The 72089-nt window shown below is 36.1% G+C and overlaps 1 protein-coding gene across 1 annotated transcript; it reads left to right on the top strand.

Moving 5' to 3' along the window:
• The first annotated feature begins 3699 nt into the window (after nt 1-3699).
• On the top strand, nt 3700-45670 carry jag2a (jagged canonical Notch ligand 2a). Its single transcript, XM_051125456.1, is given in 27 exon segments — nt 3700-3912; nt 4410-4730; nt 15475-15535; nt 26064-26227; nt 26229-26319; nt 27209-27269; nt 28286-28416; nt 28889-29008; nt 30340-30453; nt 30572-30685; nt 32739-32852; nt 33508-33554; nt 34205-34378; nt 34466-34616; nt 34866-35030; nt 35404-35517; nt 36585-36698; nt 36777-36890; nt 36966-37082; nt 37288-37315; nt 37564-37649; nt 38146-38259; nt 38939-39054; nt 39960-40217; nt 40340-40471; nt 42199-42352; nt 43469-45670. Coding segments are annotated over 27 exon segments (3705 nt in total). The 5' UTR covers nt 3700-3849; the 3' UTR covers nt 43936-45670.
• The last annotated feature ends 26419 nt before the right edge of the window (nt 45671-72089 follow it).

A 72089-nucleotide genomic window follows, 5' to 3' on the forward strand; every position in this document is an offset into this window, starting at 1 on the left:
AATTAATTTCGTTTCTTTGTTTTATGGCCAAGCCAATTCACGCATTTCGTTCGGTTCATTGGCACTGGCTGCGTCCGAAAGCTCTAAAATGCTGCCTTCGGAGGCAGCATTCCAAGGCAGGAAGGCATCAAGGCACGTCCGAATTCTAATTCTGCTTCACTTCCTGTCTCCGGAGGTTCCTTCTTCTGATGGAATTTTGAAGGCAGCATAGATGTATCCTTCGCTGCCTTCGATTTCCCACAATCCTGTGCGTGTGCGTCACATAGGCTATATAAATAAAGATATTCTGGTGAAATTAGACTTGTTACTTTATATAATAGATGAGATTTTGACCATGATATTCTTTATGAATCGTAATAGTGTAAAAAGCATAATACATAATATTGTTTGTAATAATAGTATTTAATAAAATGTTAAAAGGGTTCGAATGAGTAGTGAATAAGAATAATATTTACAATATACCACCAATAATAACGAAACAGCCACTAATAACAATGACCTGTTCTGCAATATTACTTGCATCAGTGCTTTTATTTATTTAAGCAAAAAGTAGCTGCCATTCTCAGTCGTCTTCTCCGACGCACAGACCTTCGGTGGGTAATGACATTGAGATCTTTATGTATTATTAAAGCATTTATATATAACTGTATAAGATAGTTTTTCTACAAAATCTACAACTTAACCGTTAGGTAACCTAGCAACGGCGTCACGTTCTGCTGCCTCTGAAGTCTGTCCGAAACTGTTTCTAGAGTTGCCTTCGCAGCCTTCGAAGTCACTGCCTTATAAGGCAGCAAGTCAGCTGACTAGGTTTTCGGACGCAGCCTAGGTTTTCGGACGCAGCCATTGTTTACACTCAATGCCGCCGCAATGGCAGACTTCCGGATTGATGACGTAACGTGAAAACGCTCTATTATACTTAAGCTCCTTTTAAAAGGATATTTTCATTTTCTTTCTTCAGTTGAATGCAAAATGAATCCAAAAAAGATAATACGTATTTTATTTTATTTTATTCGCGTTTCAAAACGTGAACACAAATTCTCGTCGCCTGATACTTGCTCCGCCTCCGCCGTCTTCTGATTGGTCCGCTGTTTCGTAACTGACATTTGATAAATCACACTGTGCGCCAATTAAAATTGTGCTTATTTAAACTTGACTAATATGTTTCATTGCAGTCAGCTTTTTAGGAACTACAATCAGTTGTCAGAGATCTGTCAAAACAGGGCAAGCTGAGGTGAGCTGTAAGCTGCCTCTTCTGAAGATGACATATTCAGGTCAACCCATTGACATGTGGCACCCCTCCAGTGACCCTGAAAGAGGTGTAGAGTGCACACACTGAGGGAATCTGCATTAGCTGTAACAGAAGTCTGACTTGAGGTCAGAGGTTAAGCACTCTCACACTCCATCACTGACATTTATAAACCTGAGACAGAATTTCACACCTCCCAATGACACACCTGCTCACTAACTCTTCTGCACTTTTCTCTAGGTCTTCAAGTGGAAGGAGAGAGAATGAGATGAAGACAGAGTGAGAGATTTGGGCACTTAAGACATGCTTAACCCTGTAAAGCCTGACATATAAAAAAAAAATCTGAAAAATCTCATATTATTATTAAAATAGAACAGTTTATTAAACCTTAAGATTAAATAAATAAATAAATAAAAATTGTAAATTATGATATATTGAGTTTATGTACCCATCCAAGTTGGAAAAGTTATGTTTATTTTGTGTATTTTTTTAAGCTGTTGTTGTTATTTATATAACTTGTTATTATTTATATATTTAATAAATGATATATCAATTCTGATAGCTTGTATGTAATCAAAAATATATAAATAATAAAAAAATGCTATATATATAAATTTGGATCAACTTCTATTTAGCAAGAATGCTTTAAATTTATCAAAAGTGATGAAACAATCCTACTTTGTTGTTTTCAACATAATAATAATAAATGTTTTTTGACCAGCAGATCAGAATATTAGACTGATTTCTGAAGGATCATGTGACTGGAGCAAAGATGCTAAAAATTTATCTTAGAAATGACAGGCATAAAGTACATTTTAAAATATATTCAAAAGCCTTGGTGAGCAGAAGAGACAACTTTAAAAAACATTGAAAAAAAAATTTACTTTTCAAAAAATTTGACTGGTGGTGTACGAATGTTATTTTGTGTGTGAGCTAATCTCTCATGTTAACAGACAGAGCTGTAATCTTTTATCTTATCCTGCATCAAACAAATCAATCAGCATCACTGTATCAAAACTACAATTGTATTTTCGACTGCAAGCCAAACCTCAGCTGCTATAATAGAGCTACAAAGGCAACAATGACGACAACAACAACGCTTCAATTAGTCATACACTCAGACCCAAGTAATGTGTGCTTCGGTGGTGTTGATATTATTCCATGTGCATTCTCTGGAAAACAGAAGTAGTTTCCCGTCCTGAATCTGTACATGTTCTATGAACTCAACAGAATGCAGGTGCCTTTCTTTCTATCACAGCCACAGTGTGTCACATCCTCAGAGTGCAGCAAGCATTGTTAACATCTAATTCCTCTACATGCAGCTCTCAGGCTGACTTCCTCTCTTTATTCTGGCTATGGACCGGCACTAGAGGAACGCAGGATGGAGTCTGACGGCAAGATTAGGACTGTAGCGTCACCCATTTCCTAATGAATGAGAGAGCAAGAGTAGAGACAGACATAGACGTTAACAAAAAGCAGGACGTGACACAGCTTTACAGAATATGGGTGATATCATCTGGTTTAGTCTATTATTAACAAACTCTTTTATTTACTAAAGAGCAAAAGTTCAGGTTATCATGGCTAAGGGGTGGGAAGCCTTTGACCAAAAAAAAAAAAAAAATCCCACACAGTTTTATCAGACTTCAATAAGGGGGGGGGGGGAATAATAATACTATTATTACAAGGATGCTTTAAATTGATCAAAAGTCATCTATAATGATAAAGACATCTATAATGGTATAAAATATTTATATTTTTTAGATTAATGCTGTTCTTTGGAACTTTCTATTCATCAAAGAAACCTAAAAAAAAAAATCTACTGTTTTCAACAATAAATGTTTTTTGAGCAGCAAATCAGAATATTAGAATGATTTCTGAAGAAATGTGTGACTGGAGCAATGATGCTAAAAATTTAACTTTTCAGCATGAAACCTGTGTAACACAGTACATTTACACGCCAGTAATCAATCACTAGAGGGCGCTCTGTATCTGTTACCCACAATCATTGACCCATGCCTTGACATGAGTGGATTTGGATTGTGAAATAGTACAAACAGGGCAAAATGCTACCCCAAAAAAGAAAAAGAAAAAAAAAAACTTAGTGTGTAATAATCGTTTGCAGAATGTCAACATACTTCTACCAGTAATTATAAAACCATTCAATTGCCAAATATTTTAGAATTGAAATGTATCCCCGTTGTGAAAGATTAACATTTTTAAATAATAACAGTACTTGTTTGACGCTTTAAAATCTTTTTCCTTTCCTTTACAACCTAAGTCAATAAGCCTGACAGATCTATAATTTATAGGAAGGCCCCGCCCTCTGACAATGCGATTGGCTGACGCAGACGTTCTACTACAGCTGATGTCTTGCCAATGGTTTATTGAGCTGTCAATCAAACCCCTTCAGACGGCTAGTAGTTGACTGATATAGTGAGCGCAGCGCGCTGGAGGAGCGAGTGGATGTATGTGTGTGACTTTCATCTCATCTTCTGGAGGTCTTGCGGAGAACGGAATCACTTTGAATGGCTGGATTTTTGTGGATAACGATGCATATATGAGTTTTCTTTTTTTAATCATGTCGTATTAACTTCATAGGAGTCATGCATAACTATTCTGGAGCTTGTTTCTCAGTAGTTTTCCTAATTTTGACGTTTTGGACTGAGGTGAGTTAAACTTCCTTATGCCTTTTTAAGTCCACTTTTGACTAGTTGTAAAGTCATAGATTAAACAACTGTTGTACACTGAAGTGAAACTCATTCATTTTTGTCAAATTAGATTTTGGGATTCTTGACCTAATAGAATTATCCTGTTGTCAGTGGAATCATGTGAGCCTTAAACTTTAAAAGACGTTTTAAAATCAGTCCGCTTGCAGTGCAGTCGAAACTTTAAGCATTGCCTAAATCAAACATGCAGTGAAGTGCATATTTTATTATTGCACAAACCTGTTTGTTCATATTTGCTGCGAGTGCACTATGTTTGCAATACCTGTATTACCATAAAATCACGCAATTGTAAGTCAGTGCACTGTATCCGCTATATTGTTTTGTGCTGCATGTTCTGTCTTGTATTTTAATGGGAGCAAGACAAATTATTCTGTGCAGTCTTACAAAGCCACGATGTTTGCATTTCATATTTTAACTGCTGTTTATGTTATTTTTAGGTGTGCCAGTCGTCGGGTTATTTGGAGCTCCAGTTGATCAGCGTGGAGAATGACAGGGGTGAGCTTGCGAATGGAAACTGCTGTGACGGCGCACGGAGCGCACAAGACGGTCTGTGCGACCGGGACGAATGTGACACGTACTTGAGAGTGTGTCTAAAGGAATACCAGGTGGAGGTCACCACATCTGGCTTTTGTACGTACGGCACTGGAAGCTCAAGCGTGATCGGAGGGAATACGTTTCAGTTGAAAGGATTCAATGGAAACCCAAACAAGGCCAATGACCTCGGGACCGTTATCATCCCCTTTCAGTTCGCCTGGCCGGTAGGTGCTCACCGATACCCTCTTTCATCAGCTCCTCAACAAACAACCTTATTGTAAACATTTTCTATATAGTTATCTGTATATGCCATGTAAAAAAAAATGCTTGATTTTCAACGTGTTCAGAGTTTGAATTAGAATTTTCTTCAGAAATTCATAATGCAGCCGGTTGTAACTTTGATTTTACTTAAAATAATAAGAAAGCAATCAGCTAAACTTAAGGTTGAACATTTTTTTTTACAGTATAAAGATGTTTGTATTGCAACCAAAATATGATTGTAACCAGGTTTTCTGAAACTGAAAACACATTATAGGCCTATACACTCAAATGCTGGGTTAAAAACAACCCAGCGCTGGGTGAAATATGGACAAACCCAGCAGCTGGGTTAAATGTTTAACCCAGCCTTCTAGGTAGCTTTATTTAACTCAACTATTTCTTGCTTAAAGTAGTTTGAAAATGAACATTTATAAATAATTTAAATAAATAATAATTAAGTTATTGATAAATGTTCACCTTTTGCTGATGCGTCTAGTAATTTTGTGTCTGATTTTTAATTTACAACCTATTTTGAGTTCATTTTAAGCCAGCCATATAGTAATTATTAAACAGTAGTTGAGTTAAATAAAACTACCCAAAAGGCTGCGTTAAACATTTAACTCAACTGCTGGATTAGAACCACCCAGTCACTGGGTTTGTCCAAATTTCACCCTGCACTGGGTTGCTTTTAATCCAGCATTTTTTTTTAGAGTGCATGACTTTTGGGAAATATCAAGTCACAAATAATATAAAGCTAAGCTTATTTTAAGCATTTATTGCTGCGTCACATATTATCCATCTTAAGATGGTGTGATTGGGAAGTGATTTGGAATTGACATTTCCACTTCAAGCCAGCTTGACCATTTTAAGATTATGTAACGACCAAGAAGCTGGATTGTTGTTAGTCCAAGATGGACTGCTAGTTTGTACTAGCTAATGACCAGTTTAGACCAGCTAGAAACCACCTTGTTCCACAGCAGATGGTCAAGACACACACAAGTGAACATGCATGGCTACTTGGTCTTAACAACACCAACTGGTAGCCTACGCTTTAAACACTCATTGCAAAGCAAATGTTTGACTCGGTGGAAAAGGAGAGCTCGGTGTCACAGTGGTCACTGGCGTTAATCGTAGAGATGATGAGTAGAGCATCTCCAGTTACGGCGCGCGTTTGGCTGCGCGAGCGGCGGCTGGTGCGTGTCTCTCGCGCGCGCGGAGTGTACAGTTACACGCTTAACTGATGGTGTCGTATTTATAGGACATAGTGTGTTTTACTTCATGGCATGCAGACTGGGCTCTCATGAACAACATGTTTGTGGAGTTTAGAAGGAAGGCGATCAATAGACATTCATCTATCTATCTATCTATCTATCTATCTATCTATTTATCTATCTATCTATCTATCTATCTATCTATCTATCTATCTATCTATCTATCTATCCATAATGGTCTGCCTGAAAAGTGGCAAAAAAGTGGTTTCTTCTGGGGGTTTTTTTAGCAGGGAGTCTACAACATTTACAAAATAGTTTGATGTTAGGTTGATGTTACTGTAGTAAGGAATCATTAATGAACATGTCACTTTCTCAGTAAAATAGCGTGAGCATCTTAGCAAATTTTTCTTAGTGAAAGAATCTTAATATATGGGCAACAGTCACATGAGCACACAGGAATGCTGTTTTGGGCAAAAATAATATTGCATTTTTTTTTTTTTTTAAGAAAGGCACGATTTACATAAGACAGAGTTCTTGACTAGAGCTGGCATGCTCATGGAGTGATATCACAACCAGAGAGATAGAGAAGAGAAAGAGAGAGGCAGTGGGAGTTGTCTACACGATCATGTTTCAGATAGCAGCATTGTCGCTAAATAGACCAGAACAGATAGTTTGTAAGATAACGCAAGGCACATTACTGTGGGTAAAACATTTAACCCAAACCACACAGCGCTTACCTCAGTGCGAGTTTGTTGTTGTTTTCTTAAGCCTGGTAAATATGTTTTGTAAGTAGTGAAAAATGCTGAATCACTGCATTTGAGTGTTGTTTGCTTCCAGATTTTGGCCGGGGTGATAACAGTAGCGCTGTGGTGAGAGCTGCCTGTGTTCTTCTGTTATGTAGGGTCTTTTAAAGTGGCTTTGTTTCAAACACACAATAATTGCTCATTTGAAGATGAAATCATGTACACAGTAAGGAGACGCTTTAGGACTGTGCGTGATTATTGCTATATCTTTGCGATGACTGCGAAGTGTTTTTCTTTGGAATGTTGATCTTGGAAGAACCCGACCAGGACTGAACGCGAGACAATTTACAGATTGTTCAGTTAAGGGTTTTTTTCCAAGGGAACAAAATCAAGATCATTCCCAGAATCAACTTTAAATATTATTTTATAGGGCTCTGCAACAACTTACAACTCCTCATACATCTTTGCATCCATGCACCCATCTATCATCTATCTATCTGGGATGTAACAATATCAAAATCTCATGATATGATAATATCTCGATATGAAGTCCTCGATACGATATTTATTGCGACATTTTAAAAAAAGACAAATGAAGACTTGAAAATAATGAAAATTTTGTTCATTTTAAAGTTAAATTATTCTATCTAATGCACTTTGAGAGTTCAAAATTAAGAGCTCCAACCCATGTTCTTAACTAAGAAAACTTAAGAAAAAAGTCAGTGAATTGACTTGTACCTGAACTTTAAAGGGAGCTCTCTTTTTGTTGTGTTTGGTGTTTTAAGAAGCCAAGCAAATTAAAATATAATAATAATAACAACAATTTATAATACTGTTATTCCTATGACAGTAATAGCCATATGTTGTAAAACAGTTGCACTGTAAAATAAATGAAAATGATTATTTCTTAGGTATATTATTTTTGCTTTACACTACAGTAGGGAAACACTTCTTTTCTAATATCTACACTTGAAAAAAATATTTTGAATTTGGACTGTAGTGACATTACCCATTTAAACCGCTAGCTGTCAGCAATTCATACTACACTTTTAAGCTTTTATTTTGATGGATACGGCAGTAGAACTTTTATTTTGATGGAAAACTACAGCTTAAGTGAAAACAGGCTTACAAAAACACGCCTCACTACAAATCTAGTAAAATACTGTAATCATCTACCGTGAAAATAAGGCATAATTGGTGGCCATTGCATTTCCAAACGTGCACTAAACTCAGCACATGCAATAAACGGAGCCGGGAAAAACACGGATCATGAGCTGATCACCTGAACGAAGTGCATGCTTCGCTTTGAAACATGTAGTGAAACCAGAATTGATCTATCTATCGTTCTATCTATCATTCTATCATTCTATCGTTCTGTCTATCCATCTCTAGACTTTGTATCAGAACTGTTATCTGGTCTACACCTGACTATGAGTAGATTCATAAGTGCTGTTTAAACAGTTTTGCAGGTGAGTCATTTGAGTAACTGGTTTCACATTCTGCTGGTGAACTTCTAAAGATTCTTCCCTGCTGTAACTCAGTTGAAGTCTGTAAAGTCTGAAGTGAGAGATATTTGCAGTCTTGTGTTAACACTGGTAAAGACAGCCCATAGTAGGAAGGAAATCCTCCTGCTGTGATGTTTAATAGTTATTTTCGGAACTGGCAAACCACAAAAACAAACACTTGCTAATGGGAATAATCCTCCTATAATGTTCTGTGCAGCACGTGTGTGTTTAATGTCTGGAAATGCATCATTGCACTCGGTGCATCATCGGTGTTATTCAGTTGAAATCTGCCAAGACGCCTACATCTGCCGTTTTCCATAGTTTCTTAGCTAATCGGGTGTGCCAGGGGAGGGACGCGGTTTACGGAAGGTGATGTTTATGAGCCTTATAAGTCCTGCTGTGCCTGACGTTCTACAGCTGTGAGATCTTTGATTCTCTTCCAGCATACCATCCTTTGTTTTTGGATAAAAATCCCATCCCACTGAGCACACACGCCACAATTTTTTTTTTTATGTAAGCTTTTCCAAGGAAAAGCTCAACAAGTCCATGTTCTGTTTAGACTTATTCTAAACCCTGAATGCATAGTTAAGAAAAGAGATGTTTTTATAAAGCAAACAGAAATACACAACAGCATTGTATCTTTACCAAAGATAACGTTAGCTCTTTCTCAAGCAGTCAGTGTATCTGGCTGTTGTGAGATATGGGTCAGAACACTTAAATTATTGTATCTTTGCCCTATCATTTCTGTCTGTTTTAAGTCGTGCATATATAGACCTGCCAAAATGCAAGGGAGATTGCTTCACGTTAAAATGTTTAACAAAAGAGAAAGTCATGCTAGTGACAGACACACCTGGCTCATTCATTTTTTACAACTAAAACAGTTATGAGGGCATTTATTTGATCCCCTCTACTCTTTCCATTATTCTTTACTTTCAGATCTTTCCTGTCCTCCTTCCACCCCATCCTGCTTTTTTCTTTAAATCTTGGATGAGTGTTGGGTCTCTCGTTTCATGACTGTTTCCCTCTCCTCTTTTCTGTGAGCGCTCTGCACAGTTGGCTGCGCATTAGATCACAGGTGTTTGATGCAAACCCGCTTTGTGTTATTCAGCTGGACTGTGATGTTGTCTGCTGGTTACATAAGTAATAACAGTTGTTATTTGACTATCAAACCTATTAATGCAAACATGTTCCCATCTGGGCTAATTTAGTCTTCAGAAGCTTAAAGGATTAGTTGCTTTTCTGAATAAAAAAAATTCTGATAATTTACCCACCCCATGTCATTCAGGATGTTCATGTCTTTCTTTTTTAAGCTGAAAAGAAATTAAAAAGTTTTTTGTTCAGTTGAAAAATCCAAGGTTTTTCTCCATATAGTGGACTTCAGTGGGAACCAGTGGGTTGAAAGTACAAACTGCAGTTTCAATGCAGCTTCAAAGGTCTCTACAACGTGATCCCAGCAAAAATTATATACTATATACTTTTTAACCACACGTTTGTCTTGCACTAGCACATCGGAAAGGTCACGCGAAGACAAGTTCTTCGTCTATGTACTTTGGTTCAAAAAGGTAGGGTAGGATGAAAAATCCATCTCATTTTCACATCCAACTTCAAAATTGTCCAGCTTCATTTTTTTTTGTAAAGGGCATTTGACTTCACATTCGCTTGTAAACACTGGGTAGGCACTTCCACCTACTTTATGCATGACCTTTCCAATGTGATTACGTAATATGTGAGGTCAAGACAAGCATTTGTGATTTAAAAAGTATATAAATTTAATTTTAATTTTTTTTTTTTTTTTTTTAATAAAAGGGCCGATCGTTTCTAGATAAGACCCTTATTCTTTGTCTGGGATCGTGTATAGCCTTTTGAAGCTGCATTGCTATTTGGACCTTCAACCCATTGATCCCCATTGAAGTCCACTATATGGAGAGAAAGGTCCCACTTTATATTAGGTGGCCTTAACCACCTTAAGTGCTTACATTTAAATTAATCATTTGATACAATGCACTTATTGTGTACGTATGTGTTTTTACATTGTACTTTATATTTTAAAGATACCTGTAATTACATCAAACCTGTCCTTAACCATACCCATATCCGACCTCAATAGCAGCAAAAGTGTTTTGCAATACATTACGAACACAGTAAGCACATTGTAGTTAAGGCCACCTAATATAAAGTGGAACCGAGAAAAATCCTGGAATGTGTTTCTCAAAAAAACGTAAATTCTTATCGACTGAAGAAAGAAAGACATGAACATCTTGGATGACGTGGAGGTGAGTAAATGATCAGGAAATTTTAATTCTGGAAGTGAACTCTTTTATGTTTGTCTTTTCATGAACACCCTTCATCTCTACCACCATTACTTCTGACATTCATATTAAATGTTTTCTTAAGAGTTTTGCGTACTTCACATATCTGTTGTTGTATCTCTGTGTATGCAGATCTCTAAATGTCAGTGAAATGTCAGTAAATGTTATTTTGGCACTTGACCTTAATCATGATAAAATCATACACAGCTTCTCAGCTTATTGCTTTAATAAAACACCACCTCTTTTACTGAAAAACTGCACATAATGGAATTGCATTGTTAATTCTGTGCCACAGAAACCCAAGCACATGGGGTATGAAGTGACTTACACAGGTGTGTTACCAGCCTGCACATATCACATTCAGCTTTTAGGTGGAACAGTTCCTGTGTATGTGTGTTACTGTGCATTGATTTGCATTTGACCTGAATCCTTAGGGACCGGTATATTAAAATCTGGTGTGCGTCTATATGATAAAATAAAAGGCAAATCTAGGTTGGGTTCTCGCAATATTTGTCGTCCTCACTGCCCTCTGAGGTGTAAAAACTGTGGCACTGCCTGCTCAGTGTCACTTAGGAGGTGTAATTTATTCATTGCTAGTGTGTGTGTGTGTTCCTGTGTATCTGCTGGCATGTGTACATGCATGTGGGTGTCTTATTTCCCTCCGACTAAGGAAAGATAAAATCTTCCCTGCTCCTGCTCCTCCCTGGACTGGTGGCTGGTGTCTGATGGCTGTCTTTGGAGATTAGTAACTGTCTTACGCCAATGCACTGACTAGGTGTTTACATCAATATGCTGCATACTAACAGCCTTTCAGTAACTTGCTGACACTGATTGCTCAACATCCTGACACATTTAATGGCTTTGGATGTTATTCTTGATATTATAAAACAGTAGGCAACCCCTAGGGGGTCTGTGGCAGAACTGCATGGGGTCTGCCAATTATTGTTTCTTGTCAAGCAAAATGTTTGTAAAAAGAAAATATACGTTGCACAAAAACACAATATTAAGTTGACAACAACCAAACATAAGTTAAACTAGTTGGCTTTGTAATATAAGCATTGTAACGAAGTACTTAAAAACATTAACGAGGATTTTTGTCACCCTCAAGCTGTTCTAAACCTGTAATTTTCATCGTTGGGTAGACTGTCAATTTATTATGGCAAAACACAGATCATTTTATTTCGTAAGCTGGTTATGACGCATTTTGATCAAATGAAATTTGAGACATTTATAATGGTACAAAAGATTTCTATTTCAAATTTGGTAAGACTTTACAATAAGGTGTCATTTGTTAACATTAATTAATGTATTAACTAACATGAACGAACAATGAACAGTGCATTTATTACACTATTTATTAATCTTTGTTAATGTTAATAAAAATAGAGTCATTCATTGTTCATGTCAGTTCACAGTGCATTAACTAATGTTAACAAACACAACTTGTGATTTTAATAATCACAGTTAATAAATGCTGTAGAAGCATTGTTCATTCTTAGTTCATGTTAACTAATGTAGTTAACTAATGTTAACTAATGAACCTTATTGTAAAGTGTTACCGAAAATTCAGCATTGCATGAATAAATTAATGTGAGTTTTAAAATAAATTAATTATAAAAAATCTCAAATTTTAGTATTATCACTTTATTTTAGATCAAATAAATTATCTTGGTGAGAATAAGTTGACATTTTTTATGACACATCTAAATCAGCGTTTCTCAACTCCAGTCCTGCCTGCACCATCTTCACACACAGACGAAACTTACTTGCTTACATGCTTAATAAGTGTGAAATGTGACATCATATACCTCTGTGGTGTGAGGACTGGAGTTGAGAAACTGGTATAAATGAAAGGGAATCATAAATGATCTTTAAAAAAATGAAGTTTGTTTGAAGTTTTCATGAGGATGTGATGATTGCAAAGAGCTCCAGGCTTAATCGGATCAACTTTGAAATATTTTAGTGAAATAAATATCACTTGTTTTTTCTGTTTATGACTCATAAGATCTGGCTCAAAAGTTTGCGTATGCCTTGCGTATACCAACCCAGTTTAAAAGCGTAGTCCATACACCTTTCACAATGTTGGGATTCATATTCTTATTTCCTTAAGAAATTAAAATGATGCCAGTTATTATTATGCTAACTACTAATGTGTTATTAACATAGCATACACTTGCACTGATGCAGAACAGCAGAATATAACAGAAAACTGGTTTCTTTGTGGCTTTTAACAAGAAGCTGGACAAACAGCGAAACACCTGTGCAAAGGCAAACAGCTTAAAAATGCATGGACAGAATGGCATAACCCAACACGATAACAAATGCAATGACATTTCTCATGCAATATTTCAGTCAGACCTTTAAGTTCAGTAATACTTTTTTGGATGGCGATGGTATTTTTTTAGCTGTCCATCAGTTGTTGGTTTCTTCATGAACAACCTTCAGATTCAGACTCCTAACACTCATGTTAAATGTTTTCAGAAGGGTTTTGCATACTTTACAGATTTGTTGTAGCCTGTCTATATACATATAAAAATGTACATCTATAAGTGTCAATGAAATGCCAAAACATTAAAATTTATATGAGATACATGAATTTTGTTTGAGGTTTAGTGAAAGGTTTGAAGCCATGCTTGTATCAGGAGTCTTTCCTTCCTAACATTTACTGCATGCACCTACAAGTTTGAGTGGTTTGGCTTGACTAATGTTAGCGTGCTGATTCATGCTTCCAGAGAAAAGATGCGTGAGTGTCAGCACACGAAATCCATGGGCATGTTTCTCATGCCCTGCTGCCACAGTAAACCTGATCTCTGCCCAAACCAAATAATACAACCTTTCAGCCAAACATACACCTGCTAAAAACACCTCTTCAGAAATGTCCTGTTTTCCAGTGTGTTTTTGTGAAGCAAATTTATATTATACATCATAAAAAGCTGTTTCATTGCATTTGTTGTGCCATTGGAAATGAATGGTGGTGTGATTATAAACCGTTTGCATGCTGAGGGAAAAAATTCGTAACTACACAGAAGCTTATTACACTCTGTTGCATGCTAATTCTGACCCAGAGATTTCTTCCTAATGTTTCAGACGTTTCCTGAAATGTTCATCCAGGACAATGTTTGTAATCCAAAAGCACTCAGGTTCTGTCAGATTAAAGGGAAGAAACGTTACTACCCCTCATTTGAGTGAAAAACATGACCTCTCCCATCTTAGTCATTTCACCTCAGTCACTGTGAAATACTGCTGGTTCAGGAACCTTTTGAAGTCCTTCTGCCCGTGCTGTTATTTGACTTGAGTTAGCAAACCATTTTCCCATGAAAAAAATGAACTAAAGGACACTGTTGAAGCACGTGGCTGTGTGAAAAGAAGTGCATGCATAAACATCACGCAATCATTTATGAATTGTTGACTGCAGCAGTGACCTGATACAAGCTCCTACAAACATCCTTGCACCATCTCATCATTCATCTGGTTTATAACCCAGCTAATCAGTCACCAGACCGTGGGAACCAGGTTATTCACATTGCTGTTATGACTTGCATCCTGTTAAGAAGGCACGCACACATATACACGGTGTCAATATGAGGACGTAAAATAGATTTCCATTGTTTGATAATGGCTACACACTAACCCAACCCTAGAATCACTAGATATTATTATAATTAATGAATAAGTGTTTTTTTTTTTTTTTTTGAGAATGTCCCCAGATGCCCTTTTATGAGTGGCTTTGTGCAGTTATTGTGAAAAACGCCTTCAGAAAGGAAGTTTGGATGTTAAATTTGAAAGGCATGACTTTAGCTGGCATAACAGGTGTTACTTTCTTGTATTCTCCTCCTTATATTGTCTCAGTAAACAACTGTTCAAAAAGTTTAGGGTCAGTAAGTTTTTTTTTTTTTTTTTTTTTTTTTAATAAATTGACACTTTTAGTCAGCAAGGACACATTAAATTGATCAAAAGTGACAGTACAGACATTTAAAAATTCAATTTTGCATGGTGTTTGCATATAAATGTGTCTTAACATTGTGTGGATAAAAATCCTAAAAAATATATTCACTCCCATAAAACCTAAGAAAGTCTCAATTGTTAAGGCGTTTTGATTTTCTAAGCAGTATGACATCATACTGCTCAGGCCCCGCCCACAACCGCTGACAAACTGCCCCGTATTAGCATATTTGCACTCTTAGTCAGTTGTACGCTGCTTTTTTTTGTTTAGTTTTGTTTTTGATGGTAACACCATCGAATACACAAAAAATGGAAGAGAGGGATGGAGTGAGCAGTAACTCATTATCATTTAAAGAGACATGCACCGAAATGGGTCGATGTAAACAGAGCTGTTTTTAACAAGGTAAAAAGGGTGTCGTTTTACACAACCATTGAGGAATTTTAACCAAAGTATGTTGCAGACATTTCATGAAGACGCTAAAGAATTATACCAACTTGTGGAAAATGGGCACGATGTCACCTTTAAGCAGTGTTTTCAACACTTATAATTTTAAGAAATGTGTCTTGAGCAGCAAATCAGCATATTAGAATGATTTCTGAAGGATCTTATACTGTAGTAGTGGCTGCTAAAAACAGTAAATTAGAAAGCCATTATTAAATTGTAATAATATTTCTGTTTTTACTGTATTTTGATCCAATAAATGTAGCCTTGGTGAGCATAAGAGACTTCGTCATAAACATTAATAAACAAACATTAATCTACAAAATAAAATCTTACTGACCTCAAACTTTTGAATGGTAGTGTACTAAGAGTCTTTCTTTTATTTAGACTCTGTAGGTAGACTAATATGACTTTTTTATGTCTGTGCTTCTTGTGCCATTGTTTGTGTGAGTGTGTGTTTTATTGATATTTTGTGTTTGTCTTCAGCATAGACTTTGACTGTGGAGACCTATATGCCTGTGTATATTAGCTAACCAGCTCTTTCTCTCTATCTCCTAGCGAGCGTACACTCTGATCGTGGAGGCTTGGGACTGGGACAACCAAACAATCCCAGACAGCAGTGAGTAATGATTTCTCAACACCTTGACACACACCAACATGCACTGCTATTTATGCTGTCTCATCAGTACCGACAATATCTCTCTTGAGCAAGTTCACATCTAGGGCTACAAGTGACACAAAACATTGTTTCTAAAGCGAGATACGAGATGTATCCATGCACACAAAGTTACTTAAAACAGCGTAGAGGGACTGATGCATTAGCCTGGGGTTTGAAGTATGCTGTGCTTTTATGTAAATTTTTAAGTTTGTTAAATTCTCTGCAAGTCTTTATTAGAGAGATTTCTGTTCATTTTGTATGTGAGGCTATGTCCTTTTTACGTATTCACACAGACAGCTGCTGTTTCTTTTAGTACAACAAACAAAGCAGGTGGCCGTTTAGAGTATTAAGTCAGAGCTGGATGCCTGTGGTTTGACGTGTCTTTGAACCACGAAGAGTTACCGACTGGCCAATTAAGAATTTGCATGCACAGAACTCAGCAGAAAATTATACAGATTTCTGCAGAATTCAAATGCCTGTCAGGCACTATGCTCCACATATCCTCCCTTACAAGCTTGTGGTTAAATATTTTAGCTAAATTGGTCTACATGATTTAAATTTGGCATATAGAGGCTATTACCCTCGAAAGAGGCTATTTACACTACACTCTTAAAAATAAAGGTTCTTTACTGGCACCAGTGGTTCTGCAAAGAACCTTGAACTTCAGTGGAACCTTTCAAGTGCAGAAAAGGTTCTTTATGGTCAGAAAAGGTTCTTTAGATTTTTAAAATGTTCTTCAAAGTGGTTCTTATAGGAACTGTTCACTGAAAGGTTCTTTGGGGAACCAATAATGGTTCTTGTATGGCATCACTGCCAAAACAACCTTTTGAAACCTTTATTTTTAATAACTGCAAATAGCAATTAGATGCTGTTTAAATAGAGGCAATTATCTGCACCTCAGTATTGTAGTACATTATAAAACAGTATGCAATAATAATGTAATAATGTATAAATGAGTGTAAATTATAGTTTTAATTCAAATTATTAAATGGATGCTGCCTTATTGGGACAATAAGCCCCTCCGTACACCTACCCTAACCAGTACTATATTTACAACTTCACGATTGTTTCCTTTATTCTTACTGAAAATAAATGCCTTTCCGATATAATATGAGATTTGAAAAGGGAGGAAAAAAGTTTGCCAAATAAGTACAGTACGTGCTTTACCAACTGTGCCAATAGAGTTTAAGTCTAACGATTGTCTTTTGTAGTGTTGCCTAGCCCAATCACAAGTTGGTGGGCGGAGTTAGTGTAAATAGCCTCTGCCAACAAGGCGGGCTATTTGCACTTAGTGTAAATAGACACTCCGTTAAAATTTATAGTATAGTTCTCTATTATAGATTCCAGTATAATACAGGTTTAAAGCAAATGCACTCTCTTCTCATTAAAAAGTACCATACATGAATTATACTTAAAAAAAAATAAATAAATAAATAAAAAAATGAGAAGAGATAAAAACTGCAATTCTGTAACACAAACAGTAACTGAACATGTTTTATATTTGCTTATTACACGGCTCTCTGGAATGCTTGATTCTGATTGGTCAGTTGAGACATTTGCAGGTTCGTTCTTTTCAAATAATAACCGCTCCAAAGTAATAACGCATAGCCGGTACTACTTGTATGTTTGAAATCCCTCCGCGCCAACAAAGATTACCGTTTGGCGCCATCTTGTGGCAAACACTGGACAACCACAATTAACAATGGAAAATTTCGACATTAATTTGAACATCAAAATTTTACATTTAAACATCAACTTCAACATCCCCGCTGGGACCACATTTACAATGTCACAGTTCACAATTAATGGAAACGTGCAATTTAATACTTGTAAATAAATAAAATTCATCCGTTATTATATATTCATATGTAGATGCTATAAATTGTCTTACTAACGTTTGAATGTTAGTCACGTGGTACTATATCGTTTCGCGGAAGGATAAAAATGTAAATTTAAAAAGCAAATATGCCAATAAAATGTTTCAAATTCATATTCATGTCCAGTTTTTTTCCTTATATGGCAAGTAGCCGTGTAATAAGCGGGATAATGTACAGGCAGTCTGTAGTTATCGCGAAATAAGCCCCTTCAGCGTGATACAAGACCCTCCGCTTCGCGTCGGGTCCTGATCACACTGTCGGGGCTTATTTCTGCGATAACTACCGGCTGCCTGTACATTATCTCTTACATATCAACCAGCGCAAAAATTGCCAATTTCTGAGTGCGTCTTTAAACCAGCTTTGGTTTATAGTTCAGAAAGCACTGTAGGTCCAATGGTATGGAAAGCCAGTGTGCAGGACATGTTAAAGAAGTTCACTTCCAGAACAAAAATTTACAAACAATTTACTCACCCCCTTGTCATCTAAGATGTGCATGTCTTTCTTTCATCAGTTTTAAAGAAATTATGTTTTTTGAGGAAAACATTTCAGGATTTCTCTCCATATAGTGGACTTCTATGGTGCCCCCGAGTTTGAACTTCCAAAATGCAGTTTAAAAGTAGCTTCAAAGGGCTCTAAATGATCCCAGCCGAGGAAGAAGGGTCTTATCTAGTGAAACAGTCAGTTATTTTCTTAAAAATGCACAATTTATATAAGTTTTAACCTTAAATGCTCATCTTGTCTAGCTCTGCGGTTCATGACAATTAGGGTAGGTCGAAAAACTCCCATCTCATTTTCTTCTCCAACTTCAAAATTGTCCTACATCACTGTTTGACCTTTTTTTTGTAAAGGGCGTTTGATCTTCTTTTTTGAATGTTCACTGGATCGGTACTTCTGCAGCAGTGTAGGGCGAATTTGAAGGTAAAGAAGAAAATGAGATGGGAGTTTTTCGACATAACTGTCATGAACCGGAATACACAGAGTTCGTGCAGAGCGAGACAAGACGAGCATTTGAGGTTAAAAAAAATTATATAAATTGTAATTTTTGTAGAAAATAAACAATCATTTTGCTAGAGAAGACCCTTGTTCCTTGGCTGGGATCATTTAGAGCCCTTTGAAGCTGCATTTAAACTGCATTTTGGAAGTTCAAACTCGGGGGCACCATAGAAGTCCACTATATGGAGAGAAATCCTAAAATTTTTGCCTCAAAAAACATAATTTCTTTACGAGTGAAGAAAGAAAGTCATAGACATCTTGGATTACAAGAGGGTGAGTAAATTAAACGTCAATTTTGGTTCTGGAAGTGAACTTCTCCTTTAACACACGGTGTGAATGTTGATGTGTGTGTGTGTGCGTGTGTGTTGTCTCATGCAGATGTGTCCTGTTTTCCTTTTCTCCTCCTGTGGTACTCCATTGCTCCATAATACATGATGACTGTGACAGGATGTACCATTAATGAAGGAATTCATGTTCTGGGAGTTGGCTGATCATTTACAATGTACACTATAAACCCTAACAAGCTGAATATACTCAAAGAATTTCAGGTATTTAATTGCTTAAGAAATTAAGATTTAATTTGCCATCACAGGAATAAATTACATTTAAAAAAAATAATAAAAATAGAATCAGTTATTTAAAATGTGAATAATATTTCACAATATTACTAGATTTTTGAGCAAATAAATTCAGCCTTGATGAGCATAAGACACTTATTTAACAAAAAAAATTCAAACTTACGAATGGTAGTTTAGAAAAGGCTGAGCATTATTAAGACTGGACTGGAGATTCAAATATTCGACTGGATGGAAGGAGTTTATGCTAGAAAGTAAACAGTTATTTGATGTGTTTTGGGAAAAACAAGTGATGTAAAGATCAGTTAGAGTTAATGTCACTGCTATGTGAGGATTTCTAAGCAGGTTGTTTTGTGGTTACTACTGTGGTGATGGCTAGAGTCTCTGGTTTGATCAGAAACAGGTTATATAAACTGCTCTATAACAAGCAAATCCTAATCCATACTATCTGATAATGTCTTATTGTATAAGCTAAGTATTCTTCTTAAAAGAACAACATTTATTTCTACAGCAAAGCAGAAGAAACAGAGGTAGAACATCTACGTACACATTCATTTTGTGTAAAACTTCATTTTACGCCTCTCTAGAAGCTTTACGGCAGATCTGAGTATTTGTATAGGTTAGTTTATGTTTATTTGTGTATGAATATGTTGTGTGCTTGTTTGTTGCTAGTGTGCTAGTGGCCTTAATGGGGCATGGAGGTTGTTTTAGCATGCAAATGGAAACTGTTTATACTCAGCGTGTCATGTTTAAAGTCCCTGGAGAGAGTTTGGGTCTAAACAAAGAGTATGAGGTCATTGCCTCGTTAAGACATTAATTACTGTAGCGGCTCGTTATTTTCCACACATGTCTGTGAGCTAATTATTGTCTGAGCAGCTGCAATGCTACTATTCTTCACATTACACGCACACATACAAACAAATACGCCGCCGCCAATTAGTCATAAAGCAAAGGGCTACTGACAGGATTGGCATGAATATACACTCTCACAAATACAACACTAACAAGGCACTGATATGTTCGCATACACAGCTCTGTCGGACAGCTGTCACGTGACTTTTTGAAGTTCAGTGCAGGACATTCAGTTACTTCAAATGGAGACTAGATCTCAGACAGACTACATGAGCAAGATCTAGTCTGCATTTTTTTTGAGATGATCAGCCAGATGACAAGATGTTGATGTTGAGACATCAACAGGTGAAGAGGCTATGAATGCTCCTGATACATTGTGGGTGGCAGGGTGCCAAGAATTGCTGTTTGCTATTAGATAACTTTTTTAAGATTTTAATTAATAATTGGTAGTATTTAATTAATGCTTAATAATAAACGTAATCTTTAATATTCTTGTTTAATTCATTGTTATTTAAGTATATATTTAGTTTTAAATTATTATACACTGTTCAAAAGTTTGGGATCAGTAAGACTTGTAATGTTTTTTGGATGCATCTTATGCTCATCAAGGCTGCATTTATTTGATCAAAAATACAAAAAAAAAAAAAAATTGTTATTGCAATATAAAATAACAGTTTCTATTTGAATATACTTTAACATATAATTTATTCCTGTGGTGCAAAGCTGCATTTTCATCAGCCTTTACTCCAGTCTTAATTGTCACATGATCTTTCAGAAATCATTCTAATATGCTGATTTATTATTAGAATTACCAGTGCTGGCAACAGTTGCGCTTCCAAATTTTTTTTGGAACCTGTGATACTTTTTTCAGGATTCTTTGATGAATAAAATGTTCAAAAGAACAGCATTTATTCAAAATAGAAATATTTTCTAACAATAAGTCTTTGCTATCACTTTTTTAAAAATCAATTTAACACATCCTTGATGAATAAAAGTATCAATTTCTTTCCAAAAAAAAAAGAAAAAATAGAATAGAATAAAAATGTACTGAGCCCAAACTTTTGAACGGTAGTGTATATTGTTAGAAAAAATTTCTATTTTAAATAAATGCTGTTTTGTTTAAATTTTTACTCAAAGAATCCTGAAAAAGTATCACAGGTTTAAGTATCAAAGTATCAAAATATTAAGCAGCTGTTTTAACATCGGTAAATAATTAGCATATTAGATGATTTCTGAAGGATCATGTGACACTGAAGACTGGAGTAATGGTGCTGAAAATTCAGGAATAAATTAAATTTTAATGCATATTAAAATAGAAAATCTATATTTTACGTCATAATAATATTTCACAATATTACATTTTTTTATATTTAAAAAAAAAAACTTGATTTTTATTTTTGATGTACATACTTTTATTAATATTCACTTTATTATTGTGTAATATTACACAACAAAAAAAATTGCAGAATATTTCTTATTATTAATCACACATCATTAGGTCTTGCGTAATTGCATGGTAATGTTGTTTTTATTCTGAATAGTTATAATAATTCTTCTTTGACAGAAATCATCATCACAGCGGGTGGTTTCTGTGTTTGTATTTGTGCATGTTTTTGTTTCCTAGACAACACAGAGAAATCTGCTGTCGGCAGTAGATCAGTTCATCATCAGGGTGTCATACCTGCCTCACGGTTTCATTTTTAATACAGGTGTTTTTTCCAACTCTGCCTTCTAGAATTAGCTCACTGATGTAGATCAGGCCTTGAAGTACTAAGAAAAAAAAAAATTTGGCTTTAGATGCAAGAAGCCGGTTTTGGCGTTTGCAGGGCATCAGGTAGCGGGGGCCTTTGGAGGAGAGGGTCCCGCGGGGCTGTTTACCTTTCAGGAAGTCCGTCTCTCCAGCTCAACGTTTGGACTCTAACCAGCTCTTTCTGGCCAGCAGGTCAACTGCATTGTTCACGTATTGTCAAGGGGCAGAAAAAGAGGCGTTATTGTGTTTCACTTGTACTGTAGTGCTGGCTGGTAGATCGTTAGATGGTAATAAAGTGGATAAGTGGAAAAAATGCAAAGGGGAAGTTAAGAAAGGTGGGGTGCATTAACATGAAGGAAAACTTAGAAAAGTGGGTGAGAGAGCGTTGTGTAGTTATAGGGGAAATTATTTGGCCTTGTGCTACTCTTTGGTCTATTGTTTGTGATCTGTTATCGCTGTGGCGATGGGGGCCGAATCGCACCCATTGTGAAGGAGGCAGTGAAACAGAGCAAACTGGAGACAGACTGATGGAGAGATGTGAATGAGACAGAAAGAAAATAATAGGAAGAAAAAGAAACTAAGAAAAGATGTTTTGTTTTTAAGACTAACAGCAGCCATCATCTGCATTTCCTGAGATTTTTCTTTATCTAAAGCTGTTGTTGTGAGTTAAAGAGAGCCTCTCAGATCAAGACTGAAGTTCTAGTGTTGATTGAGCTCGCGGATAAACGCGACTGATTGCGTTTCAGACTCGGCGAGAGCTGTTCATCTGCTTACCTGTTTGATAGTTGCAGCTCTTATGCATGTGTGTGACTGTGTTCTTGAGCTGGCTTATCTTCTAGGTCTCTTTCTCTCTCTCTCCCACACACACAAACACACACACGCTACTGTGACTCTACCCAGTAACAGTCTCTAAGTGTCTCCTTCAGCTTATAGAGAGGGAGTGATTGGTGTGTATTTTTGTAACTAATTGCTGTAGATGAATTAGGAGATGAGTACTAGATTTTTTTGGTATTTATAAGTGGGGGGGAGAGCGAGAGGGGGAAGAGAGGACAGCAAAAAGGGGGGATGGCACATTTGATATGAAAGAGCGTGTCGAATTCCTTTTTTTAGTCGGAAAGTAGGAAAGTATGTCAAAGCTTTTGTTCCACTTCTGGAATCGTGTGTCCATTTAAGGAAGAGAGCAAGTGGACTGAGATGGGGCGAGCGGGGTGATTTCGGCTGTGGGGAAGGATTTGTGAGAGAACGTGCACAAGGACGATTTATAGAGCACCTTGGCTGGCGGTCAAACATAACGACCTGTCAGAAATACCACTGCCGTATATTTAAGACATCCTCAAATTGGTTATCTGACAGTTTTTTTTTTTTCTAGGTTCTCTAAATATTTTCTTCATTCAAGTGGGAGTTTATGGGTATGTGTGTATATATTAGGGCTGTCAGTTGATTAAAATTTTTAATCTAATTAATTACATGATGTTTCGATTAATTAATCTAATTAATCAAAAAATAAATGTGACTGAAATACCCACAAAAGATTATTTAAAGCTGTTTTTGTGTTAAATGAGAAAGTATAGACGTTACAAATTGTAGCTTTAGAAAGAAATATTTTATTTAAACATAAAGTTTATTACACATAAACATTTAGGCTGCAATGTAAACTATGGAACATAAAAGAAGATAATTTGGGAAATATCTCAGTATTGTTTCTTCATATAATGAAAGTCATTGTTAACCAAAACAGCTTTGTTACCAACAGTAACAATACTTTTTTTATGTTCCACAAAAAAAAGGTTTGAAACAACATGAGGGTGAGTAAATGATGACAGAATTTAATTTTTATGTTTTTTTGGGTGAACTATCCCTTTAATGTTTTTTTTTTTATGAATTATACTCTAAATTAGAAACTAAATCTGCAAATGTCTTTATGAGTCATTCATTTATTCATCTGATTCATTCAAACGGCTGATTCATTCAGGAATGAAGTAAATGGCTCTCTTTATGAATGGGCCTTTGAATCATTGATTCTCACGATTCGTTCAAAACGCAGATTCATTCAGAAACCGCTGCGTTGCTCAAAGATGTACAACAATTCTACTATTGCTTCAAAGGTAATATGTTGAGTAAAAACACATAATATTGTGTTTAAATATAGAAGGATATCAACTTCTTATTTACTGAACTGTTGTATAAAATCACATTTAAGCTTGTGATAGCTCTTGCTGCCGTGTGATATCCTGTGATATGTGATATTTATAAATATGAGACAAAACACTTACAGGGGCATTTTTTTGCACCAATATCTTTAACTTTAGGGCATAACTGCATCTATGGAGGTGTTGCCCTGCATCATATTTGTCAACAGTTAGCTATATGAAATATAAGATGACGTACAGGTCTGGGGGCGGGCCAGAGCATTAAGTGCATTAAATCACATTATTTTTCCATAACTAATTAAATTAACATGTTAAACTGACAGCCCTACTATATATATATATATATATATATATATATTAATTATATAATTAAATATTCATTTTTCCAGTTTAACAGTGTTAACAATATGTAATGTAGGGGCCACCCCACTCACAACTGCTGCTCTTTTTTTCTTGACAAGAAGTGTGTTTATTTTGATGCAGAATGTCTTTACGACTACATAAAATGGGAGACTTTTTAGACGCATGCTCCAACTTCACTTTAGCGCCAGGCACTAGTCAAATAAACGCGGTAAAGGTACTGGAGATGAGGGAGCTTCAGTACAACAAAAGTGAACTGCGGTCAGCCATTATACTGTGCTCGTAGCACGCTTGCTTCAATTGCACACACAAATGTGGCAGCCTGAGCTGTAGCCTGTTTCATTTCACATTATTAAAACGCAAAATAAACTGCCAGCATGCGTGACAGATCCGTGTCACATTCAGCAGCAGCAGCTCTTAAAGTAATTGCAGCCAAATAACCTTATAACCCAGCTGATTGGACGTCTTAATCGAAGAACAAAATAAAAAACAGAAAATCAGTAACTTTTGCAGTTTTAAGGATTCACTATATTTAATTTAATATTTAGTGTTTCTTTACTTTATTCAATTTCTGTATATTTCCTACTTGCTGAAGGGCACAGGTAAATAATGGGTTTATGTGACAATTGTTCACTTAGTTGTTTTTCAAAATTTAAAAAATGTTAAAATTGATAGCTTCTAATTATACTGAAATGTTGAATGGCTATAGTCAATGGTTAAATATTAGGGATTTCCTAGAGACATCAGTAATATTGGTGTCAGTGACACTCACCTTCAGTCATAAAAAAAAATTTACTTTTTTTTTAATGTACTGTCTTAATGTTGTTTCTACATTAATTTGATTGAATGTGAAATTCTTGCAATATAAAAGTAACTTTAATGTTAGGTGTGATTATTTGTGATTAATCGTGAATAATTTCAGAAAAAAAAAGATTAATTAGTTGTTGTTTTTAAATCGATTGACAGCACTAACATTTATCCATTCACATAATTTATTGTATAGTTAAAGGAATAGTTCACCCAAAAATGAACATTCTGTCATTAATTACTCACCATATCGTTCCAAACCTGTAAGACTTTTGTTCGTCTTCAGAACACAAATTAAGATATGTTTGATTAAAATCCGAGAGCTTTCTGACCCTGCATAGACAGCAATGGTAAGGACGTCGTTAAAATAGCCCATGTGCACGAAGAAAACTGTTTGGCAACAACATGAGAGAGTAATTAATTACAGAATTTTAATTTTTGTGTGAACTATCTCTTTAAAATGTACAGTTTGATGCCTTAATTCACCTGTAGCATTTAAGTGATTGATTTTAGTGTCATTTATTTATTTAAATTAGTGTAGATGTTGCCACTCATTTTGGTAATATGCAAATGAGTCTCTGGCCTCAGGTATGTGATTGGGCCTCGGACGATCATGTCACCCCCTCATTCAGCCATATCCCCTGTCATATCCCTAGACGATAATATTGCTAATTTAATCAGGTGTGAATTTCTTGTTTGGAATGGAAAGTGCTGCAATGTGAGAATCTCAAGCCAACACCCACCTTCATGAACAGCATAGATTAGATTTGAATCATTGTTGATGTTGTGTTCTCTCGCACTTTAAGACGCTGTTTGTTTCCCACACACCCACAAACAGACTTTCCCTCTCCCCTACATTGTGACTGTAGTTGTTCACAAGGTCACAGCGATTCTCTTCGCTTCTCGAGAGGGAGTTAGGGTGTGTGTGTGTTTTCTTCGGGGTTGGGGGGGGGGGTTCTTCCTGGTCTGTTCCTGATTGTATTATTTCCTCACTGGCTCCCAAGCAGTCTGAGACAAGTGTGTTCCACTGAAGCAGGAAGACAGGCCGTGCTTCGTCATACTCACTCACACACACACACACACACACACACACATATATAATGAATGTTTTTGTCTCTCTCATAGGTGAAGATCTGTTGATTGAGAGGAGTGTTAATCGTGGAGAAATGAATCCTGGAGAGGAGCGACAGCTCATTCAGCATAAGGGCCAAACAGCCAGCATCCAGTACAGCGTGCGCGTGCGCTGCGACCGCCACTACTACGGCAACAAGTGCAATAAACAGTGTCGTCCCCCGAGACGATTACTTTGGCCATTACATATGCAATCAGTTCGGCGATCAGCAGTGCATGGAGGGCTGGACCGGGAAAGACTGCAAGAAAGGTGTGCGAATTTGCTAACACTCACATGAGATTGCAGCAATTAGTAAACGACAGTGATCCAACAATCCAATTAAGTCCCACCATACATCTTTCCTCATTTAAGAACCCATTTCACTTGGATATACATCACACAGGGAAGAAAAGATATTCTGTCATTAATTACTCATCCTCATATCGTTCCAACCCCGCAAGACCTTCGTTCATCTTCGGAGCACAAATGAAGATATTTTTGATGAAATCCAAGAGCTTTCTGATCCTTCATAGACAGCAACACAACTGACATGTTAAAGGCCCAGAAAGGTAGTAAGGACATTGTTAGGAGGAGACAAAATTGTTGAATAAAGTGGTTATTTTTGTTTTCTTTGTGCGGAAAAGTATTCTCGTAGCTTCTGAAATAAGGTTGAACCACTGATGTCACATGGACTATTTTAACAACCTTTTTGGCCCTTGAATGTGGTAATTGCATTACTTTCTATGCAGGGTCAAAAAGCTCTTGGATCTCATAAAAAATAAAAATATCTTAATTTCTGTTCTAAAGATGAACGAAAGTCTTATGGGTTTGAAATGACATGAGGGTGAGTAATTAATGACAGAATTTTCATTTTTGAGTGAATTAATGCTTTAATATATTGTTGCAATTTATAAACAAATGCAAATTATTGACAGAATTTTAATCTCTTAGTCTTACTAGTCATAACTTTTATTTTTACAGGTAAGGTATCCCATGTATGATAAAGTTTTCATATTTCCCTGACCTCCAGCAGTGAACTCATTATATTTGTAAACACCTTCTTATTGTTGTCCTCATTCTGTGACTGTAAATTACATGCATAAATCAAGGGAGAGCAAAGGAATGTAATAAAGCTCATTCATATTTCTCTGTCTTTTAGCTATCTGTAAGCAAGGCTGCAGTGAGCTTCACGGAACTTGTGAGACTCCAGGACAATGTGTGTAAGTGTTGTTTGATCTCTCTCTCTCTCTCTCTCTATTCACAGGTCATGCATCCCGACAAGATGAATGAGTCTGTTCGTTAGAGTAAAATTGTTTCGCACACACATTTTCTGGCATGCACAGCCGCTTTAAATAGTCTTGAATGAGCTGAGCAGACAACTGAAGGATAATGTTAATATTAGCTCCGCCTCCCCCATGAATGTCTGTATTCAGAATGGAATACTAGCTTATTAATGAATTCTCTGCAGTGAATACTGGATGTTATTTTTAAATATATAAAAATGAATGCATTAAACATTTCAAAGAATCTATGCTACTGTTTACAGTTACAGACATATGAGCTTAGTGTGTTTGTCACATGATCTCTTCACATTTGCATGTTCAATTTGACCAGTGTTCACTTTTAAAAATGTAATTAAAACGTTTTAAATTTAACATTTGGCTATTTAATTAAATAATCAGTAAAAGGTGTTTAAAATGGTAGTAAAAGTGTGCTATTTGATATAGTAAGCATTGTAAAGTGGCCATTTGTGTATTACTGCACATGGATACTGAAAGTTTACATACAGTATGCCATACAATACAATGTCTGAGTTGTTTCTTTTCCTCTGTGTTAATTCAGCCATCTTTCAAAGTATGTGAGGTGGAAATGACCTTTGACCTCCAGTCTGTCTGGAATTCATTGCTGTCTAAGATTAGGAAAGAGACAGAGGTCATGACCTTTGTCTGCTACTGAAAAGAAGTTTACACTCCTGTCTCTGTGATACTCAGACTTCCCTCTTTTAGAGTTACTAATGTAGTGTACATGTGTAATGTGTGACACTAACAGAAATGAAAACTTTTCAAATGTGTAACCAAAAAGAATATGGAAAATCATGCTATGCTGACATGATGTAATATGTTTAACCACTGTTTGATAAATGCGTTCAGTGGTATAGATTCAGTTCAGGGAGGCTTGAGCAGAAATATTGCCCGCACACACACATACTTCTGCTCATGATCTGTTTGTTTTGTAGATGTAATTATGGCTGGCAGGGCCCACTGTGCGATGAGTGTTTGCGGTTTCCGGGCTGTGTGCATGGCACCTGCGCAAAAAAATGGGAGTGCATCTGTGAGAAAAACTGGGGAGGACTTCTGTGTGACAAAGGTAGGATGAGTCAAGGTAGGATGAGTCAGCATATTAGAATGATTTCTGGGGGGATCATGTGACACTGAAGCCTGGAGTAATAATGCTGAAAATTCAGCTTTGCCATCACAGGAATAAATAACATTTTAAAATATATTAAAACTATTATTGTATTTTTGATCAAATAAATGAGCATAAGAGACTTCTTTTGAATGGTAGTTTGCCTAAACAATTTACAAACATACACATTCACAATAGAACCCTTTTATATGAGATTGCTGGTGTTAAGACCTGAAATGTCTCACTTCACTCAAAAATGTTTTGTTAAGATAGCAAATGAATGCAGGTCGAGGTCTGTTCCCTCTCACTTGAGACATTCACTGACATCCACACACATTTTTCTACTCTGAATGGAGTGTTGTGACGACTTCTGCCATATTCTTTCCTGCTGGAAAAAGAAATGCATGTTGTTTATGTGTTTATTCCTGTACAGATCTAAATTACTGCGGCACACACAAGCCCTGTGTAAATGGAGGCACGTGTCTGAATACAGAGCCAGATGAATATTTCTGCTCCTGCCCTGAGGGTTACTCTGGCAAAAACTGTCATATCGGTAAGAAACCTTGATAAAACTCTGACAAAAGTATTAGAATTTCTCAAAGGTATTCTTAAAGGGGTCATGACATGGATTTTTTATTATTTTAATATGTTCCTTGAGAATTACTTAATGTTAATAAAGTTTTTTTGCACAAAAAACAACCTGTTTTAAAGGACAGGTCCTTTAAGGCTTGTCACGAATCAGCCACTGTTACGATTGGCTAACGCCATTGCATAGAAAACAGTATCAATGCCCCCTCGCTATTGCATGTGTTTAGACATGATAAAAAACCTGTCATTTCTAGACAAAGTATTATGAAGTAATTTAATTACAGTTTGTAATGCAGCTGCAGTCAGATCTAACACCACTTCATCTTTTAACAAATGTTTCTTTGTGAACTCTCAATGACACTATGCCTCATTTACAAAACAAACAGCTCTAAACAATCATCAGACATGATCCGGGATGCCATTAAAAATAAACTATCCACTTGTTCCTTATGTTGCGATATCTGTACAAAGACATGAAAGAGCTGTTTAAACCAAACACGTCAAAGCGAATGTTCTTTCACTTCATTTGTCCTATTGACGACAGACTCAAGTGTGTGGACTGTTAGAAAGCAAATGCCCATCTGTATACTGTATCCAGTGTAGACAAGATAGTGACGGGATTGTAATTTCTGTTTGCTTTTGGTGCAACGCGACACTCGCATTCTGAACGTCAATGGTGAGAAGATGACTATTCGTTCATACCTTGCTCTGGAGGAAGTGTTTATGCAAATGTTTGTGCCCAGGTGACAACCTTGCATCTCAGATCCAAACAAGCCGTTTTTGGAGGTTGATTAAATAAATGCTTTGTTTATAATGAAGAGGATGATTTAAGCCAGGGGTGCTCAACCCTGGTCCTGGAGATCGACTGTCCTGAGTTCAGCTCCAACCCTGACCAAACACACCTGAGCCAGTTAATTAGGATCTCAAGGAGCACTTGATAATTACAGACAGGTGTGTTTGATTAGGGTTGGAACTAAAGTCTGCAGGAAAGTCGATCTCCAGGAACAGGGTTGGGCACCCCTGATTTAAGCTATAAAACTTGCAGGATGTTAAATGGTACAAAGACCTCTTATATGCCAAAAGATCAGGGCAAATTTGTTTTCTCATGTCATGACCCCCTTAATGGTTAAACATAATATACAAATGTAGGAATGGCAAAAATAATACATGTAAAGATGTAAAGATAAATTTCCTCTCTGAGGACAAAGAAATACATGAAATGAAATATACAACCTGCGTTTTGAGTTTAACACGGTATACCAAAATCGTGTGTATGTGTGGTTTTGTACCTTACAGCTGAGCATGCATGCATGTCAAACCCATGTGCAAATGGCGGGACATGTCACGAGCTGGGATCAGGGTTTGAGTGCCTGTGTCCCCCAGGGTGGGACGGCCCAACTTGTGCTAAAGGTCAGAAGTCAGTCTTTTTTTTCTTTACTCTAGATGAGGCAGACTAAACAGAGTCTAAACTGACGTATCGTACATATTCATTTTAATTTTCTGTATGTTTCGTTTGTGCACATTTCAGATAAAGATGAGTGCACGTCAAACCCGTGCGCTCATGGGGGGACCTGCTTCGATCTGGTGAATGGCTTTGAATGTTTATGCCTCCCACAGTGGACCGGCAAGACCTGTCAGATAGGTGAGACCCAAAGTTTGCGTGAATTCATACTCAAATCTACTGGGGGTCACAAAACAGTACCAGGTTTAACTGGATCGTAGCATGTCTAAATAGGGGGTCGGATGGCACCTCTCAAATATCAGCTGTTTTTTTGAGTGTGCATAGTGCTTGTTTAATGTAATGAGGTGTGTAACTGAATGTCGCGTTTACATCTTACACCACAAATTACTCACAGTTGATTGTGTTACAGTGTGAGTGTGTGTCTTTGATTGTTTTTTTCTGAGTGCATGAGCGTGTGATATGCCTGCAACTATGTATATATGTTGGCATTGCGTGCTTGTATGTTTATTTAACCTGAGTTTGCGGGTATGTACTGTATGTGTGTGATATGGAATTTTGTCTGAGGCTGTGCGGTCATGGCAGATAGCTGAATATTATCTGTAACTGGACCCAGGTGATTTAAGTAAAGCTATATATATCAACGGGCCTGGCAACTGCCAAGACAGGGGCTAAATTTATCTTTTTGCGGGACTATATTAGAGTGATCATAGGGGGGAGAAAGAAGCTCGAAAGGGGTGTGGTGGAAGTATTTTACTCCGCTGCTGCTAGTGCGACAGGAAATGCTTTATTACCTGTAAACAAGTGCAGTGTGGAATTGTAGCCGTGGTGTCTGGTTATGGGGGCGGGTCGAGTTTCCCAGGTTGCACTGCAGTCTCAGGTGTGGAGCGGGCAGGGTTACCTGTGCAGGATTCAGAAGAGAGTTCGATTTCATCTATGCCACAGCATCAGTGCCATATAACTACAGTGCTACACACAACTTTTATTAGCTTTTTATACACACTATAGTCACTTATGCACATTAAAAATATTTACCAAGTGAGGGTTTGCAAGTTGAGGCCTGGAGTTGTTGAAAAAGCTAATAATTAATAATATTCAATGTAAAATAAAAAATAGGGCATAGTCTGATATGCTGCATATGTCGGAGTTATGATGCACATTTGTGACCAAACCAGTCTTAAGTAGCATGGGTATAATTGTAGCAATAGCCAAAAATACATTGTATAAGTTGAAATTATATTTAAAAAAAATTATGGCAAAAATAATTAGGGTAGTAAGTAAAGATTATGTTTCATAAAGATATTTTGTAAATTTCCTACCGTAAATATATCAAAACTTAATTTTTGATTAGTAATATACATTGCTAAGAACATCATTTGACAACTTTAAAGGCGATTTTTCTCAATATTTAGATTTTTTGCACCCTCAAATTCCAGATTTTCAAATAGTTGTATCTTGGCCAAATATCGTCTTATTCTAACAAATCAATGGAAAGCTTATTAATTTGGCTTGATGATGTACAAATTTCAAAAGAGAGACCCTTATGACTGGTTTTGTGGTCCAGGGTCACATTTCCTTATCATAGTGCTCAAACAAGAAACTATTGTTATTTACAACAGTAATGTTTTGCTGTCACTACTTTTATAATATACCTAAAACATACTATTACTATAACATATTTTACTCACAATTTCTACTCAATAAAATATTTTAGAGCTTGCCATAAATATGATAATAAAAATGATTATAAAAATAGCCATAAAAGTATAAGATTTTATTAATTTCTTTAACTATATGACTTTCCAGGTCTAAAAATCCCATCAGGAAATCAGGCTTCTTCATATATCCATGTTTTCCATGAATCCTGGTTCTTGTCAAAAAAATAATAATGATAAAATGTGAATATATATATATAAAGGGGTGAATTAAAATAAGAAAATAAGTTTTTTAATGCTTGTTATGTCTTATATTAAATCATTTCAGTCAATATTTAGAAGACTTTTTCCTCCTTTTTATGAGCTTCTGGTATGTGTTTTGGAGGCTTGCGATCATTGATACTGTAGTGATAATTCATACAGGGGATTTTAAATGTAGAGCTGTTAGTACAGAGGATGTGAATATGCCATGGTACATCATGGGAATCATGGGACATGACCGAGATCTTGTACTTGGTGGTGGGGCTTGAACTTCCATGCTCTCTCTAGCTCCCCTCATCCTCCTCTTCTCTCTCACACAGATGTGAATGAGTGTATGAGGAGACCTTGTCTAAACGCTTACGCTTGTAAAAATCTAATTGGTGGATATCATTGCAACTGCTACCCGGGCTGGGCAGGACCGAACTGTAATATCAGTCAGTATACAAACTCTATAAAGTCTGCAAAATCTATATCCCTTATACTTTTACCCTCTTTTTCTGCAAAGCAGCAAACTTTTGCTCTTCTTCTTCCTCTCCTCTGCTGATTAAAGCTGCTCTGTTTGTCATGAAGCAGAAAAAATAGCTTTAAAGGAATAGTGCACCCAAAAATGCATACAATACGACCAGCTTTGTGAAGTGGATCAGCCAATTCATTGAAAAGATCCGACTCAAATAAATGATTCGTTCACAAATAAGGCATTTTTCTTGTGAATGTTCCAAGAAAAGCACATTTTGCTCTGATCATCACACCAAGTTATCATGTAGCTTCAGAAGACTGCTTTTATGATGCTTTTATTGTGCTTTTTTGAAGTTTGAAAGCTTCTTTTTAATTGCATGGAAAGAGTGACCAACATAGTCTTCAGAATTAATGTATGCAACAGAAATGTGGTCATTTTTGAGAAACCAGTGAGAGTAAAGCTGTATTTTCCATCTTCAATTATTCTGTATTGCGTTGCCTCTTAATTGTGCATGTGTTCTGTTAATCTGCCTGCTCATGCATGTCTAAAAGCCATTTTGATCTGTTGTTTTCTTCTTTTTTGACACATTTTGGACCAGAATGTTGTGTTGATTGTTCATGATCATTTTACAGATGTCAACAGCTGTTACGGTCAGTGTCAGAATGGAGGAACCTGTCAGGTGGGCATATGACTATTTTATCTGGGATTCCTTTTTAGACATTCTGGGTTGAATCAGATGCACTGCATCCTCTACAACCAACACTCAGAACAATGCAAATTTGTTTCTTCACACTGTTACACTACATAATTCAGTTAGGTAAAAAAAAACTCAGTGCATGCCAGATTCAAGCCAGATTCATTACTGAATTTTTTGTAGACATTAGTGAATTCCTCCCTTTCTGACATTTTTAACATTTTTGTGATTGCTTTTGATGTTTCTACTGTATATAACATTTTTTTTTCAGAATAGCATAATTCATTGAAATAAACCATGAACAATCTAAACTCAAACCATATAGTTTTGCAGCCAATGAAGCTATACTTCATATGGAGAGCAAAAATTGCATATTTCTTCTGTTCTCAAGGAACCAACAGATGTTGGCACAGGTGCAAGCACACAAATGGTAAAGCTAAAGAGATAAAAAGAAATTGAGTAGGTGTTGGTTCCTTAAATAATAAACAACCCCTTTAGGAAAATACCACGTAATGGAATTTGTATTGGAGTAGGTTATCATTTCTTGGTAATTTGCTCCCTAACTTTTACAAGCTTTCTTGGGCTTCTGCCCTGCACACCTGTGAATCATCTCCACCTCTGTGTTTTTTTGTTAGGATGGTCGTCATGGTTATATGTGCCAGTGCCAGCCGGGTTTCTTGGGAAGACACTGCGAAGTGCAGCAGAGCAGGTGTGCCAACTCCCCTTGCCAAAATGGTGGACGCTGCCGTTCCCTAGCCACGGGTTATGAGTGCGAGTGTCTGTACGGATACACCGGAACCAACTGTGAGGTGAGGTCAATAATTACAGTACATACAGTATGCACACAAAGAACTTTCTTTCTCAATCACTCATTTGTTCTCTCACTCTCTCTGTAGGTGCGGGTGGATCTATGCAGTCCAAACCCATGTCAGAATAAAGCCCAGTGTCACTCTATGCAGGGAGATTTTTACTGCGCCTGCGCGGATGAATACGAGGGGAAGACATGTAGTCAGTTACGAGACCACTGCAAAACCAGCACCTGCCAAGGTAGATAAATGACCTCACTAAAGGCCTCATAAAGTTTATGATGTTGCTGTAGCTCAGTTAGTAGAGCGCAGCGCTGTTTGATTCCTAGGGAGCGCACTAGATAAAAGTTGTGCTGCGTAATATATGCACTGTATTAAGCTAACTACCATTTCTATTCCCTTTTGTATGTGCCCTTCTGATATTACACATAAACATTAATGCCAATGTTTGGTTAATCTTGTTTTGGGTGTTGTTCTTTTTCTTCATTAGTGATTGACAGTTGTACTATTGAGGTGACAACCAATGGCACAGCGACAGCGGTTCAGCGCATCTTATCAAATGTGTGTGGTCCTCACGGGCACTGCATCAGTCAGTCAGGAGGAAACTTCACCTGTGCCTGCCAACCAGGATTCACTGGGACATACTGTCATGAGAGTGAGTAATATTACACACATCCAAACACATTAAAGAGCCCAAAAATGAAAATTCTGTTATTATTCACCCTCATGTCATTCCAAACCTGTAAAGCCTTTGTTCATCTTCGGAACACAAATTGAGCTTTCTGACCTTACATAGCAACGTGACTACCACGTTTAAGGCCCAGAAAGGTAGTAAGGACATTGATAAAATAGTCCATGTGACATTAGTGGTTCAACCCTATTTTATGAAGTTATGAGAGCACTGTTTGAGTGCAAAGAAAATAAAAATACCAACTTTATTCAACAATTTCAAGAGTACCACGACCCACAATATACACACCCACATGCACACCAATTAATGGGGGTTTCTTTTCTGCTTTCTTTCTCAGATATAAATGACTGTGCATCATCTCCTTGTCAGAACGGAGGAACATGCATTGATGACATTGATTCTTTTCGCTGTGTTTGTCCAGATGGCTTTAATGGGCAGCTCTGTGAGCAGGGTAAACATATCCGCTCTACATGCTTAACTATTGTCTCTTATAGTAGTGGAGCACTAAATATGTTTAGTTAGAAAGAGATTTATGTCCACAGAAATGTAAAGAATTAGTTTAATTTCAGAATAAAATTTTCCTGATAATTTATTCCCATGTCCAAGATGTTCATGTTTTTCTTTCTTTAGAAATTACGTTTTTTGGAGGAAAACATGCAGGATTTTTCTCCATATAGTGGTTCCCAAAGGGGTTTCAACTTCCAAACTGGCTGTACACGATCCCAGCCAAGAAATAAGGGTCTTATATAGCGAAACGATAGCGTTTTTTTTTTTTTTTTTTTTAATAAAAAAGTTATATAATTTTTAACCACAAATGCTCATCTTGCACTAGCTCTGACTTTACGCATTGCGTAATCAAAACAGAAAGGTTGGAAAGGTCACGTGTGCTTAGTTCTAAGTTTGTGTACTTTGGTTCAAAAAGGTAGAGCAGAGTGAAAAACTTCATTTCACTTTTCTCCTCCAACTTCAAAATCATCCAACATCATTGTTTTACCTTATTTTGTAAAGGGCGTTTGACTTTCTTTGCATGTTTTGTAAACACTGGGTCGGTACTTCCGCCTACGTCACGTGTGCGTAATTACATAATGTGTGAGGTCGAGCTGATGCAAGACAAGCATTTGTGGTTAAAAAGTATACAAATTTGTAACTTTCTTAGAAAATGGCCAGTCGTTTTACTAGATAAGACCCTTATTTCTTAGCTGGGATCTTGAAGAGGCCTTTGAAGCTGCACTGAAACTGCAATTTGGAAGTTCAAACCATTAGGAACCAAACCATTAGAAGTCCACTATATGGAGAAAAATCATGGAATGTTTTGCTCAAACAAAGTATTTGAAATTTTAATAATTGTTTACAGTATTACTGCTGATCTAAGTCTGCTTTAGTAGAGGATCTAGCATATAGTTCGTGTTTTAGCATAATCTTCGCAATTGGAAGTAAAGTACACCAACCTAATTTACAGGAGCGAACGCTATTGATAATGTATCATTTTTATAATCATGTTTATAATCTTCTCTTTAGAGGTGAATGAGTGTAGTGGTGACCCTTGTCTAAATGGAGGCATATGCAAGGATCTGCTAAATGATTTCTACTGTCTCTGCACTGACAACTGGAAAGGAAAGACGTGTAACTCACGTAAGTGAATGAATGTTTTAATTTTTTTTTTAGGCATCTAACTATGTACTTGTACTCAAAGTAGATTTGTTGTTACAGGAGACAGTCAGTGTGATACTAGTACATGCGCTAACGGAGGAACTTGCTATGATCACGTAGACTCATTCCGATGTGCGTGTCCCTCTGGTTGGGGTGGCAGTACATGTAACACAGGTGAGATGGAAACCATAACACCTCCATGGTGACCTCATTTAGTCTGTATTTTTCTGAATGTCTGTCTGTCTCTAGCCATGAACAGCTCGTGTGAATCAGGCCCGTGTCTGAATGGCGGGACTTGTATTGGAGGGGGCAGCGTGTTCACTTGCATCTGTAAGGATGGATGGGAGGGGCCTACCTGTGCTCAAGGTAAGGCCACACCCACTTATCAATTCCTTCCAACTTTCTCTTTTCCAAAAATATCCGCCAACTAACTTAAATGGGATATTCCCAAGTGTTTACCTGTGATTGGACTTCAGGTGTGCTGGCAGGCTGTGATTTGCCCTGACAGGTCTAGTTCTGATTTATCAACTGGTAGTTCTGCCTTTATGAGATTCTTTCATTCTGTTTTCAGATGTTGATGACTGCAACCCTCATCCATGGTAAGTGATGCAACCGATAACATAAGTGAGGAAAAGTACAGAAAACAGAACAAAACAATCACTCCCGTAAACATGTCATTCAAAAAACTTGAACTTTTAAATCTGAATATAGAATATAAATGAGTCTAAAGCCATACACATAAGTAAAGCTACTAGATAATGCAACTGTAGCATCTTTATATTGGTAAGCTGGTAAGATAAACTATGTATTACTCAGATGCCATTGCTCTGTTCTTTTCTTTCTGTAGTTATAATGGGGGACAGTGCGTGGATGGGGTCAACTGGTTTCGGTGTGAGTGTGCACCTGGATTTGCAGGACCCGACTGTCGCATCAGTGAGTAAATAAATATGCAGATATCTCTGAATATGATTCAGCAAGGACTATACATATTCATGATGGGTTTTAAAACATGAAAAATACTTATGGTTAATTCACCCAAAAATGAAAATTCTGTCATTAATTACACACCCTCATGTTGTTCCAAAACCGTAAGACCTTCGTTCATCTTTGGAACACAAATTAATATATTTTTGATTCTGATCAGACACGTTCAAGGCCCAGAAAGGCAGTAAAGACATTGTTAAAATAGTCCATGTGACATCAGTCATTCAACCTTAGTTTTATGAAACTATGAGGATACTTTTTGTGCACAAAGAAAACAAAAATAACTTTCCTAATGTCAGTTATTCATGTCTGCCTCCATCCAATCAAAACCCAATAAACTGAGCCATTTCACTTGGATGTGTCACAATTTAAAAACGAAAAGATCTTACGCTACTATCGATACATTCAGACTAACACTCTACTTCTGTCACTCGCTTGATCTCAGACATAGATGAGTGTCAGTCCTGTCCCTGTTCATATGGAGCCACATGTGTGGATGAGATTAATGGATATCGCTGTGTTTGCCCTGTGGGACGAGCTGGACCGCGCTGCCAGGAGTGTGAGTTCCCACTGACAGACCACCCTACTTGTTTGCATTATGAGAAATGAAGTGTTGAAAATCTTTGCTGTCTACTCACGTCGTGTGAGCCCACCTTATCTGCAGCCAAACAAAACTGAACTAGACTAAATTGCCTGTTGCAGCAGGGGTCTGTGGTGGTACTACACAGGCTTGGCCAACTTTTGTGTGGAAAAAATTGAAATATGCATTAAACAAAAATACAGCTAAATGTTTCATTGTCCCTTACAAATTAACATGCATAAGTAAAATGTTATGATTATTTATTCATTAAAAAAATGGATGGCATGTTATTATTAGATAAATATTATTAGGACAGACTTTTATTTTTACAATTTTATATAAATCTTCCTATTTTAATATATTTTAAAATGTTATTTATTTGTGATTGCAAAGGTGAAACCAGTGTGACATGATCCTTCAGAAATCATTCTAATATGCTGATTTGGTACTTTTTCATCAGTTTTGTGGAAACTCAACTAATATTTACTTTTTTATTAATAAATAGAAAGTTCAGTAGAACAGCATTATTTTAAACATTACAAATGTCTTTACTGTCACTGTTGATCAAGTTAATGTATCCCTGCTAAATATAAGTAACTTTCACAGTCTGATCTCTCTTTCTTTATTTGTGTTCCTCTCCATCTCTCTTCATCTGTAGTTATTGGTGTTGGAAAGGCATGCGATCGCTCTGGGGTGCAGGTTCATCACGGTGAGCGTTGGGACGATGGATGCAACAGCTGTCAGTGCATGAATGGAAACATCAGATGCACTAAAGTGAGTCCAACTATCTACCTCAGACTGTGCTACTGTACCAACTAAATGCCAACTGTAGGCATATATAGTGTAAAATTTTAATGTTGTTTTTTTTTTTTTTTTTTATAATATAACATTAAACATGTTTAAATGTAGATTTATTTTTTTATTTTTATTATCACGATTATTTATTTTTATTTCAATGTAGATGTACACTAAAAATCTTACTGTTCAAAAACTTTTGACTGGTAATGTTTTATTTAAAGAAGTCTCTTCCGCTCACCAAGCCTGCATTTATTTGATCCAAAGTACAGCAAAAACAGTAAAATTTTGAAATACTTTTAGTATAGAAAACAGTATAAAAATATGTATTATTATTATGTTAAAAACAGTCCAGTAAAATTTTTTTCAGGTTTCTTTGATGAATAGAAAGTTCAGAAGAATAGCATTTATCTATAGTATTTAAAGCATCCTTACTAAACAAAAGTATTAATTTCTATAATAATAATTTATTTATATATATATATATATATATATATATGTACTGACTCCAAGCTTTTGAATGTTATAGTGTATAATGTTACAAAAGCTCTTTTTATTTCAGATAAATGCAGATCTTTCGATCTTTCTATTTATCAAAGAATCCTAGAAAAATGTACTCAGCTGTTGTAAATATTAATAAAAATAATTAAATCTAGATTTGAGCACATTATATAAATTGCATTTTAAAATATATTCAAATAGAAAGCAGGTATTTTAAACAGTAAAAATATTTCACAATATTCCTGCTTTTGCTGTATTTTGTATCAACTAAATGCAGGCTTGGTGAGCAGAAGAGACTTATTTAAAAAAAAATCTTGCTGTTCAAAAACTTTTGACTGGCAGTGTAGATTCTTCATTATTTTATTTTTTTATTGTGACCACAGGTGCATTGTGGTCATCAGCCCTGCTTGTTGCAGTCAGACTCTATTGAGCTACAGCGCCCCCTGTGTCCACTAGGACAAGAGTGTGTAGAGCATCATTTTCTGTCTTGCCTTCGTCCACCATGCAGTCATCTGGGTATATGCTCAGCTCCTGAACATCGTCAACAACCCACCAGTACTCGGTGCCTACCCAACAACGGCTACCTAGATGACAACTGTGCTCGCGTTATGCTTGTATTTGACTCAGACAGTGTCCCGCAGGTAAGAGGTTCACATTTAGTGAATGCTCAAAGTACTGAAAGACAGACTGATGGAATATACACAGCTCTTTATCTCAGATACACTTTTTTTTCCAATTAAAATGTTTTGGGTTTGTTTAACAGGGCTCTACTGCTGAAGGTGTTTGCACAGAGCTAACGTATCTGCCAATCACACGAACCCTGGCCAAAGACCACACCCTTTCCATTCTTTGTGACCAATCACCTTCCAGCCAAAATGCAGTGGAGGTTGCTATGGTGAGCTCACTTTCTTTAATCATCAGTCGTTAATCCTATAAAATTACCTCATCTCGTTGTAAACAAACCCTGTCTGCTCAGTACTCATGTTCAGTCTCGGAGCCGCTAAGAAAAAAAGGAACAAATCTTGACATATTAAAAACACCGGACATAAAAAAAAATAATGCTGAAGATTTAACTGGTTCTTGTTACCTCAAATTGTCAGCTCATCATTTGTTAGACGCTGTTCTCAAATGCCAACAAATACAAACACAAACTTTTTACTTGGAAAGTTGGCCCGTGAAGAAAATCCCAAGTTTCCTACTGCTAAACACAACTGTGGCGACATTTGTGTGTGCTTATCTCGTAAAAGCAATTACTCTAACATAACTTGAAGGCAGCATAAAACAGCGTGTATCAAAATACTCAATTTTTTCATCCAATAACACGCTCTTCCTGAAACCATCACATCTGTTTTCCTTCACTTCAGAGTGTTTATTTCTTTCTTTCCGTCTCGCCTGTCCTTTAAAACATTTCCCTGCCTTTCTTCCAGTTTGCACTTCTTCAGAAAAGGCCCTTAAAATCTGAGTCAAACAGCTTCCAAAGAGAGCTTGTAAAATTTGATTCTTTTTCTGATCTTTTTGTGCATTCAAGACTTGTTTTCTTTCATTTTCACTCATCTAAATCTTTCTTTCACATCAAAAATCCAGCTTTTCACCTTTGACATACCTCACCTGTCCTGCTTTACACCCTCTCGTCTTTCTCTCTTTATCTCCTTCACTCACTCTGAGACCATTTCTGTAGTAATGCAGACTCTTGGGGAAAGTTCTGGCCCTCTGCTTTAAGCCCTTAATGGCCAAAATCTTAGTTCTACTCTTTCTGTGATGTTGTAATGCTGTCAAGATTTATGTTGTAACATTGAAAGTTTTCCGGAAAAGGAGCGGTAACCTTTTATGGTGTGAGCTCTCAAAAGACTGTGCTTTTACTGATGTTATAAGCTTAGCTTTGGGACGTCCCCCGTGGACTCCAGCGTGGTTATACCCTGACTATTACCACAGACAAATTACATGTGGCTGGTCATGAAATTTAAGGGAAAGGTGAAAAACGTGTCCAGTCAGGTCTAACTTCTTTCATTTCTGATCTAGCATTTCATTTTTGCCCTCCTCTCTCTACATTCCTTTCCTCCTATTTTATGCTGTCTTTCTTCCTCTGTCATTCCAATGTCTCCATCATTCCTCCTTCTCTTTTCTCTGTCTGTACTTTTTTTAGTTTCAATTTTAGTATGCTTTCTTATGAAATCAAAGGAAGTAAAGAAGTAATATTATTACTTAACAAAATTTTTGTTTGAGATTTAAATGAGATTTTCCCTTATTAGTTATCCTAATAGGACAGGGACTTCCTCATTGCTTGCTACATAATCAAATGTTTGTTTTATGTTTTATTTTGTGGTTAAACTTTTCCTGCATGTCGTAATTTTTAATCCTGTGTCTGCTTGTTTCAGCAGTGAGGTTGTGTTTGATGAGTCTCTACCAATTTGGTTCTGTTGTTGTTTTTATTGTTTGATTTTACCATTGTACTGTCTTTTAAGGGTCAAATAGCATTATATTACTCTGTTCTTGTTGTTGTTGTTAAGTGATGTAGTTATGTGAATGCAAATAAATCATCAAGACTATAGCTAAAAGATAGGACTAGAGTCTAAGCAAATTTTCATTTGCTTTTTTTTATTCTCTCTGTTTTGATTTCCACAGTCATATGAGCAAAACACCTTTATTGAGGGACGAGCTCAGATAGAGAATGTTGTCCGCACCATCATTGATGTTTTGTCCAAACCTCACAATAGCAGTTTACTGTTGGCTGTGAGAGAGGTCAGAGTTGATACTCAGGACCCACGTCCCAAAGTCGGTGAGTCAGATGTGTCTCTTTTAAGCATTATAACAAATCTGTTCATTTATATCAAAACGTTTGGAGTCATTAAGATGTATTCTATTTTAATTTATTTTAAAATGCAGTTTAATCTTGTGATGCCAAAGATGAATTTTCAGCAGCCATTACTCCAGACTTCAATGTCACATGATCCTTCAGAAATCATTCTAATATGCTGATTTACTGTCCAAGAAACATTTTTTATTATTGTCATGTTAAAAGCAGTTGCTTAATTTTTTGGAAAAAAGAACAGAATTGATTTTAGAATCTACACTACCAGTCAGAAGTTTTCGAACAGTAAGATTTTTAATATTTTTAAGTCTCTTCTGCTCACCAAGCCTGCATTCATTTGATCCGAAATACAGCAAAAACAGTAAAATTTTGATTTTGTGAATTCAAAGCTGAATTTTTAGCATCCTTACTCGAGTCACATGATCCTTCAGAAATCATTCTTATATTCTGATTTGCTGAACAACAGAGTTAAGAACAACAGAGCAAGATTTTTCCTGAAATACAAATCATTTATAATAAAAATATTAATTGTAAAAAACTATACTGACCTCAAACTTTTGAATGGTACAGTATAGTGTATAATGTAAAAAAAAATAAAAAATAATATAAGATAAATGCTGATGGATCTTTCTAATCAAAGAATCATGGAAAAAATGCCCTTAACTGTTTTAAATACTGATAATAATAATTAAAAAATGTTTCTTGAACAGCAAATCAGCATATTGGAATGATTTCTGAAGGATCTTGTAACACTGAAGACTGGAGTAATGATACTGAAAATTTAGCTTTGATCACAGGAATAAATTACATTTTAGAATATATTCAAATAGCGGTTAGTTTAAATAGTAAAAATATTTCACAGTATTACTGTTTTTGCTGTATTTTTATCAAATAAATACAGGCTTGGTGAGCAGAAGAGACTAAAAACATTAAAAAAATCTTACTGTTCAAAAACTTTTGACTGGTAGTGTAATTTTTTTATGCCTAAAGTATTAAATTCTTTAAAAAACAAAATCTTATTGACCCCAACATTTTGAAGTGAATATATTTCTTTTCTTTTTTTTTTCCTCTCTCTCTCTACAGGTTACCTCATCCCATTGCTGTGTGTGCTGTTTGTGGTGTTATGGATCTCCTGTGTCATTGTGTGCGTGTGGTGGTTCAGGCGACGCAGGAAAGCGAGACAACGAGAGGACACGCAGATGGAAGAGAGCATCAACAACCAGCGTGGGACACTACTGAGCACTCGCACGCCTCACAAAGACAACACCGACCCACTGCAGGAGAACAAGAACCTGCTTTACCCTCTGGATAGGGTTGGAGACGGAGCTGAGCGAGAGGACGAGGAGGAAGAGGGAGATGAAGAGAGCGACAGGGGGCTAGCTATGCATAAGTGCTCATCTCTTGCGTACTCTAAAGGGGACGCCGTGTACACTATTCACACTACAGCCCCAAATCAGCCAAACAGGACACACTACAGCAGCAAAGACAACCGCTGCAAGAACAATGTGAACGAGAGCTTAAGCGAGCACACGAAAGATCATTACGTATGAAAGAACCAGACAAACTGGAAAAATGCAAGTATTTTTTGCCATCTGATCTGAAAGCTTCTGGGTTTGTGCGATTGGTGTTTTTCATCCTTTCTTCATCATTGGGTAGTCAAACGAAACGGATTTGTGTCACAAAAATGCAGCAAACGAGACATTCAAAGAAAATCCTTTTCTTTTGTTTACACTTGCACTCACTTTCCTTAAAAAGAAGGACATTTTTACACAAAGCTTAACTTTACGATTATGTCTGTGAACTGTGGTGAGACCTTTGACCCTTGGGGCTGAGGAGGAATCAGCGATAGGCAGCTTTAAAGTGTTTTTGATTATATCCAGACCTGCCCAAAGTCAAGTGTTAGAAGCCGTTAAATTTTCCAGAGGTATATATACACAAGTGCCTCACTGAACCTTCATGATAGCGCTTACCTTTTATACGCATTTCTCACACATATGTTGGTTCTTGTTTTTGTTAACAAATGGTATAGACTCACTTAAATGGGTAGTTCACCTAAAGGAAGATTCTGTTATCATTTACTCACTCTCATGTCATTTTAAACCTGTATGACTTACTTTCTTTTAGGGATGCCCCCTAATATTTTCGCAGAAAGTCGCTGAAAAAAAAAACCACACGAAGTGGCGAAATCACGCAGTCCGTGACAGATCGTTAATAGCTGGTTGATGTGGTAATATAATACATCAGGCAGGACATCCATACGCTCACCTATCGCTCATCGACCACATATATGGCTTTTCATCTTAAATATGTAGTAGGAACTTTACAAGGCAGCTCAATCTAATGTTAACCTAGAAAAATGTGCACTATTCAAGTGACTGTGCTGAGTGTGGAAGCTGAATAGTAGCGCGCTTACTGCATGACAGATGGAGGCGCTGATGCGGTCACTTGCTCTTAAAATACTATGACATTTTTGGACCTACAGATAAAACTAATACATCTTTCATATCTGTAAAGACTCTACATTTATTTGTGTGCACCCACAATAACAACAAAATGTTGTGCTTTTGTAAAATAAGTAAAGCAAACGGGATGCGCTTTCTGTGAACTTGAGCACGTCACGTCGAAACTTGCCTTATTACAGACATGAAAAATATATCTATAGAGAGTGAAATGTCTACTTTTAAATGAATCAATTCAAATAGAAAACAAATATTCTCAGATTATGTAATCCATGAAAAATGCACACAGGCGCATCTCTACTACGGAGATGACGAGTCAGTGTCGCCGACTTCATCAGAAAGCACTAGTTTATCAATAAATTATTAAAATGTTAATGCAGTGTTCTTTTTTCCCTAACACATGCATAATTATTATATTTATTATTTTTTGCTTTTTTTGTGTGCTTGATCGCTTATTAGGGTATGTAGGCAATTAAAGGCTCATTATTATAATTTTATATGGTTTATTAATAAACGTGCGACTAATAGTCGACTAATGCTTAAAATGAACGACTACTAGTCGACCAGAAAAATCTTTAGTTGAAGGCAGCCCTGCTTTGTTACATAAGAGTGTAGACAGTCACTAGTTGCATTTCCATTACCTTTCAAATTGCGCAAATTGAAATTGTGAATTGAAAATACGCCTAATGAAAACACGTCAATTTCGCAAAAACTCTCATATATCACAAAAATGTTTTTACACTCACATGTGGTGTTTTTTCAGGCAATTCGAAAAAGAAATATTTTGCAAAACTGCAATGGAATTTTATTTTTTTTTTTTTCCACATTTACAGGTCACATGGCGTATGATCATGCTTCAATGTACTATAACCTCCAAGAAACATATAAAGTATAAGGGGCTTTCCTTGCCATTAATGCTTAGACTATTTACACTGCACACATCGTTGGCGTGTTACAGCTCCGACGCGGCCACTGTAGTTAATGCTTTTTATATTCCAGCAGCACCGCGCACGTTTATGAAGCGGCTCTCCGCGCTGCTTCTGGAATGATACGTGCATGCGCCTCTTTCGATTAAATTTAGCCAAAATCCCACTAAAATCCATTGCCATGACTTATCACGAGAGGTAAAAAAATGTGTTTTAGTCGCATAACATCGTTTAATGAAAAACGCTGTAATTTTGCAATACTTTTTTAGCGACATTTATAAAATATCGCCAAGGTTTTGCACATCTTTAGCACTCAGTAAGATATTCTGTGGAATAATAAGTAAAGTTTTTTAAGGTGAAGACATTTAAGGTGCTTTTTTTTTTACACACTGATTTTGTTACCAAAAAACGGCATTTGGAACAACATGAGGGTGAGTAAATGATGACAAAAGTTTCATTTTTGGGTGAACCAGGATGCTGTTAAGTATAAAAGGTTTACTATTTAATTGAAATTCACCTTCTTTGGGTATTGGTACTCATAGTCCAGACAGTAAGAGTATTCTGCCTGATTCTCGCTCTGCTATTGACGGATTGAAATTATTGCTCTGTTTTTTTTTTTGTTTTGTTTTTTTTGTTTTTTTTTCCACGTGATAGCCATACTGTATAAACCAAACAGTTATGATGTAAAGAATCAAGGGCCACTTCAGTCAACAACTGTGTTGTCCCAGATCACTTGGGTTTTTTGGTCACACAGTGGGGGACAGTGATTTTAGTTCTTTAATCACTGAGAGATATTGAAAAAAATATTCATGTGTACATATGTAAATAGTGAAAAAAGACATAGCTGTGTATATTTGAGTTTAGTAAGTTATGTGACGCCTTTTTATCATTGTCTTTCTTAGAATTACTACTTTTTCTTATTCTCTCCTTCAGTCGCTCTCTTTTTCAACAGTGTCATTCCTTTTATTTATGTTGGTCAGAAATGTTTTATATATATATATAAATATGTAAAATGACCACAGGTTGGTAGTCTATCTGTGGGGACTTTATATGAAATGCTTTATAAGAAACATTAGATGATCTGTCATCATGTTAGAATAGATTATCTGTGTTATTTTTATGACTTTCCTAAAGAATGTTGACTAAGGATTGGACACAATGACTGTGCTGAAAGTAAAAAACCAACAAATATTTTGCCGCTGATCAAACGCTGCCTTTTTCTGAAGGTCTACTGTGCATCATTGGAGAAAGACTCAAAGACTTCAAAGAAATATGCTGCGTGTCCAAATCGTACTCTGTCTCTTTGGAAAAGTCCAACACCTGCATTTTCAAGCCAATGTCAGTGATGATATAATTATGTGTTTATATTAGTGTCCCAGACTGTCTGGTTTTTAAGTTGGATGTTGGAAGACTTTGGAAGATTTTTTTTTTTAATCTTAATGTTTTCAGAACATCATTGCTTGGTATTATGCTACAATTCAAACTGAACCACAAATGGACCAGTCTTGACCCACGTCAAGGACAGAAACACTTGATTTCAAAGTGTACCTTCTGCCTGAGTATTGTGTTGAATATCAGATTTTATATTTATAAAATGGTACTATATTTCTATAATACCATTTTTTTCAAAATAACACTATGAGTAAAGATTTACGGTATCAGAAATCCTCCCGTAGTCGGGGTATTTTTCCCTCCTTTATTCATGAGCTGTTCAGTCATATTTGATTGGGGTCAAATCAAATGCAATTAAGGTTTTTGGAAAGTCAGAAAAATTGTATCAGTGCATGTTGCTGTGGCTGAATGAAGGGAACAATTTATGTTTTTTCACTGTCATGTGTTTCATTTGATGTCTTTAGTGCACAGAAAATATTGGATAATGCAAAATGTGACACTAATTCAGATTCTGAATATTGTTTGGAACTGAAACACTCCCTAACAAGGAAAAAAAAAGGTCCATTACATTTCTGGCTGTGATTAGTTCTACATGCACTGATGCTCATACTGAATCTGGCATTTCATTTGTTAAATTTGTTTGATTTTCCCAACAAGTATTTATTAAAGACTTTTGTACCTATACGGTTTACAAGTTTTTATATTTAGCATTTTCTATTTAAAAGAAGACCTAAAATATCAGCTTACACCTCATCTGTCAGCTGCTGACATCATGCATGACAGTAAAATCCACAGAACTAGGGAAGAATCCTCAGAGAGCTGACGAGGCTGATAACAAGGGTTTTGTTTTGACTCAGCCAGAGTAACGATGTGTATCATCTCTCTTAAAGATTAACTTGTTCTAACTCATCCTGCGTCTCAGGGCTTTAATTTCCCAAGGAAAAAAAAAGACACACCCACATAAAAATTCTTCCATTTCTTTTCAAAACTATTCACCTTGGATTACCGGATCTTTCTGCAGGATGAGGGTGTAAAGCATTGGGGTTTTTATGTGACGTAAGCCTTAAAAGATTTGGAACAACAAATGAATTGCATTAATAGTCATGATTCAGACAACCAGTAAAGATATACTTTTGATCAATGCTAACTCTTGATCTTTTAACAGTAAAGACTTTTACGTTGTTACAAAAGATATTCAAATAAATGTTCTGTTGAACTTTCTATTCATCAAAAATCATGAAAAAAGTATGTTTTTTTTTTTTTAACTGTTTTGAACATTGATAATAAGAAAAATCTTGAGAATTTTCTTGACCACCAAACCATCATATTAGAATGATTTCTGATGGATCACTTGCCACCTTTTAAAATATATTAAAATAGAAAACACTTATTTAAATTGCAAAAATATTTTAGAATATTACTGTTTTACTGTATATTTATTCAAGCAATAGTTCACCCCAAAATTTTAATTACCCCATGATTTGCTCATCTTCAAGCCATCCTAGGTGTATATGACTTTCTTCTTTCAAACAAATACAATCGGAGTTATATTAAAAACTGTCCTGACTCTACTACACTTTATAATGGCAGCGAATGGCTGTTGAGATTTTGAAGCAAAATAAAGTGCATCCATCCGTCATAAGTTTTCCACACAGCTCAGAGGGGTTAATAAAGGCCTTCTGAAGCAAATCAATGCGTTTGTGTAAGAAAATTATCCGTATTTACAATTTTACAGACCGCATTTTTTAGCTTCCTCTAACTGTTGTATGGATGGCGTAGGTGTAGTGTAAGCTCCGCTGACAATATGTTTTTGTTTACAGCAAAGGAAAACCGGTCTCCTCTGGGCTTATATCCAAATCCTCCAACATTTTTCTTTTCTACAAAACAATTCTTGTTTTGTACTTCTAATTCATGGCAGTTCTGTTTTGCTCTCATCTCTGTGCTTCCATGTTAGTCCTACGTCATTCGTTGGAACGCCACTCTCTCGTGAACGCACGTACGACGATTAGCGGAAGCTAGAGAATACGGTTTAAAAAAAAAAATGTAAATATGGATATTTTTTCTTACACAAACGCTTTGGCTTTAGAAGGCCTTTTTTAACCCACCGGAGCTGTGTGGAGTTCTTTCTATGATGGATGGATGCACTTTATTGGACTTCAAAATCTCAACAGCCATTCACTGCCATTACAAAGCTTGGAACAGCCAGGACATTTTTTAACATAACTCCGATTAAATTCGTCTGAAAGAAGAAAGTCTAGAAATACATCTAGGATGGCTTGAGGGTGAGAAAATCATGGGGTCATTTTTATTCTTGGGTGAACTTTCACTTTAAATACACAGTACATGATAGCATGGAAAAGAGCATATTTGTGACCCTGGACCACAAAACTGGTCATAATGGTCAATTTTTGGAAATTTATACATAATCTGAAACTAAACCTGAAGAGCCCGGTTTGTAGTTTTGCAGGCTCAGGTCCTGTTAGGTGGCCTGATGCCCTTGGTCTGAACTCTGGGCTGAAATGACTTTATCCTGTAGCACGTTTGTGGTAGTGGAAAGGTGTCTATTTTAAGAGCGTGTTTTTCTTGCCGTACTGTAATATATACTTCATGGGAAGAGCAGGTGCTGGTAAGCTTACTGTATGGAGGGACAGTAAGTGCACTTGACTACTAATGTCAACAGTTGTAGGTTTACGTGTAGGTACTTTGGCGTGTGTGTATGAGCGAGTGAGCTTTGATTTGTTGGATGTTAGGTCCATGCTAAGCTGTAGAATTATTGCTGAGTCAGCAGTGGTATCAGGTTCACAATCGGAGCTGCATGCACAGACATAAAGAAAAGAATTTAGCGAACACATTTGTTCTGCCAACAGAGGAAGCTGCCAACAGGCATCTGGCAGCTCAGCCTTCAGTACCTGAAACTTGAGGTACACCTCACATTCCTGTTTTATAAACTGAGAGAGAATGACAAAGAGATGAAATCAGAAACTATGCTGTAGAAAGGGATCTTGCTTTTAAGTTGTCTGCACTCGAAATTCATTTCACTGTTCAACAATCAATACAACTGAAGTAGCTGAGAGAACTTAAATGCTATGAGAAATACGGCACATTTAACTCATATACACTGTGAAAAGGAATTAAAAGTTCAAGGCAACTTGATGCATTCAAATATTTAAGTTCTCTCAACTACTGTCTTAAAGGGACAGTTCATCCAAATATGAAAATTCTGTCATTAATTACTCACCCTCATGTCGTTCCAAACCCGTAAGATATTTGTTTAATCCTTGGAACACAAATTAAGATATTTTTAACGAAATTCGAGAGCTTACTGGCGCTGCATAGACAGCAACACAACTACCACATTCAAGGCCCAGAAAGGTAGTAAGGACATCGTTAAAATAGTCCATGTGACATCAGTGGTTCAACCCTAATGTTATAAAGTTACAAGAATATTTTTGTTTTGTTTTTTATGTTTTTGTGTCAGCAGCATACGCATGAGTCGCAGTATTCTTATGAACGTGCATTAAAGACTGAGATGGAAGAGAAAAAATTGTGGAATGTAGTTGTTATTTTTGTTTTCTTTGCTCAAAAATGTATTCTCGTAGCTTCATAAACTTAAGGTTGAACCACAAAATGACAAAACGACAACAACAGTTTAAAGTAAGTCAGCATAACCACAAAATATATTCATGCTGCAATGTATGCTTGGAATCCTTAAAAATCCCAAGCAATATGTTCAATACGAAAATCTTTGTTAAGACTTCTTTGGGGAGATGTCATTGGGGTTTTTATATATGTTTTTAAACAATGTAATTTTTTTTTTGTATTTGTGACTCAAAAGGTGCCTTTTTTACAGTGTGAAAAAATAAATAAATATTAGGAATACGTTTTTAAACTTTAAAAACATTGTTACTGTATTTGTTTATTATAAGGTTATTTTCAAGTACAAAAACTGGTATTAACATTTAAAAGAGGTTTAGTGGTGTTTAGCACATTTTAGGGCTGCACGATAAATCGCATGCGATTATCATGCACATTTAGTCAGTAAAGCTGGCTCTTTGATTAGTAGGAAATCTCCATCGTGTGCGCTCAGCTGGAGCAGCAATTAATACATAGAGCCGGAAATCACTGACAAGCTACGCAAAATTGTGCTCATAATCGCAAATGAATCGCATTCGATTATGAACGCGATTTTGCGTAGCTTGTGATTTAGTAGTCCGATTTATCGTGCAGCCCTGTTTCATTCATTCACTCATTTGTTTGTTTTTTGGCATTCATCCCTTATTTTATGCCTGATCCTAATTAACTTCTAGTCTGCAGTAAAAGAGCAGGTCATATGGTATTTTACAGTGTCCTTATATTGTGTTGGAGTCCCCTACAGCAGGTTTAAAGGCATCTAAGGTCAGAAAACATTGTAATTTTCTCAGAATATACAATTAATATTAGAATCATCAGAAGCCTACTTAGGGCCCTATGAAATCTGTTTTATTTTTTCCCAAATTAAGTTTTTTTTCTATTTTAATTTTTCTGGATTGTTATTAATCAAAGGAATGTTATTAATCAAAGAGCATGTCTAATTAATTAAAATCATGAAACTTATACATTTCCACATCAATTTAATAAAGATTTAACAAAAATGACATGTTTAGGGCCCTATGAAAGGTTCTTTTACCCTCACAAATTTTGTGTTGTGTATTTAAAATGTTCTGGTTATCAAATGAAAACATAAAACATTAATTTAATTGATCTTTGAAAATTAAGCAAACTTATTTTGACTCTCAGCAGATATTGTTCATGTATTTATGTCCTCATTTAGTGAGACAACAGACACTGAAATCACTGCAAGGGTCACGCGCACTTCTGTATAGTGTAACTATAGTAAACAAAACCGCTCGTCTGCTCCACTCATTAAAACAGAGACATGCAGAACATGCAGGATTCACATTTAAATGGTATTTTTGAGATGTAATATTTACAGATACTAGTCCATATTGCGGTTTGATTTACGTTTAATGACCTACTTTTGATTAATTCATTCAAACTTTGACAAATTCTGTGACATTCCGTGTTATTCAGTAAATTCCGTTTTTATGACTGCATTCTTATGACGGCAAATCATAGGGCCCTACCTACTCTGCTCTGATTGGTCTTTCCGTAAACAATGTGTGTAGGAAACGAAACATCCATTACCGTAATTAATGTTTTGCTCCGAAGGGTTACTTGTAAACAAAAATGGCATCGATATTACCACATCAATTCGAGCCGATGCAGTCGCTCAGCCGGAAACTCTATCGCAAGCATGACTTCATCAGGACACTTCTCAGTGGTAAGTTTAAACTTTGTATGTGGTACGAATTTTATAGCTGTGGTATTGTGGAAAAAAAAAATAATTTTAACCACTGATTCTTCACATTATCATCTTTCGGCAGTAAAAACAAAAACTTGCTTTTACAGCACAGACCACAGCGTCTTCTCAACATGATGTAAACACACTAACTAGTGGAAGTGTTTGTGGGCAGGTCAGACTATTTGTACTTTGTGGACAGGTGATTATGCTAATGTGTTACCGAGTGACGTATATCGGTAACAGGCAGAAGATTCGAAAATATGACAACTCCTTAAGGCGGTTCTAAGTTGACCTTTTCTTTTGAGGAGCAATATTTTTATCTATCACATACTTTTTTGATTAACAACTTTGCAGACTGTTTACATTAAAGGATAGCTACGTTACAAACTGCAAAAAATGTATTTTGTAAAAAACTATGACCTGCGCTTTAATATTAAATATAAATATATACTTGACATGCTCAAACATGGCCTACAAAATGCTGACAATCAGCAAACAATTTTCAGTTAAAAAGATAAAGTGAACATTACAAAAAAAAAAAAAAGTAGAATTGGTGTGTCAGCACAGAACTTATTTGGCCTGACATAACATTGTCAGTCAATGCAAAGCTTTGTAAGTATACTTTTTATACTTTAATTAGCCTGTGTGTTGAGGCTGTTGAAGTGTTGGATATTTTATATTAAATGCAGACCAGTGTATGAATAACTAGGGATCCATGCTTGGATTTCCAGTGGGAGACTAAAGAAGAGTCAAAGCCTGTATTTCACTCCTCTCAATACCTTAATTGTTTGTGGAAACAGCTGCTAAAGACCCTCTGCGGGTTTAAGACTCCATGCTGGCATTAAACACATCCCAGAATTCCTCTTGCTCTCAACTGAACTTCATTCAGCTAGTGCTGGCAAAAAAACGACAGCAGCTGCCAATCGAAACTCCTCTCATCCTAAAACATTCATTACCAAATGTGGTTTAAAACCAGATAATGAAATACTGCATAATTGTTAAAAATCATCATTTGCTTCAAGCACAAATAGTTGGGCATTTCAGACGTGATTCTCTGAGAAAACTGAATGGACAGTGATTATATTATTACCCCGATTAATCATTAAATTCCTGCCCTGCATTCTTGGGCATGTTTTGATCTGCCTTCTTACCTTGTGCTATATATGAAGAGCCGTGCGGGTCTAGATCAAACAAAACGTTCTCCAGTACTATTACAGAAGACGCCACTAGCATATCTCAGCACTTTTTCACGTCACAGAGTTCAGAGAATTAGAAGTGATTTTAACTGGCCCAAAGCAAGACGTATGACAGTATGACGTGAGACACATACTCACATCTCAAAATATATCTAAATTTCTGTCCAAACTAATAACAACATCTGTGCATGAAATCTTTCAAATCAGAGGTTTTGTCATCAGCTTAAACTTGCAAAAGCATCCAAGCATGTGTGTGTTCGGTTGATCTATGCTTACAAAAATCATGTAGCAGCACGGATCACATTTTACATGCGCACACACTTACACGCCACACCCTGAATTAAATCTCTATTTGGGGGAAAAAAAAAACGCTGGAGTGATTTTCATTTGATGTTGGGACAAGAAAAGACCTGCGTTATTCCAGGCCCTGACACAGAGGGTGTTACATTCACTGCTCTACTGACGCGATTAAGATCTCATGTCCAGTGTTATCCCAGATAATAAATATGAGCTAAGCAATTCTTCCTTTCTTTTTCTTCACTTTAGGGTGGACCCAACCTTAAAAGAAAAGTAAGGTAAATAGACACTCATGCGCGCACACACATGTTTTTACCTACTTGCCTATTTCTGTCTCTCTCTTTCCAGAAGAATTGCGATACAGGCAATTCATGTGGCATCATGTCTCAGTCTTCCTCCTGGACATCCCACCACTAAAGGTGCGGTCACACTTGACTTTGAGAATGTGAAATTTCTTCTGAACCTGCAACAAACAGGAAATGATGTCACATTCTATTTAGCATTTACTTTTGTGTCCAATCTTGCACTACATTAATAATGCCAAGTAAACTTCCATGACATATTTAAGAGAACTGTACACAGTTCTCATTACTTTAAGTCTCAACTTAATTACAATAGTACTGATATAGCTACAGCAGTGTCTCAAACACAAGTAATTTCTATCAAAGGTTTCCTAAATGAAGCTTGCACAGTTTCCATATGCATAATGGAATAGATTAATTATAAAATGGAAAGAACTGATCCAAGATCAGCTCTTACTTCAAGCTGTAATCATAACAGATTGTTAAGCATACCACTCTATATGAATCTGTGTGATTCAAGACCAGGTGTAGAAGTTACTCACTGATGACGATGTGTAGTGGTTACAAGGTTGGTGATATTTATAGAAAATGGTATTGTGCTGAGAAGACAATTCAGATAAAATATGGTTTTAGTATATAATTAAATATCTTCAATGCATTAAAATTTAGGAAAACATTTCCATGCAATTCATTTAAGTTTGTACAAGACTAGAAGTTAATTTAAACAAATTATATATATATATATATAAATTAACTAATTAATTAGTGGTTGTGGGTGGGGTGGCCAAACCTAGCCACGCCCCTGCGTTAATTGCGTTAAGTATTTCAACACGTTAAAATGAAAAAAAAAATTAATCGCCTGCGTTACGCACTAATTTATCGCCATTTGACACCACTAATATATATATATGTGTGTGTGTGTGTGTGTATGTGTGTGTATAAGCAACATTCAGTTGCTTATCATGTAGTGATGAAAGAAAGAAAGATGAGGGGTGTGAACTAATCATTTGTGTTTCCCATAATTTATCTTTCGTTGCATTATAATATTTTTCTCATTTGGAATATGATCAAGATTGCATATGTGAATGTGTACAGGAAATTGGGAAAATTATTTTAGGAAAGTATTTAAAATAACATTTTAACACTGTTCAAATGAGCCATCCTGAACCTAATCTAAAGTTAAGAGCATGGTAACCCACGAGTAATGACTCAAGTATTACCAAATCCTTCAAAGGAATTACTAATTATTTGTAAAGTGCAAAGCATGATAACTCCCTAATATTGACTGAAGTCATTGTAAGCTTTTCAGAGTTTTGTAAAGTATTGGATACTAATGAGTCAAGTGTTACTACATCCTTCTAAAAGAATTACTGATTATTTGGATTAGTTATCTAAAGTGAAGATCATGGTAACTAGGGCTGCGATTATTGAATTGCAAAGGCTGTGATTTTTTTTTATTTTTTTACTTTTTCATTTTGCGATATTTACTTAAAGTCCCCTTAAAATCACAATAGAAGTTTTTTGGCTTTTAGTATAAATATGTTAACCTTTAAATTATCTGTAAGCTAGTGTGCTCCAAAACAATGACAAAATTCACATTTAGAAGATAAAAGCATGCAAAAATGAGTCTCCTAACTTCTGTCAATATGGATCAACGATTTTGATGACATCACCCAGCACTTCAGCTTCTCACCAAACTTTCTGTCCAATCAAATGCACTGTAGAATTCAAAGTGTCCCAACCCTTACACTATAAATACACGCTGAAGGTGAAGTTGAAAACAGTCATTTGTTCACAGAATGGCCTAAAGGTTAGAGAGTCAGACTTGTAACCCAAAGGTCACGGGTTTGAGTCTCAGGTCCGGTAGGGATTGTAGATGGGGTGAGTGAATTACCAGCACTCTCTCCACCCTCAATACCACAAAGTGAGACCCTTGAGCAAGGCACTGAACCCACCGAACCCCCTAACTATACTTGGCTGCTTGTTACGTCCTTTCCTTTCCTTAGTAAGGACTCAAGTGTTACCAAATCCATCGGAAGGAATTACTATCCAAGGCTGCATTTACTAAAAGCATCTTAAGACCACCAATGGTGAAAAAATGGCCAAAGCCCAGAATCTTACAAAAACCAAAAACATCAAAAGCTTACAATGACTTCAGTCATTACTAGGGAGTTACCATGATCTTCACTTATAAGAACACTGATCCAAATAATCAGCAATTCCTTTAGAAGGATGTAGTAACACTTGACTCATTACTATCCAGTACTTTACACAATTCTCAAAAGCTTACAATGATTTCATTACTAGAGAGTTATCATGTTATTCACGTTACAGTACTGATCCAAATAATTAGTAATTCCTTCTAAAGGGTTTCGTAATACTTGAGTCATTACTAGTGGTTACCACTTCACTTTAGAATAAACTACACATTATGCATTATTCATATTGATTATGAACCTGTATATAGCAGTTCTTAGTAGTTCTTGGGGAGGTATGAAAAATAGTAGTTACTGATTAGATAATAGTGAACTATAACATTCAACTAAGCACTATTACTAATTCATTCATCAGAGCATGGAAAAAAATACGATGGAAGTCGGTGGCTACTATCAACTGCTTGGTTACCAAAATACTTCAAAAATATCTTCTTTTGTGTTCAACAGAAGAAAGAAACTATCCCTTTAACGGAGAAGTTCACTTTCAGAACAAAAATTTATAGATAATTTACTCACCCCCTTGTCATCCAAGATGTTCATGTCTTTCTTTCTTCAGTTGTAAGGAAATTCTGTTTTTTGAAGATTTTTTCTATATATAGTGGACTTCAGTGGTGCCCGTGAGTTTGAACTTCCAAAATGCAGGGCTCTAATAATCCCAGTCAAGAAAAAAGGGTCTTATCTAGCGAAACGATCAGTTATTTTCTAAATAAAATTACAATTTATACACTTTTTATCCTCAAATGCTCATCTTGCACTAGCTCTGTGATGCGCATGCGAACTCCATGTCAATACAGTTGGGGTATGTTGAAAATCTCCCATCTCATTTTCTCCACCAACTTCAAAATCATCCTACATTGCTGCAGATGTACCGACCCAGTGTTTACAGAGTGAAAATATAAGGAGGGTCAAACACCCTTTACAAAAAAAAAAAAGGTGATGTAGGACGATTTTGAAGTTGGAGGAGACAATGAGACGGAGATGTTCTGGAAGTGAGCGTCTCCCTTAAAGGGGTCATCGGATGCCCATTTTCCACAAGCTGATGTGATTCTTTAGGGTCTTAATGAGAAGTCTATAACATACTTTGGTTAAAATTTCTTAGTGGAAGTGTAAAAAACACCCTTTTTACCTTGTCAAAATCAGCCCTGTTCAGAGCGAGCCATTCTATTTCCTGTTCCTTTAAATGCTAATGAGCTCCTCTCACCCCACCCATCTTTTTTGAGGGGTGACGAGCCGGTCTGTTTACTTTAGCCGCATTTAGCCGCGAAAGACGATACACAAAGATGCATAAAATCCCTTATACTCCTGCTGTAGGTGAAGCTGCATCACAAATGATTTGTGCGAACATAGATGCATTTATGTAGATGGCCAGGCGCATTTCCTTCGAAAACGAAAGTAACATTATGGTAGCTGCTATGATCATTATTACATCCAACAACAGAACACCTCAACTGGAGACGTTCTTGTCTTCCCTTGCACTGGAGTCGAAACAATGGCGGTCGGAGTCGAACTGTTCACAGCTCAATCAGGGTGGTTCTAAAATAAGACAGTCATGTCAATCAACTATTGTGGGAGTGGCCTTTGTCGTGATGTCACATAGACAAGACAAGAAACTGAGAATGGCTTGAATTGAAAAAGGGGATATTTCTTATACAGATTACAAAAATACCACTGGGTGGATTTTTATCATAATAGGATGGTTGTGTACACACACTGCCGATACACATTTATGTTCAAACAACATGTAAAAGTGAGTTTTGCATCTGATGACCCCTTTGAGTGAACACAATAAAATAAAACAACCAAGAATGTTTACCTGAAGAGTGTTTACAAACATATATTAAAAATTTTGTTTAGAGGATAGCGTTCACAAATTATCTAAAATATCTGTAACCAATATGTAAAACTACTGCTAGAGGAAAATTGCTAGAAAATATAATTTTTGTGACAGCTAGATCCATGCGCCAAATAGCCTCCTGCATGATAAGGTGCATGTTTTTGTTTTTGTAAACCAGTATAGAGCAGTGTGTGCCCATGAGCACATACATGTGTTTGAGCGATCGTTCAGCTGTCTGTACTAACGCAGCTGTCCGTCGTCATACAGGCAGCTGCCACCGTCAACCTATCAATGAATCATTACTCCTTTACATAAACAAACCATGAGTGTGTGTGCTTTTTCAAATACAAGTATTGTGTTACAGCAAATGTTAAGATTGCTTGTTCTCCTTCCTTTGGTCTATGTGTCTATACGGGCACATATTTATGGATAATGACGAATGCATTGTAATGCATCCATGCATCTTTGTGTGGGCTGCAGGTTTAATGTCAAAAACTAGTGACGCCAAGTTTCAGACTGAGAAACTACAATGCATCTAAATTGCCTTTGTGAGAAGCATTGAACTACTGAATGCTCCAGGCTACTGTCCTTTTAGTGTCAAGTGTGACACAGTAAGAATGCAGCAGGGTAGATGGTTTCTCATAGATACAAAGTGGTTAAAAACACTTTCCACATGCATTTGTCTAAGCTGAATTCACCAGACAAGAGACAGACCAGTTGCAACAAATGGTGCACCTCAACACACACTACCAGCTTTGTCAATTTTCTTCCGTACAGACAGCACATACCCATGCATGGAGATCAGACAGTGTGTGCACACTGGCCGTGACCCTTGAAGCCGTGGCTATGCTGTTCTGATAAGATATTTGAAATTAAGAAAAGATATTTAGAAATAAACATCCCCTCAGATCTATAACCTTACAGTGTCACATGTAAATGTAGTGTGTGTCTGTGCCTTAGTGTCTATGTCTATATATCTGTTCCCTCATATCCCTGGCAATAGTTAGGTTGCAGCTGTTGCTCTCAGATGAGTCCAGTCATTCCTCAGCTGTTCCACTTCTGATCACTGAACATGTGCATGTGTGTATTTCTTCAAAGGAAACTCACTAACCTCACTAAATCACTCAAACGAAGCTGCAAAGTTACATTACCTGCCATTACAGAAAAATGTTTATTACACAGACAAATGGCAGCAAATACAGTGGCATTGACTAAGATTCAATCAGATACACGTTTCAGTGACTAGTTTCACTCAAAGCTCAGTTCTTCAGATACACTCCTCCCACTCACTACCTAAACACCTTTGGGAAAAACAGTAGAAATATAACATGGGAAAGACTTCAAAGGGATGTGCAATAACACATCATCAGTCAATCTGATTGGCCACTATATGGAAAAGATTGTTCTGGGAAAAAAAAGTGGTATGTGCGATTGTATGTGCCTCTACGTGTCGAGTATTGTGATCAGAAAACGTGATCATCAGAATCAACTTCTATTCATTTAAAGCCAAGTCATCCACTTCCAAACACACACACATTTTTTGATTGCTTATCAAAAGTTTTCCATCCAGTGCTGTTATTGTTAACCAACGGCATTTAAAAATGTTTACATTATTTAAAATAAAGCTAAAAAGGAAACAAAATTTTGGATGAAAAACTTTATAAAAGCTTAAAAATTAGAAATGTTGTCTTAAAAAAAAACTTACTGATATAAAACATGTTTAAGCTAAAGTACTAAAATTACTAAAATTAAAACTGAAAAAAATTACAACTAACATAAATATAAAAAATGGAAAAATTACAAAAGTATAGAAATAAAACCTGAACTAAAATTAAAACAAGAAATACACTGCCAGTCAAAACGTTTTTTAATGTTTTTTTTTTAGTCTACTCACCAAGCCTGCATTTATTTGATCCAAAGTACAGAAAACTTTGATACAAAAACAGTAAAAGGTTGAAGTATTTTAACTATTTAAAATAACAGTTTTCTATTTGAATATATTTTAAAATGTAATTTATTCCTGTGATTTCAAAGCTGAATTTTTATCATCATTACTCCAGTCACATGATCCTTCAGAAATAATTCTAATATTTTGATTTGCTGCTCAAAAAAAAAACATTGATTATTTGTAGAATTTTTTCAGGTTTCCTTGATAAAAAGTTCAGGAGAACAGCATTTATCTGAAATAGAAATCTTTTGTAACATTATAAATGTCTTTATCATTACTTTTGATCAATTTAAAGCATCCTTGCTAAAAAAAAAAAAAAAAAAAAAAAAAAAACAATTAAGTTTTTAATTACAAAATTAATTACACTGACTCCAAGCTTTTGAATGGTACAGTGTATAAATGTTACAAAAACTTTTTATTTAAGATAAATGCTGATCTTTGGATCTTTCTATTCATTAAAAAATTCCTGAAAAAATGTACTAAACTGTTTTAAATATTGATAATAATAATAAATAATAATAATAATAAAATGTTTTTGGAACAGCAAATCGGCATATTAAAATGATTTCTGAAGGATCTTGTGACACTGAAGGCTGGAGTAAAGATGCTGAAAATGTAGCTTTGATCACAAAAACAAATTACATTTTAAAATATTTTTAAATAGAAAGCAGTTATTTTAAATAGTAAAAATATTCCACAATATTACTGCTTTTGCTGTATTTAGGATCAAATAAATGTAGGCTTGGTGAGCAGAAATGAATAGTATATAAATAAAACTAAAATAACTCTTTTTCAACTGCAAAGATCTGACTGTGATTTTTACGTACTGATTTAAGGGTAAAGCTCTGTAGTTTCACTGTACAACTGACCCATATTGAAGGTAGTACAATTTAATCAAAACTGTATTATCTGTGTTCATGCAGGTTTATGCACACACACACACACTGATACTGGATCCATTTCAGTGATGTCATCATTTACCCAAGCGTTTATCCCTGGAGTCGTGGAAGTGTGTGTGAGGCGTGTTATCATGCATCTCAGATGAGAGTATTATAGTGGTTTATTGATTTATTGTGAGTCTTCAGTCAGTCATGTCTTTATTAGGGTCTGTCATTAACCACCTTCTGTAAGATGGAAACACACTGGCAGAGTCTGGGAACTGGCCCTAGGCTGTGGGGTGTAGCCTGGGATTGTGTATGTGTGTGTGTATGTGTGTGTTAATGGGTGTGGCAGACTACTGTCTCCCTCAATGAGACGCAGACTTTTCCCAGCCTTGGTAATGGAGCCAGTCCTAAAATAAACCATCCAACACACACAGATAAACACACACTGCAGCGCGCATTATTACTAGTAACTGCAGAATGCGTTACCTGAGAGGGATCTTTATCAGTTCAAAGGGAACTGACCCATTAAAGTGACCACTAATGGTGGGCTGCCGTGACATTAATGTAATGACACATTGACTGTTGCATCTGAAATTTTGCCACTCCTCATTTGGGTCTGTTACGTATTGCAACGTCGCATTTAGCCATCCAATCAACATTAAGCTAACTAAAATAAGAAAAGGAGCATCATGTAAATGGTGCATGCAATAATGCAAAATACATTTTCACCACAATTGAAATAATATTTGGTCACTGCCAAGCTCATAAATGAACCCACTTGCCAAAAGTCACTAAGAAAAATCCAGACTATTCATTGCTCCCAGAGGATGCAAAAAGAATTGGTATGACCATTAACTCTGCAGGGAGTTGAGCTGATGGTCAGCAACTGACAGACAAGGTCACACACACTAAAGGATCATTCGAAAACATTATGTAATGACTGAAAGTCCATGTAAGAATCTGTTATCTTAATGTACAGCAAAGCTTCTAATATGAGACATGACTCAGTACCCATATTGTGAAACAACAGATACAAAAAAAACAGTTTGTTCGTGCTTTTGTAAACACTGCATATGCAAGTAGGGAGTGTTTGAGAAAGGGATCAAATGTGTTTTCATTTATAATGCATCATGAAAGGAACTTTACATTAAGATGACAGGTATTCAGGGTGTGACGTTCAATCAGAAACTCTATCCATGACTATAAGCAAGATAAATAGTGGTTATGATCAGTGTTGGGGAAGTTACTTTTAAAAGTAATGCTTTACAATGCTTTACTAATTTCGTTACTTAGTTACTTTTTATGGAAAGTAATGTGTTACGTTACTTTTGCGTTACATTTTAGATCTGGGCAGGGATTGCTTGTTTGTTTATAATATAAAAAATTCTAATTTTGGCAAATGTAAAAGTCCTTTCACACAAAGTGAAATTAATGCACCTCAGGCTGAAAGAAAAGTAAATTCTAAAGGAGAAGAACACTCTTTAGCAATAAAAAAAAAAAAAATGAAGCGCAAATGTTAGTGTGTATAAAATAATTTTTGCTTATTAGTATGGTTAAATTGGATCATCATATATATATATATATATATATATATATACATATATTTTATTCATATATATATTTTTATTCATATAATGAACATTATATTATATTCATGCATAAACACTTATTTTGGATGCGACTTATCATGATTAATCATTTGACAGCACTAGAGACAGAAGTTTATCAAAGATTTTCACCTACACTGTAAAAAAATAAAAAACACAATTTGTTGAGTCAACTAAAATAAGTTTAGTCAACTTGAAATGTTAAATTGTACTAAGTAACAACTTAGATATTTGTGTTTGCTAAACTTAACAGATGGGTAAGTAACCCAGCTGCCTTAAAATTTTAAGTTGATTCAAATCAAATATCTAAGTTGTCACTTAGTATAATTTAACATTTCAAGGTGAATAAACTTTTTCTGAGTTGGCTGAACTTAAAATTTTAAGGAGGCCAGGTTACAAATTATTTTAAGTTGACTCAACAAATTGTTTTTTACAGTGTAGGAAAAATTAAACAAATACTGATGAAATGAAGAAATACCAAAAATTGTATTTGTTTCAAAAGTTGTATGTTTTTTTCTAGCTGTATGGAAAAATACCCTGATATATATATTATTTTAGATTATTTATAAAGAAATTAATACTTTCATCAACAAGGATGCATTAAATTAATAAAAGTGACAGCAAATACATGAAAGATTTTTATTTTAAAAAATGCTTTAAACTTTCTATTCATAAAAGAATCCTGGAAAAAATGCATCATGGTTTCCACAAAAATATTAGGTAGATCAACTATTTTCAACATTAAAAAAGAAAAGACTGGAGTAACGACTGCTGAGAATTTAAAATAATAGTATTGTTTTACTGATTATTGCCCTAATTTTTTAAAATCTCACCAACCCCAAATTTTTGAATGGTAGTGAAACTAGAACGATGAATTTGCCCTACATAGAGTGTTGCTTATTAAAATATTGTTTGTTCTTTTATCTAATTTCATTTAAATGGTTAAGTGGCAATCTGAACTTGTTCTCTTAATTCACAGAGTATAATTAGCCCAATATTTAAACATTAAATTCAAGCTCCTGCAAGCAGCAGTAAGGTGAGTAACATAAATCTGAACCTTGTAATACTTGGGTTTTCTGATTTTTGTCCTTTTGGCAAGAGGCAAGGCAAGGATCATCCCTTCAAACTAATGCACTCTTTGGCAAAGACCAAAACAAAGATGTCTCTAAAACATGACATTAATGTCTATCAGAATTTCACTGCTGGGGTTTTCAAATCAGCATTTGATATCTTATCAAAGAATGCACTGATTCTATCATTCTTACACCCCTTCCAGTGTTTTCATGGGAATTTGCAACTTTAGAACATGGTTGTTGGAAACCTATCATTTATTTGCAATACTAGTAGAAATGTTTAGTGGGCTGGAAGTCGTACATTGGCATCCTCTACTGTGCAGGTTATTTTAGGCTGAAATGTCAACGTAGCTTTTGTCTCCTTTAGGAGTATTTTTTTCAATTAAAAGAAAAGGGATCTATCATGTCTTACCAGCATTCAGATGAAGCGTGTTGTACTGCTTTTGCATTATAAAGTATGAGTAAATCGGTATGACTGTATTGTCACAATACTTAATCTAATCACATGAACATATTATGTCAAATCATAATCCAAGTATTGTCATAATGTTCCTGGCAATTCCCACTTACTGTAAATCCTACCACTGCAAAAACGGCAGCGTAAAGCTTTTTCACATTTGCGGGATCATTTGCTTTGAGATTGACCCAAGGACCAAACACCTGGAGTCTTTTAAAGTGCTATGCATTCTCATCTCAAATCCATTCAATATGACGGAGGGCTTCTTTGGACCCCTCAAGATATCTGTTTGAATCTAGGACACATCTGCAATGCAGCTGTGATGATGCTTCATTCAACACTTGTCTATTGGATAAATCTAGAAAGGCAGGTGACAGTTGGTGGGACATCACTAAAAGACTGTGACACAAGCACTGACCTTTTGCGGTTTGGGGTTACATTTTATATCTTCATAGTCATCCGCATCCACAGCCTGATCAGTAATATTTTTCAGACATTGTTCAACAATTGATCACAGTGTTCAATGCTGGGTGGACGCAGCTCTCCAGGAAAATAGAAGAAAGCACTAGAAAAGAGGACGTGGCAGTAACTTAGGGGTTATTTGATGGGATTCTTGGAAACTTTTCTAGCACTTTGTATCTTAATCTGGCTAACATGCATCTGTTATGGTAGTTGTAGCCGACTTGTTTAAATATGGGCTAACAGCTGTTACACTCTATTAAATGTACAACCAAGACAAGAATTACTTAATTAAACAAGTTAATATCCAGTAACTTACATTACAGACATCATTTCCAATTTATTTTTGACCAGTCTACTAAAACAGCTCCAAACGAAGCTAATGCTAAATTAACCGAAGCTCGTCTCGGAGTGGGTTGCCTGGTCCTCGCAACAAAACCCAACCAATTTGCTACTTAAATTGCGTTTCGAGGGAAGTCAGCCTTGGCAAGGTTTCCCTGGTACAATTCGGATTCCAGGAGCTAAATATCACATTATTGGGCTTCAACCCGCAGCGACAGTGTTAAAGTATCCCAATTCTGCAGGAAAACCGCTGACTTGGCAACACTGTCTCAGAGATAATACAAGGCAGCGGTGTTTCCTTCTCGAATGAATCAGTGTTTCTGAGTGAATCTTTTGAGTGAACGATTCAGTGAATCACTGATAAAGTCAGGATGTGTCCTTTGTAAACCAGTCCTTTGTTTTGAAGCTTCAAGGTTGGAGTCTTTTTATTAGTAATTTCAGGCAGAATTGACATGCTGAAATATCAACATAGCTTTTGTCTCCGACCAAGTGTTTCCTCCTCGAATGATTTAGTGTTTCTGAGCGAATCGTTTGAGTGAATCACTGCGTCCTTCCTTGACCAGTCCTTAGTTCTGAATCTTCAAGGCTAGAGTCCTTCTCAGCATTAAATGCTAGAATAAGACTGTCTAGGAATTGCTCTACATCACAAATTTATCAGCCCCCGCTTGAAATTATAATTTGGTAATTGGAAGAATCCTTTATACTGAATATATATATATATATATATACACTATATTGCCAAAAGTATTCACTCACCTGCCTTGACTCGCATATGAACTTAAGTGACGTCCCATTCCTAATCCATAAGGTTCAATATGACGTCGGTCCACCCTTTGCAGCTATAACAGCTTCAACTGTTCTGGGAAGGCTGTCCACAAGGTTTAGGAGTGTGTTTATGGGAATTTTTGACCATTCTTCCAGAAGCGCATTTGTGAGGTCACACACTGATGTTGGACGAGAAGGCCTGGCTCTCAGTCTCCGATTGACTCTGCAGAAAGTTGGCGACCTCTTCGCACTATGCGCCTCAGCATCCGCTGACCCCGCTCCGTCAGTTTACGTGGCCTACCACTTCGTGGCTGAGTTGCTGTCGTTCCCAAACACTTCCACGTTCTTATAATACAGATGACAGTTGACTGTGGAATATTTAGGAGCGAGGAAATTTCACGACTGGACTTGTTGCACAGGTGGCATCCTATTACAGTTCCCACTCTTTCACAAATGTTTGTAAAAACAGTCTGCATGCCTAGGTGCTTGATTTTATACACCTATGGCCATGGAAGTGATTGGAACACCTGATTCCGATTATTTGGATGGGTGAGCGAATATTTTTGGCAATATAGTGTATATATAGTAGTCAGCAGTCCTTAATCCAAAACAATACCAGTTCTTGTCGAACTTTGACAAACTTTTTTGATCCACTTCAAATGTTGACTACTGTATAATATACACTGTAAAAAAAAAAAAGAAAATTGTTGAGTCAACTTAAAATAATTAGTTACCCTGCAGACTTAAAAATTTAAGTTCAGTCAACTCAAATAAGTTTAGTCAACTTGAAATGTTAAGTTGTACTATGTGAAAATAGATATTTGAGTTGGCTAAACAAACAATTTTGTTTGTTAAACTTAAAAGCTGGGCTTGTTACCCAGCTGCCTTAAAATTTTAAGTTGAATTAACTCAAATGTCTAAGTTGTCACTTAGTAAAATGTAACCTTTGAAGTTGAGTTGACAGAACTTAAAATTATTTTAAGTTGAATCAACAAATTGTTTTTTACAGTGTATATTTATCTAAACTGACTTCCTAATAAAGCAGTACTGTTAATGACAATTGTCTGTGATCATCCAGTGGTTTACATTGCTCACAGTTTAGCATCATGAGATTAATTTACAACAACAGAAAACATAATGCCTTCATCTCAAAAATCATTTTATGTCTTCCATATATGGCGGAGAATTACAAGGCCTTTTGAGTATGGGTCCTTTTTTTTCAGAAGCACCCTTAGTTTCGATTATGAATGAATCAGTGTTGTTGAACGAATCAGTTGAGTAAAGATTCAATCACTCACTTACAAAACAGACATTTGTGACCATTTACAGACATACAGTAACTACGGAAAGAGTACAGTAACCTGGGGAAAGAGTCATTGAAAAATCCCAACCACTAATGAATGGACAGTCTGGAAAGTCAGTCTTAGAGCACGTAAACACAGACAAGGGTAGAACAGTGTTGTTATTGTTAACTAAAACTATAAAAATAACTAAAAAAACACAAAAATACTAACAATGTAAAATTAAAAATACAAAAAAAGCTGATTCAAAACATTAATAATACTAAAATAGTATACAAATAATACTAAAATAACACTGGTGTAAAAACACAAACAGTGAAAAGTGCTGTATGACTGAATATTACACGGACCGGAAATATTTGACTTGCCATAATTAGTAACATAGATTGGAATTAGTTGTATCACAAAGAAGTTGTAGCAAGGTCAATGCAAAGTAACTATAAAGAATTGAGTCCACTTAAAACTGCAATGCAACTAGAACATGTTGAACACACACACATACACTGTGTGGAGCACTGAATCGGTACAGTAGTAATCAGTAAAGGTGTAATTATCTCTGTCTGTCTCTGCTGTCTATTATTTTAGGGTTCTGCTGCTTGTCTGTGAAGGGGTCAAAGTTGACCATAAAAAGAGGCCTACACAACCCCCACTATTTCTTTCTCTCTAATTGGCTCATGTACACACACACACACATACACACACACATCCTCTCTTTGACATTGCTGTTTGCCTGTTTATCCCTTTGAGTGTGAGTGTGTGTTTCAACAGCTGTTTTCAGCAGTTGCTTGTCACTTTGTCTGTGTTTTTTCATAGTGATTTTCTTTCAGGACCATGACCATGAATATGACACACATCCACTCACTTCACATGACTATAAAAACACTAACTGCTTGTGTGTACAGCAATATATACACGTTATTAGCTGTTAATTGTTGAACTGCTTCTACCTGATTAATGCATAAAAAATAGATTTATTGGTTTAAATGAATGTATTTAGATTGATTCAGTAATTAGGGGCCAAGCACCGAAGGTGCGAATTGTATCTGTTGGCGTTCTTAATATTATTCTTCTTCCACTCTAGAAGTCTATGGCAGCCCATAGAACCACTTGCGGGGAAGTTATGAAATTTGGCAAGCTGATTGACAGTTGCAACATTAACCACTGCAAGTTTGGAGTCTTTAACTCAAACTCTCTAGCGCCACCACTTGTCCAAAGTTTAATTTATGTTTATGCTAAAAACTTCTGAACCATAAGGTCTAGAAGGTAAATTCCTCTGAATCCTTGGCTTATGTCGAATGGACACCAAAATTTAAATTTTGTAAGGTCACGTTTTTTAGCTATTTTTAATAGTTTGAAAAAACTACTTTTACAAACTCGTCCTAGACGATTTGCCTGATTTTCACCAAATTTGGCTCAGATCATCTTCAGTCCATACTGGCAAAATATTATGGAATTCAAGTAGATTAGTCACACCGAATAATGCGTATAAATGAATAAATGAATTCAATGAAGAGCATGCAAAAATGGATCTAAGGTATATCTCTGCAACGGTTTGGCATATTAAGACCAAACATGGTGTGTGTTATAATAATCATGACCTGAGGCTACCTGTACAGTTTTGGTGCAGCACCACCTAGTGGTCAGGAGATATGAAAAATTTATATTTCTGCTTATAACTTCTGAATGGTTTAATCAAAACTGGTCTCTTTATATTCGTTGCAGAATGCCGAGTCGAACCATACCCAATTTTCCCATATCAACCATTTTGGCCATTCTCAATTTTGTCGTAAAATACAGTATTTTATGAATGCATTGTAGAATCTTTATGAAACTTGGTGTGTTTCTTTGGCACAATGCCCTCCCTGATAGTACTGAAAATATTTCAGTGGTCAAACATTATAATGACATCTACAAAAATCCTAATAACTTTTGTTATATTAGCCTATTGTAATGAAACTGGTCCTGATAGATTCCTTGGATCATGGATTGGCCAAACTTCCTGTCTGCCATTTTGATTTATGTTGAAAACGTGCTTTTTCAAACTCCTCCTAGATCGTTGGTTCGTTATTACCATATTTGACTCGGATCATCTTCAGACCATGCTGGTGAAAAGTTATGGATTTCGTGTTGATATATATGAAACAGTTATCGTTTAACTCATCAACGAATTTGTTGGAATGATGCCAAACGTTGTATGTACCATTGTCTCCTCACACTGACTATGCCACATCTGTTTGGTAACAGCTACTGGTCAAAAGTAATAAACCATTCATTAACCATTAATAATGAAATTTCCAAAAATGCTAATAACTTTGCATAAGCCTATTATAATTAACTGGTCTCAAAATACTCCTAAATGGATAATACAGAGAACATAGATACCAATTTTTGTCACAATTCTGTCCGTCATTTATGTTGAAAACATACTTTTTCAAACTCTTCCTAGACCGTTTGTCCGATTTTCACCAAAATTAAGTCAGATGATCTTCAGACTGTGCTGACAAAATGTTATGGATTTAGTGTTGATAGACAAAAATTAAGCATATAGCGTTAGTTCTGGCAGGTCACGTGAGTCAAGCTCGCATCAGCTGACTCTCAGCTGATCACATCTACCTATAGGAATACGACACCTATCACAACATTCCTATATAAGCTCTATTCAGTACTGTTCAGCAGCTTTTTTGCTTGCTCAGGAGCAAAACACCCTCCTCCATCCCCAACTCCTCCTTTCGCCACAGTCAGGACTTGGCTTCTGATATTCCTCATTGAATCAGACTCCTTTTATCTGAATAATGTCTTAAACTTAAATATCATTAAGTACATTAATGATATCTGCTTTGTTCTGTTTACCCAGGGGGTTATTTTTGCTGCTCTCCCTGCTTATTTATGACATGCTTCATGGATGGGCAGGGAGTTTTTGCCCAGAACAGAACCATACCACCAAACCAGACTGTATGCTAAATGTCTATAATTTTGATGATAGTGGTTCTGACAGAACTGCTTTTGCATAGCACTGCAAAAATATTGAGGCACGATGCCAGGTTATGTCTGAGGCTGTATCTCTGCAAAGCTTTGACATATTGATTGTATAACAGCATCACCTATTGGTCAAAAGTGATAAAATAATTTTACTACAGGTTGTATTTCTAATTTTTTAGCCATTTTGGCTAAAATCATTCTGGATCCTCATTTTGCCTCTCTTGTGCTTGGGCCCTTAATTGCCGCTTTCAGCGATATTTTAGATATTATAAATTTAGGCTACACTTTTTCCTTTTAGTTTTTCAGTGCCATTTTTAAATAAATACTGATGCATTTGATCCTCTCAGCACCTGAGGTTTTATGGCCTTATGCTTCAAAGGAGTCATGTCCAATATTTTTAACAATCCTATAACTAATTCTGTATTTTATGGGTATTTTGAATTATCTCAATTATCTTTAATTTATTCAATTATGTTTTAGAGACATTGGAACAGAAAGCAGAGTTCAGGTACAAAATGAAAACATATATATATATATATATATATATATATATATATATATATCACTGCAACATCACTCCATTATCAGCTTTGCTTGTCTTAAATGCTCTGTTGAGTCACGTTTCTGCTTTAATAAAGATTCTAGGTTGAGGCAACGTCCCAATGAATCAAAAAGACATATCCGCTTCATGTTACACGCATTCCTTGAGATTTCTGACCTGGGTCAAACAGCAAGCCAGGACATGCCCTTCCTCTCAAATCACACAAGCACACACATATGTACGCGCTTACACTAAAAGCACCAATAAAAAAGGAGTACCTGTTTCCTGCACGTGAACCCTGCGGGTGACCAATCAGAATCCGTATCGGCTTATTCCGTGCAATTTATGTAAATATATACCATTCTGTGGGGAACACGAAATCTGAATTTTCTTTTTTCAGTAAATACATTTTTCTGCTGCATTGTCCATCCCAAAAAATAAATAAATAATAAATAGGTTTATTTCCTCTCTTTGTATGTCATCTTTAAATTACAACATGTGCAATAAGGAATTGGATCAGTGTGTTTTGGCAAGTGTGAATCCATGAGCTGTTGACTCTGTGTGTGTTCATACCTGTCTGCGCTCTGTTAAGGTCTATTGTGTGTAATGGAAGCTTGGCCATTAATCTGAGTCTCAGACACTCTGTCATAAACATGTATTACTTAGCCAGAAGCTATACTTATTGAATGGGCAGTGTGTACAAATATATACGTACATTAGTATGTGTGTGTCTGTTTGTGTGTGTCACGCCCAGTCATAAACTCTGACATTGGGTGCCTTCAGGCTATGCTTTTTTGTCTTTTTAATCCCAGTGTGGCGTCTTGTTATTCCCTGAGTCTGCACCTGCATCATTTCTCTACCAACACTGCCTCCTGCTGGACAGGAGGGGTCTGAGTGACTATTGCTTAATGATATACTCTTTTTTTTTCATTAGACCCCAGTCTTGGCACATTAAAAGACCCAAACATCTTACACACCTGTTGTGTGGTCCCAAAAGTTGGCTTGGTTTATTGATTTCCTCACGGCCAGAAGAATGCGTGTCGCACACGTGTGCATGTGGCCAAACAGCAGTACTCTCTGTTTGTAATTGATTTCAGTGCCACACAGCTGTCTGAAGACAACTCTAAAATCTCAAGAATTTATGAACAACCTCTATTGCTGATTAACATCACAGCGCTGCCTGTTTATTTAATCACTGTTGTATTTGCTGATTCTTTAATATGTTTATAACATAAATGGTCTGTTTAGCATTAAAACATCATTCTTTTACTTTTTTAAAATGTCTTTAAATGAAAGATTAAGATGACTTCATGGAAAAAAACTGCCAGTGATAAGATATTTAGACACCTTTATATCACATTGGAGGGGTTTTGTTTGGTGTTAAA

The sequence above is a fragment of the Labeo rohita genome, chromosome 13 (genome assembly GCF_022985175.1).
Source record: "Labeo rohita strain BAU-BD-2019 chromosome 13, IGBB_LRoh.1.0, whole genome shotgun sequence".
NCBI classification, from domain to species: Eukaryota; Metazoa; Chordata; class Actinopteri; order Cypriniformes; family Cyprinidae; genus Labeo; species Labeo rohita.